The 72,089-nt window shown below is 39.7% G+C and overlaps 1 pseudogene; it reads right to left on the bottom strand.

Moving 5' to 3' along the window:
• Window positions 1-34,384: 34,384 nt before the first annotated feature.
• Window positions 34,385-35,660, bottom strand: LOC148024568 (uncharacterized; annotated as a pseudogene).
• Between the last annotated feature and the right edge of the window lie 36,429 nt (window positions 35,661-72,089).

Below are 72,089 nucleotides of genomic sequence, written 5' to 3'. Positions count from 1 at the left end.
CTGTGGTATAGGCTCACGATCCCGTTGTTGAAGTAGATCCCATTGCTTGATAGCCTTCTCATGAAATTGCGGTGGAAGGAAATTCTGCATGAAATTCTTCTTGAAATCTTCCCAAGTAGCAGGACATTCTATGCTCTTGCGTACTACAGTCCACCAAAGTGATGCTCTGTCTACCAAATGATTAGTAACACACTTGATTTTATCTTTTTCTGGATAGGTTTCCTCATGGAAATAGTCATCAAACTGACTAATGAATGATAAAACAGTCTTTCCTTCTCGTATGCCATTGAAAGTGCGAAATTTGAAACTTCGTTTACTTATCTTTGATTCCTTGCGAATGGTTTGAGCTTCAAGAGTGGCATCGATGGTACGTCGAATTAAATCTTCAGCTTGAGGTTCTTCTTTGTCGGTAGACGCTCTTTGTAATTTTGTCAATTGCGCTTGCAATGCTTGCCTAGCCCTTCGTTCTTCTTCCAATTGCATCATGATCAGGTCCAGCTTTTGTTCCATGGTAGGCTCAGGTAAGTCGTCTTCAGCCATAGGATCATCCATATGTGGTGTCGTCATCCTGTAAAACTCAAAAGACATTTCTCACTCAAAATCAGGTTAGCGGAATGAGCGTAGCTCAAATTCGGGGTTACAAGGCTATGTGTTTTTGGGTATTTCTTTCTCAATTTTTAGAAAATCTGCGATTTTTCCTTCTTCGTATGCTGAAAATACTTCAGCGAACCTGCGTATGGGTAGAATACCTTGCCACGAACAACTTTCCAGTTCAGAGTTTCTGCGCATGAACAGCCCTTCTAGGAGTTTTGAGCACTAATCAGTTCTGACTCCAGTTGACTAGTCTAACTTGCAGAGTTGCAGACTTAGCCGACTTGCAGAGTTGCAGACTTAGTCGACTTAGTGAACTTGCAGGACTTGATCACGGTTGACTTGCAGAACTTGATTTCGGAAGTGCAGGACCTGAAGTTTGTGACTTGCTTGTCTTGTATGACTTGATTAAGCTTAATGTCTTAAGCTTAATAGCTTAAGCTTATGGAAGGGGGGGTAATTTTGTAAATCGGCGCAGATCGTGGAGGATATGGGCAGCCGTTTGCTGACGTCACGTATTTTTTCGGACAGCCTCAGATACCTCACGATGAGTTTCTGAAGCAATTAAGCTTCTAATCCAAGCTTGTTGATTAATAATGTTAAGCTTTAAAGCTTGATGAGAAGAAATTACTATGTATATCCACGACCTTGGTGAAGGAGATGATTGCGTGGTCCTCCGCTTGTACAGCCTTGTCCTTCGCGATCTAAGAGTAGAAACAGGGGTTCTTGATCGCCAGAAGTCTGCCTGTATCGACAGTTCGCGATGAGATTGACTATAGAGCCCGATCGTTCCAGGAGCTCCGCCTTCGCACGAGATGGGTAGCGATTGGAAGCTCTTGATCTCAATTGCGCTCTGATACCACTGGTGCGCAGATCGGTCGCAGTATGCTCACGTAGTGAGTCCCGGAAGATCCCCAAGAACAATGAACTCTACCTTTTTGCACAAAAAACAATGTAAAAAGCATGAACGACAAGAGCAAGAGACCAATTGGGTTCAATCTCCCTCCATGCCTTGTGTGAGCGCTTCACAAAGCATGTATTTTATGTATATTTCCATCTTCATGCTCAATAATAGCCCAATTTACAAAAATATGACAAGCTTTTAGCTTTTGAGTTTGCTTTTTACAAAAATAGGAAATAAAGCTAATGGACGGTGCCCATGGAGTTTGGCACGCCCAATCTCAATATCCCAAATAGAAATAACATATCCGTGCGCATAGGCGCATACAAAATAATAATAAATAATCGATGCCTCAATAGACATGACAAAATATAGGCGTGACGCCTATCAAAATATAATCCATAGGTCGAATACTCGCTAGACTCCAATGCTTTCCTCCACAACTGCTGCTATCTCTACACATCAACTGAAGCATTCACAATCGTTAGTAAAATAATACAATTAAACCGACAAAAGTGAATACCTAGCAGTCTTCAGCTACATAAATAAATCAACTGGTTAGAAATAAATCCTAACCTTAATTTATTACGAGTGCGCACTCTAAACTCATAAACGTTTATTAATTTAATATGTATTTTGCGGAATCACCTGCTATGGAATCACCCATGTACACACTAAATTAATGAAACGCCCGAAAAGGACAGGCATCCCCACCAACTTCTCGCACAAAGAATCCACTGTGTATGAGCCCCGGTCATTAAAGTTTACGGAATCCACCGTAAAACCTCACAGAATCCACCGTGGAATATGCCTCCTGGCATCACTAACATCTCCAATGCCCACAATGTCAAGAGACTTGTCATCACCAAGACACACAGAACGAGACATGGTACGATATGTATGAAACCAATCTCTATAGGGTGTCACATGAAAGGACGCACCCAAATCCAAGAGCCAGCACTATGCATACATAGAATTTATATCAGAAGTCTATAAGGCATCACATGAAGAAGGTGCAAGTATGTAATCATCATCTGAATTAGTGGCCTACATGACATTAACCTCTTCTATCTTCACACTGGACTTTGCAGGTACAATACTGTGCTCAGAAGACTTTTCTTGCACTTTTTTTTCCCTTCTCCTTGCGCTTATCATCACGCATTTTATAGCACTGCAGCCTAATATATCCTATTTTTCCACAATAATGACAGGTAAGATCAAACTTCCGTCCACGGGGCTTATTGTGACAATGTGATTTGGACCTGGACTTCTGAGAGTCCCTGCCCTTATGATCATTATCATGCCTGCCATGTCTGCCACCTCTAACTGTCAATGTATGTGAAGAGCGGGAAGCATCATTGTTTCTCTTGTTGATTTCCTCAGTCAACAAAGGACTCTCAACATCTTTGATTTTTAGCCCATCAAGCTTGTTCGTGCATATGGCAGTACGGAAGATATCCCATGATTCAGGCAAGGTGCCAAGCAGAAAGAGCAAGTGCAAGTTGTCTTTGAACTCAATACCCTGTGACAATTGAAAGGGAGGTCCCCTTCTTCATGGGAAGGTCCATTAATTGCTTCAGCCAATACATCTCTGACGCAGGACTCTGTTGCGCATAGAGCTCCTGAATCTTCTCCCATAAATCCCATGCACTCTGATTTTCATCTTCAACAACATTATGATGGACCTCTTCTGAGAGTTACAAAATAATGGTAGACTTGCATAATACAAGGGTTTAGTTTGCAATTTCTACACCAAAACCTGTCATATTTGGGAATTCTAATACCCATAGTTGGTACCATCCAACTTGGCAATGTTAAAGAGAGCTGTGTCTTTTAAATGACCAACCATACAATCCCAAATCAAAGCAAAAAGGAAAAATTGCAAATTGTTGTAATTAGCAAAAAATACACTAAAACCACGGCTAAAACAGGTTGAAAGGGTGGATTTCACCAATAGAAGCATCTGTCCACCAAATATGACCAAAAAACATCAAATAGTAAGCATTACCCTCATAGAAGTGCTCAAAATCTGCAAATTTCAGCTTGTTGTAATAAATGACAGCAGTATGTAAAACTGTCCTAAAATGAAGCAATCACTGATATATATATCACTATAACTACGAGGTACTAATATACATCCAACAATGAGTTTCCAGGGGCAAGAAGGTACCAAGATTTGTCAAACCAATTAGCTGTCAGGCAAGAGACATCTCATAGGTCTAGAAGTCATGTATGTAATGGGTCTCGGGGTAAGAGAAGAGACCAAGAACAAGCACAATTGATAGAGCAAGAAGCTCAATACATAACCATCCAAGATGCATACAAAAATGACAAACTTGTGACAGAGGTGCCTGCCCAAATAGGCATATCAAATCAGCCCACTACAGACAAACTGCAGACATAAAGCTCTCAAGAGAGCAAATGCATGTAATTGTCCCACAAGCTCAAGCTCATTTGTAAATAAGACTTTGTGTATATCGGAATATACCAAGAGGCTCCCACTGAAAGTGAATTTAGATGCAAAGAGAGCAAGCAACACTCTAATACATCAAATACATAGCATCAGACATGCCAAATCCTAGTAGGGTACATCCGCAGCATTAATCCCAACCTATCTCAGACCTGTAAAGCATAAGCCTCAAAGCATTCAAAGAGCATGTAACTGACAACCAAATGTAATACCCAATAAATCCAAAATGCTCAAATATATCTGAAGATGAAGCTCCAAGTTACTGTCAAGCATGGGCAAACCAAGTGGCATCCATATTTGACCGAAGTATAAATGTAAGAGGCCTAAATGTCAAGTAGTGACAATAGGCATAGACCAGTCCAAAGCATGCCAAGTGCCAATGAAGGATGACCAAGTCAAATCCTAATCCAAGCTCAAAAGCATTCCGCAACCAAGAAGAAGCATTTGACAACCTCCAAATACATCAGTATGATTATTCAAACCTCCAGTAAGCACCCCGTATCCATGAACCAATGCATACACCAAGTAAATGAGCTTCAGCCCACTGTATTAAAACAAGCAATTTACTATTAAATGAAGCTCAAACGGTGCTCAAATCTACTCCAAATCAGTCCCAAAGCATAGACATAGCATCCCATAACATTTCGGCATCATCGGGCATTAATAGGCATCAAACGGGCAATGCCAAGAAGCATCAAACAGTAAATGTCAAGTGCTGCCCTATTTTGACAATCGTAGGACTGTGTATACAGAAAAGGACTGAAGGGGAAAGGACTCAAATTGATCATCAAGAGCCAAACACTAATGTCGAGGAGTCGAACAATGCTCGAGAAGGTTGCCAAGAGTGCCGGGAAGCCGAGGAAGAGCAGGGAAATGCTAGGAGCAGGTCAACCTAGCCCCCTAAAAATGCGTCAAAAATTGTGTTGGATATTCCTTGGGGCTAGGGGGTCTTTTACAGGCATCGGGGGCACTTGGTAATGTCGAGGGGCTCCAATTCAACCTGGGAAGAAGCCGATGAAGGTTTTGAAACTTGGGGAAGAAGCGAGAGATTAAAATTTACATGCAAATGAAGGTGCCATGGCTGCCATTGAAGCTCAGGTTGAAGCTCTTCAAATCCAGGCTGAAGAGAATGTTGAGCAAGCTCCAATGCCTTTTCTCTGATACGAGTTAAAAGGGAAGTGGAACCCAAGAGGAAAAATCTTGGCAGTGAGAGCTATGGCGGATGGAGAGCAAGAGCTAGGAGAGAGAGAGACTCAAAAGTGGGAACTCCAACAACCACAATGTGTGGTTGGGCCTTCCTTTATTCAAACTGTCACTAAAAGAATAAAGAATAAGTGACTATGATGGGCGTTCACCACCTGCAGTGTGCAGTGGTGGGTATTGTCAGTGTATTAATACACGGGCGGCTAGGAGGAGGCAACTTTACCCCCAACAGGGAGAGAAGGCACAGTAGACATCATCCTGATGCTCTACAGTAGTTACATTCCTATAGATCCTAAGAGATTTACCTAGAAATGCATGGCTTGGCATGGAGCCCTTTTCTCTTTTGACTATAATTGTTATGGCCACAAAGGGGACTTGGTTCCAGCACTTGTTATTTCTTTCATTGATCTAATTTAGTCATGTCCTTCTTCATGGACTAGCTCTATTAGCTCTAGTTGAGGTGGCTGCATTTGTTGTTTTGGCTCCCCAAGCCCCTAGCAAGGAGAGTTCTTGTGGGGTTCAACTAGTGGAGATTAGGGGAGCACATTGCTCCTTTACTCCTAAGCTAGTGTTAGGCTTAGGTGTCATGGCATGGAGCTTGTGTTGCAGCGATGTGCCAACTTATAGGCTAAATCCTTGATTCCATCTTCATTAGAGTAATCTCCTTCTCCCTTTTGCCTTAGTCATTCTTCCTCCTCTTGTGGTGTTTTCTTGCACTCTTCTTCTAATCTCTTCGATTCCTCCTCCACCCTTTGCAGCTCTCTATTTTCTTTGGAGGTGGATCGAGTTCTTCTTATGGGGATTTTGAGAGTGTGATCTTTCCTTTTGGCTTGACTTGAAAATTTTTGAGCCTTGTTGCACAGATTGTCCTCTCACTCTCTTGCTATTGAGATGGTTCACCATTCTTATTTTTATTAGTAACTCTCTTCATGTTGTTGTATTGTTCCTTGTGGACTTTGTCTCCCTCTTGTTTCCAGCTTGGTGATGGCTCACCCCCAACATGTTATACATGTCCCTCCTTGGGCATTTCTCAATCTTGCCTACTCTATTGGTGGCTAAACCCAGGGCCTTCTCAACCATTGTAGGGCCCAACTCCACCTCTACTTGGCAAGCTTATTCTCCTCTTCTTACCGTCACCATGCCACAATTTCTTTCGGTGCATCAAAGCTCCTCAGAAATTCTATGCACCATGCCACAATTTCTTTCGGTGCATCAAAGCTCCTCAGAAATTCTATGCACTTGCGGTAATCATGTAGAGTGCACTAGTCCAAGAGTTGTTTTACGGCTAGCTCCTCCATGATGGTGTCTTCTAGGTTTAGGATAAGCTTAAAAGTGAGCTCGCTCTTTTGTCGTACCATCAAGCCATACTTTGCTTGCTCTTTTGTCGCATGAATGGGACCTTGCCACCCTAATCTTGCCCCAGATATAGATTTTGGCCAAGAAAGAGAGAGTAACCAATTACTATGCTTTAGGCCATGCTCAAATACAATGTGTGCTTTTTGGAGGGGTGATTTTCTCTTCTAGCAAGCGCGGCTCTCATCATGGCTCTTTGTTCTTGGTATTTCTGTTGCTTTCTCTGTAATGGCTCTTTGTGGGGTTGGTGATCTTGTGGTGACTTAGACATTGAACACTTTTGTATAGAGACTTGTGTCGTCCTATATTCAACACTTGGCAACTCATGAGAGTATATGCAAGTCATATGCTTCAATCGTAGTGAATAGGTGGAGCTCCAAAAGACATCACTTATCTGAATCCCATAGTGTTGACTTCGATGCATATCACCTGTGCTAGATTATCATTTCTTGTGTGTGTGCTAGCTTTTCTTCTTTTGAAATTATTTATACACAATCACAAAAAACATTGTTTATTTATATACACGTTTATAAATCCATGTCACTTCATGATGATAAAAACCAATTGTAGAACTTAGGATTGTACTGGAGTGTGGCATACGTATCTTGTAATTGTGGCAATCTACTCACATAACAATAGATATTTTGCAACATCGAGTAGCATGGTACCTTGTCTGAGTCTACCAGCAACATGTATCTCCTCCTTAGTGACAATTTTATCAATCAAAGAGTCCTCTTGGCTAGTTCTAGCTAAGTCCATACCCCGAATGATAGTTAGTACTCGAAAGGAAGTTGGTGCCACGTAGATCAGGTCTCTTAGAGATTGCCTAGGCCAATCGCTCCTCTAAGACTGTCATAATGTGGGCTCCAAGTTTGGCCATTGTTGGATGGTTTCAAACCAATGTTTTTCAAATTGACTTCGACCCTCTGATTGTCTCCTTGCACCTCAACAACTTCGCCAACCTCCCATGGAGTGCTACCCCAGTCCACCCCAACACCCAAACCATTCTAGAGTAGCTCCTCTCAAGCTCCACCATCTATATCTAGGTACACAAATATAAGTTCTTTGCAAAGAGAGTGTAGCAGAATTTGTGCTTGCCTACCCATGGTGAAGTCGACTTGCAAACACTCCCCACCACCACCATTGAAGAAATCTTTGACCCTATCCTCAAAAAGAAGTAGAAATTAAGCAACCTTGTCAAAAATCGCAATAAATGGAAACTGGACGCCCTTAGGTTGTTTCTCAAGGTGCTTTACTTGTAGGCTAAGGCATTTAATGTGTCCAAAAAGATAGTATCTCTCTTCTTCTCTCCTTATGATTCGCTTGGGTCCATGTACTTTTGGACCACTTCTTTGTCAAGGTGAAGTGCCTATCCCACAAGCTATCCTCCATATCAGAACCATCAAGATGATGTGTGAATAGCACTTTATCATGCTATTTTCCCCACTCACCCTTGTTGACCCTCCCTACCAACTTTCCTCATCGACAGCAAATATTCCTTGATCTCAACTGGAGACAAATTTCTTGTACTTTGTATTTTCCCTTCTCTTTGTGCTTCTCATTGCGCAACTCATGACATTGTGGATGTATGTGACCCTTCTTGCCGCAATGATGACATGCCACATTAGCATTTCTTACATGAGACTTCCTGCGTGACTTACCACGCGACTTAGACCTAGACTTCTGCGAGTCTCTGCCACGGCCATTCCCATGGTCATTCTTCCCATTACCATCATTTCTTGTAACAGTCAAAGGATGCGATACAAAAGAGGCATCCAAGTCCTTACGGTTGATCTCTTCTTGCAAAAGAGCACTCTCTACATCATGCAAGTTCTAAATGCTATCAAGAGCACATAAGGCAGTGCAAAATACATCCCATGAGTCAGAGTCCCAAGGCAAAACAATGGAGTAACGTCATCATTGAAGGTAATGCCTTGCGAAGTCAAGTTCTTGAGAATAGTATGGAACTGGCTCAAATGAGCAGACATCGCCATATTCTCCTTCATGTGTAGGTGCATAAGTTGCTTCAGCCACCAATACATCAGACTTGCTGAACTTTTCTTGTCATAGAGGTTCTTAATTTTATCCCAAAGCTGCCAAGCACTCTGTGCTTCCTCAACCACATTGTAATGCACCTGTTCAGTGAGAGACAAGATGAGGCTTGATTTGAGATTTTTACACCAATACCTGCCAAAATTGGCTCTTTCAATAGGCATAATTTGTACCATCAAGCTTAGTGATATTGAAGGTAGCACCACCAGTGGAAGAAGATGCCATACTGTAGTCCAAAATGGTGCAAGCAGTTCAAACCTACTTGTTGTTTTTTGTTGTAAACATAAAAAATACCACAAAAACCAAGGCAAAATGACCACGAACTGATAGCTAATGATGCTATCCACCAAGTACCATCAAAAGTACATAAAAATCAAGATGGTTCAGCATGAAAATTCCACATCAGTCCATGCATAACTACTTGCTATAATAAATTGCAGCTAGGTACAACGAGAGCAAATTGTAGGCAAAATGAATACACCAAGTCAACCAATGACTATCAAAGAATAAATGGCATCAAGCAGGCATAAATCAACATTTGACAGTCATATGGACATCGAGCAAATACCCAAGCATGTCAAATGAATCCGTCAGTAGGCTGACACACCCCCTGTGTACTAAGGCAAATTGTACATAACACTGGCAAGACGTGACACAAAAAAGGTGTATGCTCAAGGAGTGCAAAGCCCAAATCAGCCCAAATACATCTCTGAGGACCACGGCATATCCATCATGCAACATCCAAGTGAAGATCTCAGTCTCAAGTATCCGAATGCTCAAGTAGCATAAACCATATGCTCAATGTTGTCTATCAAGTGTATCAAGACGCTCCTTCTGGCACAAAAGCCATAAATATCAAGCAAAGAAGCTCAATAAGGGCATATGATAGCATCAATGTCAGAGGATCCAAGATCAAGCATCAATAAGACTGCATGAGCGTATAGGCCGTGTAGCATCTGTACATAGCATCCATAAACATTAAGTATATCCAAATTGTAACTCTGGCAAGATGAGAAATAGCCAAAGTAAGCTCTGGAAAATCAAATGTCCAAGCCAAAGCAAGTCTCAATAGCATCCAACTCCAAACAATGTAACGGGCATGTAGTAGTGGCATAGGCCAAGCATGTCAAGACCGGTCAGACGTAAGCAAAGTACATGCCATAAGTTTAGCAGAGATGAAGATCCAAATGCTATGCAAAGGAAGCTCAAGCTCAACCAATGATTCGAGAGAAAATCCAAGCTCTATGTTGATCCTTGAGAGTCACTACATCAATGTATACATCCAAGACATAGTTTGAATCCAACATGCACCCCCAAGAGCTCCCTCTTGAAGGGCAAAGTCACCGGTAGAGAGTAGGCATCACAAGAAGAAAGAGGACATGGCTGCCTTGCTTCACAAAACCTGTGGACTGAAGTAAAACAAGAAAAGAGAGCTCCAATACCTTTGAAGAAATTCCCTGAGGATGCCCAAATGGGCCGGGTAGGTGCTCGAGAAGCAAGGAGTGATCGGAGCTCGAGGGAGTTGGATATGGTTGCCAAGAGTCAGAACCAATGGTTTAGGGGATCCGAATGAATGTTGAAGGAGTCACGAACCAAGCTCGAATGCTCAAGCAACCATAATCTGATACCAGTTTGAAAGGTGAGAAGGATCGCAACCTACAATGTAGAGTGGCAGGTATTGTTAGTGTAGTAATACAAGGGCAGCTAGGCAGAGGTGCCTTTACCCCTAACAAGAACATGGTATTACAAAATAAAAAACTGTGTTTATCTAGAGATTATTCACCTTGTGACTACTATAAAAGAGTGATCATCCAACCCATCTATGTTTCAATAGGCATTTTGATTCAAATTGTAATAGAGCATATGCTACTATACATGACAACACTATTCAAGAAGCAAATTGTGTGAGTTATTCTATCTCTTCAAAAAGGATACTTCATGTTCGTGATGGATCTCTTTTTACTATTGATTTTGGTGCTACAAGAAACATGACATATCGGTCCCAATGGTTACATAATTATCATTCTATTCCCATCAAGAAATTGGATTATCTTGTTGATGACACAACCTGTCAAGTCAAAGATATAGGTGATTTATATCGCATTAATCTTTCTTCAACAAGAATTCTACATGGAGTTTTACATGTCCTAGATCTACAAATGAATCTTCTTTCAGTTGCAAGACTTGTGGATCTTAGTCTCTTTGTTGGTTTTGACCATACCAAGTGTCATATTGAGAAAGATGGCCAAACCATAGTTGTTGCTCCTTGAAATGGTAATATTTTTAAGTTATCTTTAAATGAAGATATTGCAAATGTTGTTATAACTCCTAGTGTTCTTAACAACAAAATATTGCATCATGGCTTTGTTCACTTTGATTCTTCTAAGCTTTTCGATCTTTATGCTTGTCTCAGGAGGATGTGGTCACTAGAGGACATTGATGAACCTCCTTCACGGGATAATATTGACTCTTCAAATAAGGATTCACAACCTACACCTATTATTTTTCTAATGATGACCTTGGTGTTGATCTTTATATTGATGTTCCAATTGATAATGAGCATGGTACTTTTCATTTTTATGATATTGATATTCATGAGAATTCTCTCTATATTTTTACAAACCCTATCTCTTATAGTGATGCCATGTCATCCCCACAAAAGAAACAATGGCAGGAAGCCATGGAAGCTGAGTATAAATCTCTTCTCTCTAAAGGTACATGGGTTCTAACTAAGTTACAACACCTAGATGTACTGCTATTAAGTGCAAATGGGCTTATAAGACTAAAACAAAAGCGGATGGAACATTTGACGAATTCAAAGCAAGGCTAGTTACCAAAGGTTTCTCACAAATTTCAAGAGTTTATTATCAAGAAACTTTCTCACTTGTTGTTCATAGTACCAGTATTCGGGTCTTGTTAATTTTTTATGTTGAGTTTGATTTGGAGGTTCACCAAATGGATGTGAGAAGTGATTTTCTTAATGGCAATTTAAAGCAAGAGATAGGCATGGAGCAACCAAAGGGATTTGTAGTCAAACATAAGAAAAATCTTGCTTACAGACTTCATCAAGCACTCTATAGTCTTAAACAATCTTCACAAGCTTGGTATCAAAATATTGATATCTTCCTTATAAAACAAAGTTTTATCTCTCGTTACTCAGATCCTAACTTATATGTCAAATGCTATAATGATAGTTTTGTTATTTTTTCTCTGTATGTAGATGATACCTAAATTTGTATCACCTATTCATTTTTCATGTAAATGACGTCCATAATAGTTTAGAGTCGCTTGTGTGTAAAATAGCCACAACATGTGGAGAATAAACTTACTCTTATAAAATTATATGAACTTGTAAGTAAACCTAAAATCTCCAACGCACTTGTGTACACTGAATATCTTATAGGTTGAATAGAATAATCTCATGCTTACATTTCAATATCATGTGGGCAAGCTGTGAAGGCCTAATGTGAAAGATCATGCATTGTAAGTGGACAAGAGAGGAGATGCATTTACAAGTGGAAAATGGTAGAGGGTCTATAAGACTAAATGAAAACCTAATGGATAGAATGTGTAAAAATGAATAAAGAGCTCATTTTTGAGTGTGCATATTGTAAGTCTCCATCTTTTCCATCTTCTTTTCTACAAGCTTCCATCCTCCTTTGCTTGAGAGTGATGGAGAGAAAAAGTGAGAATTAGAAAGTCAAGAATTGATGGGGATGAAATCCTATCTTCACTCCTTGCTACCATAGCTTGAGAACGTACAATATTTAGAGGGTGTGTGTGAGGGAGAAACTGTTAGAGAGTGAAGGACTGATTGGGGAGAAGTGCTTCTCCTTTTCTTCTTCTCCTTCTCCTTTTTGTTTATCATATTCTCTTTGTTTGGGGTGGTGGTAGCTTAAAGGGCATCACTCAAATCATGAGGCCATTGGCAAACCACTCTTACTATTTTTGACTACAACACAAGAGAGAGGTAAGTAGGTGAGTCTACTTCAAATTCAAGGAATTCTTTATTTTCTTGCTTTTATGGGGAGTGAGAGGAGAGATCATAACTAGTTTGAAGCTAGAGTACAAGTTGACTATGTGAGAGATACTTTGAGGAATTAGTAGATTTGAACTCTTAAAAGAATAAGAGTCTTTGTCAATGTCCCATTATTAAAAACAATTGAGGCAATGTAGCTATGCATCGATTATTTGCAGTTTGTGAAAGCTCCACAAGTGGGCATGATACAAATTGATCATTGCTAATCAACTGCAATGGAATGCTGCCTATTGCATTCTTATTTTTGAGATAGGAAAGGGAGTCTATAGAATGTGTACTACCATCTATCTAGCATGGGTCAAACAAGAGTATCCTCATCTACATTTAGAAATAATGTTTTTCTACTTCATGGATATCCTTGATGAAGGAGGACATTGGTGCAATTTATGTTTTTGGTAAATGCATGCATCTGATTAGGGTTGGGTTGAGAATAGTGCACTTCTAGTGTGTGATTGGATCCTCACTTTTATGGATGGATATATATGTAACTCCTTTTCCCTTGATGGGTCCTACATCATGAAAATTCTACTTGGATTTTGTTTATAGACTTTCCAATATGGCTAGATGGAGAAATGAATAAGTATGCTATCTAGACCCTTGGCAAAGTTATGCACATATCTACTATCTTGTCTCCCTTGGACAATCTCAATCATCATTATAAAGCATGCATCTTTTAAGATAGGAGGAATGAGCCATTAAGGACTCAAATGGATTTGAGCTCATTTTGGAAGTTTGCTTCTCACCCTTGATGCATAGTAATCATTGTTGGGAAATAGGTAATTTTGTAAAAAAATTCCCAAAGAAATTTGAAAATCCAAGAAAAGTAAAAATCTAAAAAGAAAGAACACAATAAGGTGGAAAAGAAAGATACACAATAGCAAGCCAAAGAGTCAAAGGAGAAGCTCCTTGAGAAAGGGAAGCAGTACCAAAATGGCATAAGTAAAACCTAGACAAGTGAGTGCAATACCAATAGAGTAGAAATGTGGTTAACAGAAAGGGCAAGAAGAATAATGTTTTGAAGTTACCATGCATAAAGAGAATCTTGATCCTAAGGGCACCATATAGAAGGGGAAAGCCCAAAAGTAGCAAAATAAAATGTCTCTCAAAAAGATGACTAGAACTTTGCTTGTTGACCACAAGTTTTACGCTACTCTTCATGGGGAGGTGGAGTGTCTCAATGAAGTGAATGGATGGTATTAGAAAATTTAAAGAATCCCCAAAAATCAATATAGTGGCCTAGAATGCTAGGGGGATTGGCACAAAGATGAGGAAGTAAGCTTGTTATGGGATTATTGCAAGGCATGTCAAGATATCAAACTCGATGAAGGTGCGATCTAGGAAATATCATATGAAGTGAATATTGTGGTCATGCATACATGCTAGAGAGGTAAGAGAGAATCCTTGCTTTTGGTCAAGGTACATTTCAACCTTGTTTTTGGTTGAAAGCCAGGAGATGGTAGTTGTGTTGCAATCAATGTTACCACATGCAACAAAGCTTTCACTTTTATCTCTATCTATGAATCAAACATGTACATAACCAGAGATGATTAATGGGATAGAATTATGGGTTTGATATTGTCTTAATATACACTTTTAATTGGTGATTAGAACATGAACCATGTGGATGGTGCTCATTCACTTGGGGATGCCTACATGATGTTTGATGAATGAAGTGTTTGGGATGATTTGGTCCACTTGCATGACTTATCGGATTCAACCTTGATGGGACTCCTGATGGGACAAGACTATGCTAGGATCTTTTATGCCTAGCATAATAAGAATGCTGATACTACTTGGAGAGTTGTTTGGATCAAATAGAAGCTATGCCAACCAAAGTGCATGGTGACTAAGTAATGGAGCATAAATGAGGGTATTGGTGGATACCATGGCCTTAGATTGGTTACCTCACTATTGTACCTTTGGAATGATTGTCTTAGAAAAAACTATGAATGGCATGCCATCATTTAGGCTAAATGTTTCATTCTTGCAAGACTAGACATTTGTTTGTACCCATAGAATGGTGTGTTCTTGCATGTCTATTGTCATCAAACTTTCTAGGAATCATGCAAGGGTTCAAGTTGTTTCTTGAAGGGCAGATAATGATATCATTAAACTTTCTAGGAATCATGGAAGGATTTGGGCTATGGCTCAAAGGAGGGACTATACTGATAGCCACTGATGTAGAGAGGTAATGTTATGAGTCATTATGACTTTTCCTAGCAATCCTTACTTGCACAGATTGCTTTAGGAGATTGAAATACACCTTTATCATTAAGAATAACTTTATCATCAAGTTCCAAGGTCCGATTGAGAGGTGAGTGTGAGATGCTTTGGGATGACCTATCGATTTCTTCTTCAATGTGCTCAAGGCAAAGGATTGTGGCATTTTTTGAAGATGAGATATGAAATAATCTTAGTCTTAAAATAAAATCTAGCTTCTATAGTTGGGATTGCCCCCCCCCCCCCCCCCCATTTACAAGCTCATATGAAGAGAAGCTTAGACACTTTGAGAATATTTCTACAGTAATTCCTTGTAAGAAGAATCTATTCTATAGAAGATCTTCTCAATTGAAGATGCTTGTGCCTAGGACTTGGTAGGTATGCTCATTTGGATAAGGAAGAATGGTTATAAGGTGGATGACTTCAATAAAGGCCTCATTTAATTAGGACCTAAAACAACTACTAGGTGTAGGCTAGCCTAGTGGAGACCTCTAACTATTTAGGGGTTCTATTAAGAGGACTTGTCCAAGGCTTTAGCCTTGATAGTGAAGCACATGTGAGGCACATTCTAGCCAAAACTATTCATCCTCACCAATATGGTTTTGTCTGGTCGCAAAATTCATGCTATTATACTAAAATTTTTCTATGGACCATGCTCTAAGTTTATAGATAGACATTGTCTTGGTCAACATGGACCTAGACAAGGCCAAAGATATGATAATTTGGGCCTTTATACTACTCGCCATCCTCACGCCTTTGGATTTGGATATTTGTATATGCATATGGTGGGGAAATGCTTTAGCCATACCTCCGCTTGTGTCTACATCAATCGTTGATCTTAGCTCCCTTTCCTCTTGACAAAAGGTCAATGAGGTAAGGGAAGAAGGCTGAGAAGAGAATATAGGAAGGAACCATTAAAGGTCTCTTGATGTTAGAGGGTAGTCCCTTTGCTGCCCAATTTTTCATAAATGATAATGCTAGTTTGATGGTTGCATTAAAAAAAATAGTTGATGGGCTCCTTCAAGTGTATGAAGAATTTGATACTCTTTCAATTTCTAAAGTTAATTCATGCAAAATAGGATTAATCCTTAATTGGGGGAATCCTTAGCCCTAGTTGCTCAATTATTGTTCCGAAGTTGTCAAGATGGGGAGGTCTTCAAATACCTCAGGTTGACCTCAGCTATCCATTGGCCATTGGGATCTCAATGAGACAATGCTTTAACTAGATCTACATTAAACTAGAAGTGAACCTAGTAGCAGTAGGCCCCTCTTCCACTTAGGGACAAGGCAACTATGCTAGAGTCTATTTTAATGACAACGATGACCTTTTTGGGCTTGGTCTTGATCTTTAGTAAGAACTAAGTTTGATAAAGTAGAAAAGTTATTTCTCAAAGTTTCTTTCATCACATAAAGATAAGTGATTACACTTGATTAGTTGGGATATCTTGATAGTAGATAGAGAGACTGGAGGTATGCGGCTTGAACTTCTAAAGGAGAAGTCTCATAAAGTTGGATTTAGAGTTGTCATAAAGGATGGGGCATTCTCAACCTTGGGCAAAGTTGCTTTGGCATTGTATTGTCAAAGCTCTCACTAGGGAAGGTGAATGGCTAAGGGATGGCTTGAAACTAGATGACATTTAATCTTGGTAATGCCTATTTTGTGCGGTCAAAGCATTTCAAGGTTGTCCATGTACTGGTCAAAGCTTGAGCAACCATTCTAGGTGGCTCAAAAGGAACTTTAAACACTAAACTAGATGGTAAAAAGCCTTATAACTAGTAAATACACATTTTTTTCTTATTAGTAACTAGTGTTTTTTAAATTGAAACTAGGTTTTTAATTTTACTAGATAGATGTGAAGCTATAACTAGTAAAACAAGTGTCTATATGGTAAAGTAAGGCAAATTTCTATATATCACCTAATATAGCCATGTTTATTGGATAAAATTATGAAGCTATGGATCATAGGATAATGTGCATGCATAGTAAATCAAAACAAATTTGTATAGAATATCTAACATAGTCATGCTTATATAGTCATGTTAAGTAATATACATCACAATTGATAGGCCTAACCATCAACCATGTAGTCAATCTCAAATAAGACAATGTCGATATATACTTGTAATGGATATGTTTGTATGCATCCAAAATGTACATGTGCTATAAGATACATTTGTGCATTTTGATCAATTTTAATTCTTAATCACATAGCACAAATAGTTTACACATCCATAAATAAAATATCATTTTTATCAATATAAATATTTCCTTATCACATTAAAACAAAGAAGAATCTCATTCAATTCAACTCAATGCCATGGCTCTAAATCTTGAAATTCCCCCCAAATCCCCCTGAAGTGTGGGATATACCTAGCATCCATACAAGCACAAATAGTTATCAAAAGTTATTTGAGCCCCTTACAAACAAGGAGCATATCCATCCATTAGCAAAATAGAAATAGTTCAAATTGTAATAGCCTTTTCCTTAAATGAAAGACATAGAACCTCTTGAGTATGCGGAAACTTGAAGAGGGGAGCTCTCAATAGATAGTCATGGCACATGGTCTATTAACTAGGGTAGTTGTATTAAGTTCATTAAAAAAGCAACATTTCCTACCAACATGTGGCATATACTCCCACTTTCATGCATGTAGCATATTCAGGGGATGAACAAGGAGTAAGTGATGATGGAACACATAGCACTAGCATAAAGCAATAGAAGCAAGACAATGGGATGGAGATGGATTATGCTAACATTGTCATTGCTAGCATAAACATGGAAGAGCTAGAGAAGAAGATGCGGGGTGACCAAAATGGAATGAGAATTAAAAGAGAGTCACAATAGAATTTGGGGAGCAAGTGCTATGTGCATGAGTGGTATCCTTATTGCCATGCATTCGGCAAAGCAATGCTAAGTATTCTCTATGCAACATGTACATGTATTTTAAGGGAAGGTCCCCCTTGAGGATGACTTTTCTAGATTGTTTTAGCTCACCTATGGATCAAGGTGGTGCTCACATTGTTTTGCTTGCCATTAGACTTCTTTTGGGTCTTGCTTTCATCTAAAGCAAAAAGAGATTGGGTTTTGGGTTCACTTGTTTGGCTTAAAGTGAGCCTTAATTACGTGCTTCCATGGCATCATGATTTTATTCCTGAGGAGGTCTTGCAAATTGAATGCCCAATATGGGCTAGTTTTCATGGACTCCCTACTTTGCTAGATGGAGAAGTAATGTGCTAGTAGAAGTGCTAGGTAGAGTGCTCTATGTTCTTACAATAATATCAATTAGTGGAGCAAGTGACCTCTTGTACTTTGGGATAAGAGGAAGAAGATCCTTGGCATGCTCTAGATTTTTTATCCTAATGGGATTGAGTTGTTGGTCGATGTCAAATTCTCCCTCTTCTTGGATACATGCTTCAAATGCAAAGAAGATGGGTGCTTTGCAAAGGAATGCCCAAAAAGGAATTGAGATAAGAAGAACCAAAGGAGAAAATAGTGGAGATAAGGAAGAACTTCAAAAGAAGCAAAAAGGAAAAAACATAGGTTGAGAAGGGTAAATTCAAGGAAACAAACAAGCCTCAAAAGGAGGAACCTAAGGAGAAACCTAATTATCAGTCGTGATCCTAGAGATGCTGAAGCTAAAGCGGGATGGAAACAAATAATGTCAACCACCAAATTCTTTGAAGTCTAATGGAGGTGAGAAATAAAAAATTTCCCTTTAAAAGTTTCTTGCAAATGTTTTGTTGACAAGGCTATTTTGCTATTTTGGATTATGGAGGTTCGAACAAAGATATAATGTTAATTAGTTGGCTCACTATGATCTCTTAGAATGTGAGGTGCCTAGGAAGTCCATCCAAGAAGGATGTGTTTAGTAGGAGAAATAAATGGAAGCCCCTCTCTTTCAACACCTCCTTTCTAGAAAGGGAAGGATTCAACTTATATAGTTGAAGGATGCTTGGAAACAAACCAACAATCCAATGTCTAATCCAACGTAGAACTAGATGAGATCCATTGCTATCATAACTGAGATTACCAATATGTATGGCAAAGATCAAGATTGACTTCAAAGAGGGTTGCATGTTAGTAGTTAGCAATGCAGTGAGCATATTATTATGACTCTTTCTAAGTGTTCTAGTAATGGGATGTTTTATCAAATTCTCAAAGAAGTGGAGCATTACACGGAGGATTTGCAAAAACATAAAGGTGAAGTTGCCAAAATTTAGTCTAAGGGAAATGGTATCTTATGGGACTAGTTCTTCGACCAATTAATTTTATGAATTGATGAAGCAAAAGAAGCAACAAGAGTTCATAACTATGATAGATGATGGAGGAGGAATCATGGAATTTATGTAGGGATGTTTCATCCTCTTTGGAATGTATTTGTAAATGGTCTATGCTTAGGTCCATTTGAGGTAAAGATGTCGATGCCAAACGGTGTCCCATTGTCCCATTACTATTTGCTACCATAATCATCAACCCTTTGCTTAGGAATTCGGATTTGAAGGTGCAACATGGAGTAAGCAAGGGGCTTCTTATACCATTAAGAAGACACTTGGTCTCCCAATTCTTTGCCAACAATAACTTACCAATATTGTGCAAGTAGAGAGGCAACTAGTAGATGTATTTGATGAAAGTGTATGAAAGTTTTCTAGATCTATCTGGGGTTGTGACTAATGTGAGCAAAAGCAAGCTTATTTACCTAAGATTGAATGAGTTAGCAAAGTTGCTAAGGGATCTAGGCATCCAAGTAGCAAAATTGGAGCTCTAGTTGCTTGATTCTAAAGAATTTGGGTGCTTTCAAGATTTTTAGCATTAGACTTTAATTACTGAGCATATGATGGAGAAATTTATTTGATTATCTTGTACATTATGTATGTTGTGAGTCAAGTAACATGCAACAGGACCAAAAATATATGCACAGGAAATGCCTAACTTTGGCATCATGAATCTAGTGAGATTAACAAAGGTTGAAGATCCATAGCCTAGATTATCATGTAAGAGACTAGAAGTGAAGTAGGACTCTTGTTTCACCGTGGAATATGCCTCCTGGCATCAATGATCCTAATGGGATTGAGTTGCTAGTCAATGTAGAATTCTCTCTCTTCTTGGTTACATGCTTTATATGCAAATAACATGGGTGCTTTGCAAAGGAATGGAGCTAAGAAGTACCCAAGGAGAAAAGAGTGAAGATAAGAAAGAAATTCATGCAACATAGTCACAAAAGAAGTAAAAAGAAAAAAGCTCATAGATTGAGAAGGGTAAATCCAAGAAAACAAACAACCCTCAAAAGGAGGAACCCAAATCCTAGAGATATCAAAGTTAAAGCAAGATCGAAACAAAGAAATTCAACCACCAAAGCCTTCGGCATCTAATGGAGGTGAGAAAGGAAAGCTTTCCCTTTAAAATCTTGCTTGCAAATGTTTCGTTGACAATACTATTTTTCTATTCAGGATTATGGAGGCTCAAACAAAGATACAATGTTAATTAGTTGGCTCTCTATGATCTCTCAGAATGTGAGGTTCCTAGGAAGTCCATCTAAGAAGGATCGGTTTAGTTGGAGAAAGAAATGGAAGCCAGTCTCTATTTAGGTTCAGCGCCTCCTCTCTAGAAAGGGAAGGATTCAACCCATAATTGAAGGAGGCTTGGAATAATAAGATAAGGTCTTAAGTTCTTATCTACACATTCAAAAAACATGGTAAATTGCAAAGCACTCGATAGATAAAAAACTCCATAACTTGGAAGTTAGCTTAATACTCTTTTAGTGCAGCGCAGTGCTTCTGTCCCAGCAATGTGATGATGGTGATCATGATGCAAGCTCTTGAGGTCCTCTTCTTTATCTGTAGGTCCCTTCGATGTGCAGCATTCAAGGTCAAATTCATCCAAGTTGGCTGAGCTGCATCAGAACATTGGATGTCCAAATATGTTCCTCTTTGAATGACCAACAGCACATGATTGCAACAGCTTGTGCTAGTGGCTGTGATCATGCCTCTAGTGCAGATGATCATGACAATGTTTATATCCACTGTGATGGTGATCATGATTATGTTGACCTGTACTGCAAGAGCCATTAGCTCTAGTCTATCTGCCTAGCAATAACATGCTATTGAAGATCACAAGTAGGAAAGTGCCCACATCAGCAACAACAACACCCCATAGGGATGCATATCCAGCTACCACAAGCACAATAACTAGCAGCTTGACTGTGATTGACAGGAATATGTTTTGCTGGATCTTTTTTCATGCTTTGTGTGCTAACTCCATAGCATGTGCAAGGTTCTTAATATTATTGGTCATGAGAGCAACATCTGCAATCTCCATGGCCACAGCTGAACCAGCAGCACCCATGGCAATGCCAACATCAACTCCTGCTAAAGCAGGTGCATCATTTATGCCATCTCCAACCATGCTAGTTAGTCCCTTTTTCTTGAGCTGCCTAAGCACACTCACCTTTTCTTCAGGAAGTAGTTGGGCGTGCACATCGACAGAATTGGTGCCGAACTGCATTTTAACCAAGTTAATCAGATGATCACAATGATTTTGCTGATTAGTATTTATCTGAGCATATATATAATAGATGTCAAGAGATGCCTAGTAAACTGTATTGTAGGTGAGCTAAAAATGTCAAATGAGCATCACCTTCATGTTTATAGCATTTGCTACAGTTAGACTATCTCCGATAAGCATGACCATGTGGAGGCCCAACCTCTGCACATATCTCCCAGTTATCCCTCTTTTATTAGAATAGATCGGAAGAAAAATTTTAGTTCTCATTGGTAATGGCACAATCAGACATTTAGAGTGGGTAAAATGATTAGAAATAAATTTATCACCTTTATGTTATGCATAGCTTCAAGTGCTTCAGTGCGAAGCTGATCACCAACACATAAAATCCCTTCCAATTTTTCGTTCACACCTATCCAACAAATTGTCCATCCTTGACTCTTCCAGGTTTCTATGGTCTCTCCTATGTCTACAGATAGTACAAACCAAAATGTTACATTACATATAACAACACAAAAATGAAGAAACACGCTTGTAGATGTACTCTGGCCTCTACCAAATGGCCCTGTTCTATATCCATACATACCGTGATCAGTCCATTGAAACTGGTTTGCTAGTCTCTCATTACCGATGTGTATTTGGTGGCCATCAAGCACACCACTAATGCCTTTCCCATCTATAATTGTGAAGTCCTCAACTTGACCTAAAGGCTCAATTCCATATTGCAGCTTTGCATATGAAACCAGAGGCATTGGGTGGCTTGATTTGCTCTCGGCACATGGCATCCTATAACAGATATTTGGGTGTTTTGAATTAATGAGTGAAAATCAGAGAGACGAGTTTTGCAATTTTCCATTTTAATCTAGTTTCAACAGGTGCAAGGTACTGACTTGTTAGCCACAACGAATTATTTTACCAGTACAGGAGACTGTGTAAGTCTGTGTTATTGTTGATGGGTAGCACCTCTACCACTTGGAATTTTCCCTTTGTCAAAGTTCCTGTTTTGTCCACGGCCATAACCTTAAGCTTCCCAAGAGCCTCCAGAGAGCTTCCACTTTTCACAAGAAACCCCATTTGAGCACATAAGCCCTTGATCTGTACTATCTTGGAATTTGGGTTCATCGATGAGACTTGATCAGTATCAGATTATAGCCTAAAGATCAATTATCAGGATTTAACCTAAGTGGTTGGAATTCGAGCTCATAGATGATTGATGTTAGTGCAGGTCCCATGGCGTGTCAATCGCAGGAGCTAAAGCTCAGTGCACACCTTGACCTCTTGAATAGCAAGTAGGTCCAGCTTCCTCGATCTGAGGAGTCTCGTGCATAAATCCTTCTTGGGCTCATAGCCCAACCCTCTAACATCCCATGTTACCATTGTGACCTTGGACATTGCAACTTCACTCATGAATCTGAATCTCATCACTCTCCGCATGGTTCTCATCGAGAACGACATACCAGTTTCTATCAATCAGTGGCTTGTGGGTGAGTTTTTGATTGATACCTTCTTCCTATTCTTGCCTTTGGCTTTGTTTGCTAGATGCACATTCTCTTTGTATACTTCTTCAATCTTTTGATTAGTTGTACCCCCTGCATGCGCCGCTCGGGCCTTCTTCTGCTCCTCCTCTTGGACTAGGGCATGATCCTAATGTTTGCCATTCCCCTCCTCCTTCTCACCTGTCAGGTCCTTTTGTTGCATGGCCTGCACATCTGGTTTTTTCCTATCATCCAGTGGGGTAGACTCTATGGACTAGATAAAGTGGCTTGCCCAAAAAGAACATGTAAATACAACAGCTAGAGTGCGCAGCATACCTTTGTTTGAGAGAGAATAGAAGAAGTGTTTTGAGAACCACCTTATCCTTACTGAGCTCACCTTTCTTGCTTTGGTTGAAGGCCTTCTGGTCAGCTTGCAATGAGCTTTTGATCAGATCACCAAAATCAGTAGTATAGCAGTAGCATCACCATGCCTGGCCTGCCATTGTTCGAAGCCATGGATGCTTTGTGCAATGGCTGCTCTGCTATGCAGCTACCTGCTGTAACTCCTGATGCGCATTGTTCCTTAATTATAATGCCTAGTCAGTCCCAGTCTTCTAGTCCAAGAGGAGGAGTAGAAGAATCCCCGAGCGGCGCATGCAGGGGGTACAACTAATCAAAAGATTGAAGAAGCATACAAAGAGAATGTGCATTTAGCAAACAAAGCCAAAGGCAAGAACAGCAAGAAGGTAACACTCAAAAACTCACCCACAAGCTACTGATTGATAGAAACTGGTATGTCATTCTCGATGAGAACCATGTGGAGAGTGATGAGATTCAGATTTACGAGTGAAGTTGCAATGTCCAAGGTCACAATGGTAACATGGGATGTTAGAGGGTTGGGCTGTGAACCCAAGAAGGATTTATGCACGAGACTCCTCAAATTGAGGAAGCTGGACCTACTTGCTATTCAAGAGGTCAAGGTGTGCACTGAGCTTTAGCTCCTGCAATTGACACGCCACGGGACTTGCGCTGACATCAATCATCTATGAGCTCTAATTCCAACCACTTAGGTTAAAGCCTGATAATCGATCTTTAGGCTATAATCTGATACTAATAAAGTCTCATCAATGAACCCAAATTCCAGGATAGTACAGATCAAGGGCTTATGCGCTCAAATGGGGTTTCTTGTGAAAAGTGGAAGCTCTCTAGAGGCTCTTGGGAAGCTTAAGGTTATGGCCGTGGACAAAATAGGAACTTTGACAAAGGGAAAATTCCAAGTGGTAGAGGTGCTGCCCATCAACAATAACACAGACTTACACAAGCTCCTGTACTGGTAAAATAATTCATTGTGGCTAACAAGTCAGTACCTTGCACCTGTTGAAACTAGATTAAAATGGAAAATTGCAAAACTCGTCTCTCTGATTTTTACTCATTAATTCAAAACACCCAAATACTTGTTACAGGATGTCATGTGCCGAGAGCAAATCAAGCCACCCAATGGCCTCAGCCCTGGTTTCATATGCAAAGCTGCAATATGGAATTGAGCCTTTAGGTCAAGTTGAGGACTTCACAATTATAGATGGGAAAGGCATTAGTGGTGTGCTTGATGGCCACCAAATACACATCGGTAATGAGAGACTAGCAAACCGGTTTCAATGGACTAATCACGGTATGTATGGATATAGAACAGGGCCATTTGGTAGAGGCCAGAGTACATCTACAAGCGTGTTTCTTCATTTTTTTGTTGTTATATGTAATGTAACATTTTGGTTTGCACTATCTGTAGACATAGGAGAGACCATAGAAACCTAGAAGAGTCAAGGATGGACAATTTGTTGGATAGGCCTGAACGAAAAATTGGAAGGGATTTTATGTGCTGGTGATCAGCTTTGCACTGAAGCACTTGAAGCCCAAGCTACTCTTGATCGCATGATGTGTATTGATGTTGTGCAAAGCTGATGTTGTAGAGACAAAATGGAGAACTACTAGATGACATATTGAGACATGGATCGCATGATGTGTATTGATGTTGTGACTTTGAGCGAATGGTCGCTTTAACAAAATATCTTATGTAAATTATTATAAGAGGACATTCTTCACTTCAATATTTAAGTTATTAGAAATTGAAGTAGATGGGCTTTTGCCACATGAAAGAATGCTTAACCAAGTATATGCATGTCTTGTTTTACCTGATGGTTATGCTTTCACTGATTACCAAACACCGTGTTGTTATAAATTTCATGAGAATGGCATTGTGGAGGTTTCTTCAATTGAGAAGGCAAATGAGATGTGGAAACTTTTTGAAAGAGATGATTCCCAATATCCTTGTAACATAATGATGCGTGAAAAATGCATTTTAATCACAAAAAAGAGAAGAGAACGTAGGCCCCTTTCATCAGAAAAACAAAAATATACTGCGCAATTTCTTGGTCTTCAAGAGAATGCACTAGTAGGACATCTAGTTACCACATATGGAAGAATTCTTTATAATGAAGAAATATACAAGATCGCAAATGAGTCGTGGTAAAAACTGACACTTTTTGTAGTACGTTAGAAAGCATAGGTCATTGGAAAGCAAGACTCACTAAATTTTTTTCCATTCAATGGGATAGAGATTATTACACATTTTTTAGTGGAGAATATTACAAGCAATGCATAACTGTAAAAGAAAATGAAGAATGCTTACTTATAGATCCAATCATGGGAATGAGTGTACTACAAACTCAAGGACTTCCATTTACATGGGATTGCATAAGACCATTGAGTTCTTTATTGCATAAGTTTGTTCCTTTACCTTTACATAATAGACTTGTTGCATATGAGGTAAAAGATCTAACTCAAAGAACAAGATTATTACAAATAGGGGCAGTTGGTTGTATACCTCCTTGGTTGGAAAAATATGATATTGTGTTGGCAACAAAACATGATGATATGGATGGGGAGTACATTCATGCAATGATAAGAGAGGTAAATTATGAAGAAAAAATGTACAAATTGTCATGGTTGAAGTGTGATCATAATAGAAGTACATGGAGAATTGATATTGATGAAGATATTTGGAGGGATTGGAACTTGTGTAGCATGGTAATGTAAAACTTTGAAGTTACAAAGAGAAGGAGAGTAACATTATCAATTGGAGAGTCTGTAGATGTTCCAATAGTGTGGAGATCACGTGATGTAACTTGACTGCTTTAGAGTGTGTGTGTGTGTGTGTGTTGCATTCTTGGAGATCCAAATGGTGCTAGTAGCATTGGTCATAATGGATATCATTATCTGATTGCCATCCCATTGTGTATATCATAATGCTTTATCTATGGGTGTTTGTATATTAGGACGGTATCTTGTGGATATAGCTCATGTTGTGTCTCATGTATAGGTAGTTGGACCCTTGTGTGTATGTGTGTATGTGTGCATGTGTGATTATTAAAGAATGAGAAATTTTCTTGCTTGAAGAAGATTAATGTATGGATATAATCTCTTGTTTGAGGAATACTAGCATATAAAGTTGTAAATTTGATTTTAGCTTGTATCTTGTTTGATTTTAGCTTGTCTCATGGTTTGTATAGTTGTATATTGTATTGTTGTATGGTGTTTTTCTTTACAAATTAAAAGCACATTAAAATCATTGAGAGTGAGAGAAAAAGAGAGTGCCATCATTGTTGTATCCTTTTTATATGATTGATTGATTCTTTATTGGTTGAATATTAACATAGTTTCTTGATTTAATTTTAGCTTGTCTCATGGCCTCCCCAAGTCAACAAACTCTAGATTCAATGATGCAAACTATCATCACTCTGCAAAAAACAATTGAGGAATTGAAATCAAAGAATGAAAGTTCCAAACAAACAGTGAGCATGAGCAAACTAGTTTCAATACAAAGTAAAAGAGTCCAATTGCCACCTCAAAAGCAAATCAAGAGTATACAAATAGGGGATGTATCTCTGATGAAGACTCCTACATATGACTAGATTTTTAAACCACCTAAAAGGATTAGTCGAGAATACCAAGATGAGTTTGAAAAACCATTTTTACTAAAATACTATCGAGATACGCAAAATGTTAGGTATTGTGCTAATCATAGAAAAGTGTATAATTGGGCCAAGAGCCATGAGATTGGCAATGATTTGTGGTTTCATAATAATAAAGATGACAAACATAGAATTTTAGAGATCATAGATCAAAACTATGATCAAATTTTACCCCTTCACTACAAGGGAATGGGGCAATAGCGATGCCGATTAGTGACGGCGGATATCGGCGTCGCTATAGGCGTCGCTATTGGCGTCGCTATTTGCATCTCATTTGCGACGCCAATTGCGACGCCGTAGGGAAAAAAAACACGGCCGAAACCAGAGCGCTGTTTTCATTTTCTTTTCTTCGCCTTTTGAGAGCGAGAGCGAGGGAGAGAGCCAAGGCTTTGTGAGAGAAGAGAAAGGAAGAGACTTGCTGCCGCCGCCGCCGCCGCCACCGCCACCGTCGTTGTTCGCGAAGGAGAGGAGGAGCCCTCATTACAAAGAGAAGTCGCCCACGCTCGCCATATCTCATTGGTGAGTCTCCCTCTCTCTTTCTTTTACTTGATGAAGGTTTAAATCGTTCTCTTTTGTTTGTTTAGGAGAGGAAAAGAAAGAGAAGGAGAGGAAGAGGGGGAGAGAGGGAGAGAAAGAGAGGGAGAGGGAGAGAAAGAGAGTGAGAGTGCATTCTCTCTCTCTCTCCCTTTTGCTTGTTTAATGTTTAAATTACTTTCTTCTTTGCTTGTTTAGGAGAGGAAACGAGAGAGTAAGAGAGAAAGAGAGGGAGAGGGAGAGGGAGAGGGAAAGAAAGAGAAAGAGAAATAGAGGGAGAGGGAGAGGGAGGGGGAGGAAATAGGAGAGGGAGAGAAAGAGAAAGAGAGGGAGAAGGAGGGAGAGTGCATTCTCTCTCTCCCTCCCTCTCCCTTTTGCTGGTTTAATGTTTGAATCACTTTATTTTTTGCTTGTTTAGGAGAGGAAATGAGAGAGAAAGAGAGTGAGAGGGAGAGGAAATGAGAGAGGGATAGAAAGAGAAAGAGAGGGAGAGTGCATTGTATCTCTCCCTCTCCCTTTTGCTTGGAGGATGTTTAAATCACTTTATTTTTTGCTTGTTTAGGAAATGAGAGAGAAAGAGAGATAGAGAGGGAGAGGGAGAAAAAGAGAAAGAGAGGGAGAGGGAGAGGGAGAGGGAGAGGGAGAGGGAGAGGGAGGGGGAGGGGGAGGGGGAGGGGAAGGAAATGAGAGAGGGAGAGAAAGAGGGAGGGGGAGGGAGAGGGAGCGAGGGAGAGAAAGAGGGAGAAAGAGGGAGGGAGAGGGAGAGGGAGGAGGAGGGAGGAAATGAGAGAGGGAGAGAAAGAGAACGAGAGGGTGAGGGAGAGGGTGCAAGAAAGAGAGGAAGAGAGGGAAAGGGAGAGAAAGAGAGGGAGAGGGAAGGGAAGGAAATTTAAGATAATATACATATTGATAATGGTATGCAATGTGCTTTGCATACGACCACATACTTCATCAAAATTAACCCAAAATTATTGTTATAGAAGAAGAAACCCTTAAATTGAGTATAGGATAATTTCTCTCAGGTCTTATGACTATGAGTAGAATTGATTGAAATAAATTTTATTACTATAGTTATAAAATTTCATAGATGGCGCGCATTAATTTTAAAATGGATTACTTATACTCAAAGCCGAGATATAACAAAAAATTATCTACCGGGACAAACAAATCATTGAGCATGATACAAGGCCGAGATATAACATCGGAAAATCTCTCGACTACTATATACAATGCAAGGTTTATGGTCAACTTGCAACTTGACGTACATCTCCATAAAGCTATCCATTTAAGCCTCATTTGCTGTAATGTAGATAAGATGGCAAACGAAGAAGGTCCTATTGTTCAAGACCGCGAGTCGTATCTTAATCAGTGTGTCCCATGTCCTTGCTCTCAATGCAAGTTGGCAATTAGACGAAAACGTCGATTGTCTATAGAACACGTACGACGATTTGGCGAGTTTCAATCTGAGATCATTGATCAGGCGATTGCAGATTTTCAGCAAACGGTAATTTGAAGTTAGCATTTTTCATGCATTGTACTCTCAAGCTAATTGAAAACCATACACAATAAGATTGGGTCTTGTTGGCAAATTTTGTATCCAGGGGGGTAATGTCTCGACCCAAGGGGGAGTGCACCCTTTGCGGCCAATTAGAAGAGTTCGTGGACGTGCGATGGATGGATGGCAGGAGCCAATCGACCACTCGCAAGGCCCATCTATATCGTCAATGCCAGAGGAGACAGACAACCTTCCCGACTTGCCTACAATCTTGGAGCCTGAGATGGAGGCAATGATCGATGCATTGATTCCCATGGATGTTGAGACATCTGACCCGCTTAGAGAGGAAGCATCCATACCATTATATGATGGGTGCCGAGTATCTCGGTTGAAGACATTGCTTGCACTCTTAAGTGTGCAAGCAAAATACGGTTGGAGCGATACGAGTGTGACTGAGTTATTCAGGTACCTTGCACACAGACTTCATTGTTTTTTTTTTAAACAGTATTATTGCAAACATGGATGGATTTTTCAAGGTGTTTTATGATTTTTTCAGATTAACATGGGACCATAGAATACTTCATTCTTGGAGAATTGTATTACTCAATTCGTTGTTTAGATCTTCCATAAAGGTAGATAAGATATGCATTTTAAGAGGGATTTTTTCAAAAATGATTTATATTAATGTGCTTTGTATAGTTTAAATTGATTATTCTAACATTATTTTTTATCTGTGCAGGTATCGACATTTTCAGGATGAGTCGAGGGATGAGCGATGAGGAGTTTCAGGAGATGATGGCACGTATGTCTCCAGATCAGCTCGCGAGATTCAGAGAGATAGCAGATCAGGAGCTGTCTCGTTCTTCGTTAGGGCTCTCTACTAGATCAGGTTTAGTGCGATCAGATGCTTTAACTTCGAGCAGACGATCTCGACGCTCGCGACTTGGGCCAGAGGGAGGGATTGCAACTGCAGGAGGATCAGGGGAGTGCTGCTGTGGAGACACGGACGCGGTGTCTCCGTCTCGTCGTTCAGCTGGAGCTCGGTCACCTCCAGGATTTGTCACACCTGTGGAGACGTCCACTCTAGTTACTCCAGCTTTTGCGCAGCCGTCGGCAGATGTCACGCCTTTTGGTGGCACTCCTTTTGGTGGCACCCCCTCTGGTGGCACTCCTTTTGGTGGCACCCCTTTGAGTGGCACTCCGGGAGAGGGTACCCCCATCGGTACACCGGATGTTCAGGGGTCTCCTGGATATGCCCAAGAGCGTGGACGGAGATGGGAGAGGGCCCATACGAGGCACACTCCTAGGGATTATGGATACCTAGTGGATGGCAGGTCAAGAGCCATCATCATGAATGATGAGGGGAGGAGGGTGATGGCTCGCATGAGGGAGTTGTGCCAACAAGTTTTTCGGCACAACGTCCTAGATCATTGGAGGAACATACCGGAGGGGAGCAAGGAGTACATAGTAGCATCCTTGCACGAGGAGTTCCCGGTGCCAGCCGCAGTGGATAGATTCTCTACGGGCTAGATGATGGATTGCATGCGTGTATACATGTCACATAGACGATCCGACGCACGCAAGGCAATCAAGAGTGGGGCTCCAAAGCCCGAGTGGTTAGATGCAGATGACTGGCGCCGACTGAGGGAGGAGGCTACAAATTCACCAGGACGTTGGAGTCAGCAGCGGGAGGCGGCGAGGGCACGAATCAAGGCCGGATCGGTACATCATCTTGGGAGTGGCGGCCACAAGACATATTTGGAGGACTTTGTAAGTTTCTCTTTTGTTTTGTTTATTTGTTTTTTTGAGATATTATTTGTACTGACAATCATGTTTCTAACAGTTAGCATTTTGTTTTCTTTGCAGCACTCCATTACAAATCGCGATCCGCAAGGCCTTGAGACTCGATATGCAGAGAGGCACGGTCTCAGATCATTGATCGACCGATTGTACAGACGCGGCGGCCCAATAAGTCACTCATCTTTCTTGTCCGTAGTTACCATGACATATTTGAATGCATTATTGTATGGTGGATTGATATGTTGTTTCTTTTTCTGCAGAATCCGTTTGATGCTCCTTTACAACGGGAAGAGCTTTCGGGGAACGACGATTTGTAGCTCGCCCTTGGATCCTTAGCGCTCACATACCTTTAGTTTTTAGTCGCCCGATCTATGTAGACATTTTCTATGTATTAGTGATATTGTTTTATGATTGTACCAATCGCATTTTATGCGATATCATGTATTTATTTCATCTATCAGTTTTATGATTTCAGTATACATTCTTTTTGTTTGCAAACGCTTTGTATGCAGCAGTGCAGAAACTATTTTGTATGGCTCTCATACAGCACACAGTGCTATATGTGGCAGGGCAGCTTGCTGCCCTGCCACAAAAAAAAAAATTCTCTGTTACCGTCACTATTTGCGTCGCAAATTTACTGCACGCGTCGCTATTGTCGTCGCTATCCGCGTCGCAAATACTCTGTAACCGTCGCTATATGCGTCGTTATGTGCGTCGCTATATGCGTCGCAATTGCGACGTAAATAGCGACGCATATACCGACGCATATAGCGACGATTCTATGGCGTCGTCAATAACGACGCTTTTTGCGACGACGGGGGCAAATTTTGTTGTTTGTATTTTCGTCGCTATAAGGTCTACTTACCTTTGGAAAAAGGAGGATGTATATCTGTACTATCTTTCTGTTGCTCAAAATCTCAAAAAGAAACTAAAGAGGAAAAGATCATCTTTGGTGGATATATCTTTGGTAAGCATACTTATTTATCAAAATTTTCTCACCATAGATTACATACATAAGAAATTGGTATTGATTGGCACAACTATGTTTTTTTAATAGAAGAATCATAGCTTCGAGCAAGTAGATATGCAACAAAAATCGGTAAGATTTGCAATTTTCATCTCAAGTTTTATTTTTTCTATTGTATAATTTGTATTATCTTTATCTTTATTATAATCATTTCACTTTAAGTTTCTTAGATATATTTACCTTTCATTATATTTTCTCTAAAATTTTAGGATACAAGTGATGAGTTGTATTATCCACAACTTATGGTGGAAGAACAATGTATCTTTTCTGAGAATAGCTCAACACATGTATATACATCATTCACTCATTTAAATATTTTAATATTTGGAGTTTTTAGTTTTTGATATTGACTTCAATTTTCTTGCTTGTACTAGTTGGAATCTCACAATGATGGTCCGCCTCTTGTTTCATTTTCTGCTTCCAAAAAATGTCAAAAAAATAATGATGGTCTGCATCTTGTTTCAATTTTTGCTTCCGAAAAATGAAATTGTTAGTATACCTTGGTTTGTAGTCTTTTTCCATTTGATTGTCTCTAACACCTAACCTATGTTTCAAGACTATTTAAACTCAGATCATAGTTTTATGGAGCTACTACAAGGAATTCCATCTGTATGAGGAATATATACATATATTCTTAATTTTTGTATACTTTTAAATTAAAAGATATTTCATTTTGAGTTTTACTTTTCTTGTATTATAGGGTTCATGTAGTAGTGAATACTCTGTTCCACAAGATATGATCCAAGATCTTGAGGAGGTTGAAGTAGCACGGAAAAGTCTTCGTGTACGAAAGGTATGCTTAGCCATCTCTTGATATTTTATTTTAATATATACATTTAATAAATTATATCTAATTACAAACTTATTGTGATAAGATGAGCGAGAAAATGCAGCAAAGCAATCAACAACAAAAGGAGAGTAAGGGCAAAAATAAGAAATTATCTAAGGTACTTCTTTGCATTGTTTAAAACTAAATGTGGCATAATTTAATTTTGTTAACTTTATTTTCTTGTCTATACTATAGGCTCTCAACCATGTTGAGCCATCAAAAAGTGTGGATCCTTCTAATATAGAATTGCCATCAAGAACTTCATCGGTAACTCAATGTTATTAAATATTAAGACAATAGAGTAGCTAATTAACTTATGATGTAGTAGTACACTAATCTATGTTGTATTTCTAAAATGCAGGTTGTTAATGCATTTGAAGAGGAAGACCAAGAAACCACTCTCCTCAAATATTTAGATATCCAATCCATCGATGAGCTATATGCATCATTAAAATCTACATATGGTGTTATTAAGAGATATCCTACTTTTTTAGGAGGACGCAATGAGCAAACATTGCCAGCCATGAGAAAAGCTCTCGTGGATTGGTTACTCTATAGAGAGAAAATTCATGTCACAAAAAATCACAATAAACGTTTGAGTATTGATGATATATGCATCTTGAATTGACCGACCTCTTTATTAATGAAGATAACATCTTTTAATTCTTTCTATTATTTTAATTTATATTTTTTACCATAATAGTAATTCTTAAAACTATCTACATGATTGCAACTAGTTTTCTTATATATAAAAAATACTATATGATTAGTTCTAACTAGTCTGTTTATATAGTAAAATTTCACTACATGGATAACTAGAGAATTTTGAAATTCCTATACAGGAATATTTTACTATATCACTAACTTGTAAAGTGTTCCACTTTTACTAGTTGAGACTTTTTCTAGATAGTTTGATAAGTATCTAGAAAATTTCTCTTTTTTTTCTATATGGATAGGTGTCTTATAAAGTTCCTTGTAACCCCTCCATCCTATTCAATGCATGTCTATCTCTATGCGCATATGATCCTTGATTGCCCCTATCTAAGAGCACCCCAAGACCTCTAAAATTATCCATATAAAAGGCTTCAAAAACGGGATCAATGTATGGAATTCGGATTTAAATTTATTCAAGGTTTGGGCTAGATTGTGTTGTGAGAGATGTGCACAATGTGAAAATGTTGAGGTCCCCTAAAGGATAAAAGATTATGGTGTTGCAAGCAAAGTAGAGTGTGGAAGGGCCCCTCACCTAGAGCCTTTATGCAAACTTTAGCTTCTTGGCATAAGCATGTATCTCTTTGTGGAAATTGATAGTGCACAAACTGCCCCTTAGAAGTTCTCTCTGTAAGATACTTCATATCCCCCCATTTTGCCCTTTATGCAAGAGGGAGAAGGAGATTGTGGTATACTTGTGTGTGGGAGGAAAGTCAAGAATTGGTTGACGACTGCCAACCTGCAAGCCTTTTGGTATGAAGATAGCCCTCTTCGGGGATAAGGGTGGACTAGATGATCCAAACATGAAGCTAGTTTATTGTTTGAGAGCTCTTGCACTTAAATTTATTGGGAAAGCTTGTACTTCTGCTGCATTTTGGTAGGCCTAGTAGCTTGTTAAAGCTGGCTACTAGGCTTTGCTTTGATGCATTGCCATGAACAATGTTGTACTTAAAAAACAACATGCATCTACAATAGTACGCTACCATCGCATTTTAAAACAAATCGTAGCTAATTGCGCAATACATAAAGTACTAAAAAATAGATTCAGGCTCAAATCGTGGCTAATTAAAACAAATCGTTACACAATACATAAAGTACTAAAAAACAAATTCAGGCTCAAATATTCAAGATAGAGGAATAAATTCGCTATTTTTAAGGAGAATGAAAAAGCACATAAGAGTATGGGCCCGATCGGACCCGGTCCGCTTGTGGATTACGGATCTGGTTGTGGGTAGTTTCTGTCTACGTTTGTGGAAATGTTTTGGTGTTTAGTGTGATTAGCAGCATCGGTGCAGCAGAGAAAATGACTACATGGATGGCGGGCTACACGCGGAGTTTATTTTGATATGTATAGGTGGGCTACATATCCAAGATATTGTAACTACAGATACTTATACTACAGGTAGTTGTACTCCGCGATGTAGCGGACTTCACTGGAGAAGTGAGCGGGGATGGTGTCCCAGGGGTTGGGCAAGCTGTCATCTGTGACGTAGACCCACCCGGCGTTCTGCTCGTAGGCGTGGTCGATGACGTCGCCGTAGTCGAAGTCCGACACGTCCACGTCGGTGACGTTGTAGAAGAGGCCGCAGAAGTTGCTGCGGTCGTACTGGGCGGTCCAGGGGGCCTGCGACCACTGGAGGGCGCCGACGCCGAACTCGAAGGTGCAGACGATATCGGCGACGCGGGATCCGTTGAAGATGAGGTAGGACTCGAGGGTTTCGGTCCCCGGATTGTTCACCACCAGCGCGCCCGCTTGCTTGGCCTTGACGTGGCCTTAGAGCGCCTGATAGTAGGCCTGATTGCCATCATCCGTGTTGTCCGCCTCATCAAAGAATATTCCGTCGATATTGCCCGGGTAGAAAGCGTACCAGGCGTCCACTTCGGCCTCCACGTCGGCGAGTGGCCGGGCCCCGTAGCTCGTGTGGACGTAGCCGATGGCGCGGCCGGTGCTGTTGCGGAGGGCGGCGATGGCGCTCGCGTAGGTGGACTGCGCCGCCGCCCCCGGGCCGCTGTCCGCGTTGGCCACCGCCACGACACGGTGGGGCAGCGATGCGGCGGCGGCGTTGAGGGCGGCCCAGGCGTCAGGGCTGCTGTCCGGTTGGAAGTAGGCCGGCACCAGGAGGTTGACCAGCTGGCATTCCGCGACCGGCACAACCAGCCCTATCAGCAGCACCAGGTGGCTGATCACCAGGAACACCAGCAGGCCGGCATCGCCCATTCTCCCTGGTGGGTGAGTCATCATGCAGATCTTCGTGATCAGCAGCAGAGAATTAGCAAAGAAGGCGATATTCAAAGCTTCTGTGAGAGGACAGGAAGGCGATTATATTCCTTGAGGGCCAACTAGGCTTAATTATATATCACAGGAGGCTTATCTATCACGACCGCGTCTCCGGATTGACGTCTGTTGAAGAAGCATGATTTCTCTACGCCAAACGCTTCAGTAACAAAGTCGGGCCTGCTTTTTGACTTGCAGGTGGGCCTTCGAAGTTCGTGGATATTTAAAACGACGTCCTAAAATCACGATTGCCCTTAGTTTTTCCTTCTCTGCGGTGCAAAAAATTAAGTGCCCTTTAAAATCCAAAATTTTAAATGGTGCAACCCTTTATAGCCTACAATGAGATATACCCACCTGCACACTTGAATGTCTCGAGACTCGGAAAGTCAAGCTCTAAAATCTCTTGTAAATGGCTAGTACTCGAGAGTTAAAAGCTCAACACATCATACAAAAAACATATCTTCTAGTAATTAGAGGACTATAGGAATATAAGTTGCCAACAATTCTATTTCTTAGAGGTTTGAAATACATCTAAGCAATAAAAAAGCTTTGAAATGTCCATAAAAAGATAGTAACTCACTCATTGTACACCTACATACTATTAAGAAAATACCAAAGGAAAGCCACTCACAAAAAGTGAAGAAACCCACCTGTTACATCATACATCACATCATCTAGCTTTGGTCTTGTAAGTGCAACACACATATTAAGAGCATCCAAAGTTTTGATCGACATAGATGTTCTCCTTGCATTCTTAATTATAATTTGTCATGAAAAGCCACTCTCACATGCCACAGTACTTGCTGGAATAACAAGAGTAGCTTGCCATAGCTTTGACATCATATTAGAAAAGCTTTCTTGGCACTCTATTATTGTACAAAATGCTCTCCATGCTTCTTTCATTGTAAACCCTTTGCAATTCAAGCAAAGAGTCTCAATAAACATAAACAGCTCTCTTTCACAAGCTTTTCTATCAAGTAAGGAATGCGAGAGCTCTTTTCCTTCCTTACATGGATGTTGTACCAACTTATTAGTATTCTTATCTCTTATTTCATCATCTTGAGCATAAAAGCATGGGCTAGAAAGCTTTGCAGAATTAAAGAGTGGAAGATTTGGAAAACAAGCATTTAGACTATCTATACGGCATTGTAGATGATCCATTGCTAGTTGTATGCACGAATCCAAGGTGCAATCAATGTGTGGTCTTAGCACTAGGCTTTGTAGCTTTTCACCATTATTTTCATTCCCATTAGATGCATCATCTTTCTCTTTACCTTTAGAAAGTGGTCTATATATTAATGCATGTCTATGTGTGTAGCCATCCTTATCAACCATTTCCAAGTGTCCTCTTTTAGAGCATTCCAAAAACTTAGAAACAATGTTTAAGCTTTGACATAACCACATTGATAGCACTTCCAATGGATGTTAGATCCTTATTCGTATCTTCTTGAAACTTTAGACTCAAGAAATTCAACTCTTTCAAGGCATGAACCATCATGTGAATGCATAGCTGTACAAAAAAAAGCCTTGATTTACTATACCAATCCACCAACTTTTCATCTTTCCAAGTTGTCAAGATAGCAGGCATTAAAGCAAGTCCAAGTCTTTCCAAGCCATTTGACTGTATGAATTTGTAAAGGTCGATGTTTGTGCATCCAACTATACAAACTCTAAAAGAGCCATCAACTCATTGTTTCTCTTGGGTGAGTTATTGATCCATGAATACACTTTGTTTGCCAGCTTTCTATAAAAAGAAGTTCTAGAAATGATTTACATGCATCTCTAGTAGCTAATGCTTCACGATGTGCAATACAATGCAATGTTATCAAATTGGGAAAATAATTTACATGCACCTTTAGCAGCTAATGCTTCACAATGTGCAATACAATGCAATGTTATCAAATTGAGAAATGATTTACATGCATCTCTAGTAGCTAATGCTTCACGATGTGCAATACAATGCAATTTAATCAATTTGGGCAAGTCTATTTTGAGAAGTCCAACAACTCTTGTCTCATGTCCCACCATACATGATGCCCCATTAGTTACCAAGCTAGTCATCTTTTGCTTTGATAGACCTCTTGCATCAAGACATTGCATCAAAGCATCATAGGGAGTCTTTCCTTCTCCATCTAATGGTGTCATAATGTCCATGAAGCTTGATTGCTTGCTCCCCACACCTTTGCCTACAATGTATGTTGCCATATACTATTAAATGCATCTCAAGTCCCCTATCTATACTCTCATTCAACATCACTAAGAAGTATGGAGATTGCAACATAGATGCAACTTGTATTTCGAAGAATTGACTTGATAAGGCTAAAATAAACTTGATGCCTACATAACGACTTGATAATGCTAAAAGAAACTTGATGCCTACATAACGACTTGTGTAGGAAGAATACTTTGTAGTCCTTTGCATATCTGGGACATTTAGAGACATTGCCAAGTCACAAAGATCCTCAAAGGAAGCAATTGAGTTATCTTTTTATTGTTTGATAGTACATGAACTTCATAGTAGTGATCCACTATAGCCTCGGCCTTATGCTCCAATGGGTAGCCACCAACATCTTGAGTCCTACGGTCTGCCCATTGCCGCCTACGTTATAGCGGCTAGCCCCTACGGAGCACTGCAGCGTAGGCCGCAGCCGCAGTCTTGCCCAGTGCTTACCTGCACTATATCTTGTGGAACGCTGCGCTCCAGGCTCCAGCCTCCCCCACTCAAGCCTCCTTCACAGGCCATTGCTGCCTCTTACACTACAGCATCCTTCAAGGTTCAGAGTCCACAGGCTTAGTCCACGCCTGTGATGTCGATATTAGCCCTGGCCCTTGATCATATACCTATTAGTTTCTAATTATACAATGATTAATGACCAGCTCATTAAAGAACATTAACTTTGATGAGAAAACCATTAGTCTTAGGCACTGACAGGCAGCCCGCAGTGTATTCAGAAGCAAAAGACATAGAACCTATTTTTTAGCAGTACCTGAGGGTTGAAAGTGGAACCAAAAAGGAGAATGAAGTGTGTGAACAAGAAAGCATTTTGACATCATCATGCATGCGCCTTGCTACAGCCTCTCTCCAAAAAACATTGTGCTCATTGTGGTGGCAGGCCACATATTACTATCTAAACATAGTTAAATTGTTACTATACACTCGAGACAATGCTCGAGAAATATACAACCTTAGAAATTAGCATCCATTATATGATTGATGTAATTTAATTATTGTAATGTGATCAAGTGGTTATTTGATTTTGAGAATTTAGGATTTCAATCTTCATGCAACATCATCATCACTTGCATCAACTAGCTCCTCAATCATTTGAGTCTTCAAATTATTAGATTTGATAAGGTTGGAAATATATGTGTATGACATATCAAAACTTAATGTGTTCTTAATTTTATAGGACTCAATTGGGTATAATTGTGAGTGCTTGAGTATTATGCCATTGTGGAGGGGAGGTGCATGAATCGAAAGGACTTGAATTGGGTATAATTGTGAGTGCTTGAGTATCACCACAACAGAAACAAGTCATAGACGTGCATGTAAGATGCGCAAAGTCGGGCGCATCTACCATTGCGTCTATATGCCCATGTAAAAGAGCGTGTAAATAGACGCAAATTTTGAGTCTATATATCCGCGCAGATAGATGCGTTTTCAGACGCGTAATTATTAAACCACCTGAAATTAGACTTAATATAATAAAAAAACCAGCGTTAATAATTATTTATGCATTGCTCTCTAATGAATGGTAGTTCCTCCAGTTGACAAGGCTGATATAACTAATTAGCGGCAAGCGACACAAACTTTATTATACAATTAGTAGCAAGCATTGCATGTATCTCGTAATTTCTCTGCTTGAAGAAGATAAAAAATACTTCCTTTTTATTATGAAAAATTCAATTTAGCTTTAAACTTGACTATTGATTCTTGAATATGCACATGTGCCTATGATATTTTCCATAGAATTAATAATACACATTGAATTATTAAGCAAATTAAGTATGTTACAGTGAATAATCCATCTCATCTTCAATGAGATCAGCCCTTGCTAAACTATCTACTTCTAGGTCTATGTTACCAAGAGGTAACGAAATAAATAAGTCTATCCTACTATCAGATGTGTTGCTATATTGCTCAATAACTTCATCATCATCAATCACATTATTGTCATCTTCTGCGTTTCCTTGAACATCCTCGCAAGGTTCATCTTGTACTATATCACGCATATCATCCATTATGGTGTCATCATGTACATCATCATTAATTGTTGGATTGTCATCTGCTATCTCTATGATGGTAATATTACCATATATTGGTTTTGAACGATTAGATATAGGGATGACATACTACCATCGGTTATTGTTTACCATTGGATGATACACAACCTGTATTTGAAAAACAAAAGCAAGAAACTTAAATACTTATTATATTGTGTATATGTATCACATGCATATATATATAAAAATTAGCTTTTACATATATACTTGCTCGCATTATTGAGGTAGTACTAATGTGTCATTCTTGTTTTGGTGAAATTTTGTAGAGTCAATGATTACAAAACCACTTGGATGACGTCTGATTGTGCAATGGTCACTATTTGTTACCACTTCTTTAAACCACTTCACATCCAGTACATATATAAAGAATCGTCTAAAGTTATGTTCATAATATCTTGGATCAAGCCACAATAACCTTCCATGGTATCATTGGCATCCTCGAAGTGAGCAAGGACACCACAATCTTGGGTATTTCTCTTTTCATCTATACGTTGAGTTCGAAGATGTTTACCCTCACACCAAATAGCATTGAATAACGTGCACTAGTAGTAAAAGATTAAGATCAAAGATGTCAATTTATTATATAAAATATAATTAGAAATAAATTAATTGATAGTATGTCTCACCTTTGATAAGCAACCTCGTGCGTATTCCCACTCTTCTTGAGATATATTAATTTTCTCCTCTTTTTCCATTCTCTCCATTTCCTCATGTAACCAATGTATGTCAATATGATGTGGGAGCGCATTTAGATGATCTGAAAATGAGACATTACGTCCATATCTGGTGTGAAATGCTTGTTTTTCACTTTTTCTTCTTGCCCTTGCTTCATTATATAGTGTCACCCATTTGCTCATTACATCACTACTAAGCACATAAAAACTATTTAACTTAAAAAGTTCTTCTTTTGTTAGCACTTTACTCATTCACTACAACAAAAAGGCCTCATAGACGCACTTTTAGACGCGATTTTTGAATATAGAGAAAATCTTACGGGTGCATCTATCAGCCCGTCTATTTGTGCGTCTACCGTGTCGCGTCTATAATCGCATGTATGAACGAATTTACATGCAAAAATAGACGCGCAATAGACACACATATACACGCGTGAATATATGTACATAATAAACCAAAATTGCTATTTATTTAATTCATTTTGTACGTCTATTAGCGCATCTATTTTGCAGTTAGATAGGCATACAGATACGCTTATAGATGCGCTTTTACAAGCACTGGTAGACGCGAATGGAAAATAAAAAAATCTCATTTAAAAAAAAGATATTTAATTTCTTTTTTAAATTTAAATTATCTACTGCGTGTATAAGCACGTGTACTCTGCACTGTAGACGCGCGTATAAACGCGCATTTTCTGCAATTTAGACACGCGGATAGACGCGCAAAGCAGAACTGGAAAAAAAAACATACATCAGATTGTGCATTTGGGAAAAAGACAATGTATCTTACGGGCATGAGAATTGAAAATAAAAGTCCATGTATTCATTATAGATCAAAAGCATTTACATGGAAAGTTTAAGTGCTTGTGACCTAAAGCGTGGCCGCAAGTAGTAGGCTCAAAGATGGATCATACATATACAAGAAAACAAGGCCTCATGAGGAGGTATGGTGCTCCTCTACGAATCTGAAGAAGAAACATCTTCGCTAGTACCACCATGGCTACTAGCGTCTCTATCCCCCTCCTCGCTATGATCCACATCCGGGTTCGCCTACACACACAAAAGATCAAGGTTGCTTATGTAGACATGGTGGAGAAAAAGTTATAATTAGCTATACTTTTAATAAGAAAGTAAGAAAAATATACCTCCTTTGGCTGTCGAATCCTCATAGCCCGGTTGTATTGGTCCTCAGTGATGAGACCCTCCTCATAAAAGTGAAGCCATGTGGCTGCGCGGTTATGGCCTCGATGGTAACCTACCTCTCTAGGAGTAGGTATCCTACCAACGATAGTAGTCTGCAAAACAATTATGATATATACGAACAATTATGAGATACAATATATTAGAACAAATTATATAAAGAATTGAAAGAAATATAAATTTTAAAAAGCTAGAAATCAAAATATACGTACAAACTCTGCCTTCCACGACTCTCTGTCGTCCGATCTGTAATGCGACGATCCCATTGTTTCCATTTGGGTCCGTCATGCCTCTACGTGCTGGTGACTCTTCACTTTCTCTGTTGCTTTCTTCTTGTCTTTCTTCCACTCTATACGGTGGCACATAGGTGGTTGGCTATAGGCTCCATGCCCCTTCTCCTGCCTCCGCAGTGAGTTCCTGGTGCGTGTCATGAGGTGGGATCTTTTGTTGTGAAGCATATCCCTCACTTTTGTGCGTCCCCAATCATCCAAGAATCGCTGACCCTTAGGATTTGGGTACCTCCTATGGACTGCCCTCAACACCTCGTGCCACAAGCCGCTTTTCTGATTTTTGAAGGCAATGAAAAAATCTTTATACGTCGCATGCACGACGCTCCTCATGTATGCCATTACATCCCTTCCTTCATCATCATGGAAGATGCCACCAGTATCTGTAACTCTATAGTACTGGCGTATAACCTCCTCTACATGATCTACTGGTGAGGGTAATTGCTCGCCACCTCCTAGGCAACCCCCACACAAGCCTTGTCCTCCCCCTCGACTCTCCCTCCTCCCTCTTTGTCGACTACCCTCTACCTCGTTGGATGCACTTGCTTCTGCAGATGCTTGTGCTTCAGCCGATGCACGTACATGTACTGCACGTGGAATAACTGCATATGGAGTACCTGCATGTGGAGTGCCTGCATATGGAGTTTGGGAAGTAGTGCCATGCAAAGACGTCAAAGGCGTTCCAGACATGGCACTGAACACCTCGTCCGCTGTGGGAGAGCGGCCAAGGTGTTTGGTCATCTCTCCGATGAAGTCTTTCCTACTAGGAAAACCTCCAAAAAATGCATTGATCCCCCTATCAAACGAGGCCAATGTATCATTCATGCGATCCAAATCCGGGTCATTGCTAGATGAACCAGGATACGACATCTGCAAAAAAAACAAAGGAAAAAGATAAATTTGTTTGCATACAAAAAATCATATATTACCTACATTTTCAAAGAGTTTTCTTTAGACATTGAGGATAAAACTTAAGTGCTAATGCTTCTCATAAACAAGAAAACTGATAAACACAAACATGGGATTGGTCACATTTATCATTGCAAAAATATATTATTTTTTATCAGAGCTAGGAAAGCTGGCCCGTGTATAATCGCGTCTAAATTGCAGGTTAGACACGCCCTCAGACACGCTCCCAAAGTCAACCTTTTGTCTAGCACGTCTATATTCGCATCTAAGATGCAGCACAGACGTGCTGTCAGACGCAAATTCTAAGTCAATCTGCGCGCGTGTGTATCCTCGCGTGTAGATTGACTTGCACACGCGCCAGCATATGCACTCTAAGACGCGCCCTCAGACGCAATGAGAGGACAATTTTTTTCTCGTCTATACCTGCGTCTACACTGAAATGTAGACGCGCTATCAGACGCACATAGTCAGCTGATTTTAGCCCGACGACTGCCATTGATGATTTACAAAATGAAATACATAATGGAATCAACAATCCTAAATACACAGACAGAGCAGAGAGAGAAAGAGAGAAACACACAGAGAGAGAGAGAGAGAGAGAGAGAGAGAGAGAGAGAGAGAGACTCACCTTGGGTGTTTGGTGTGGCGGGTGGTGGCGCTTCTTCCTTCTCCTTATTCCTCTCCTTGGTAAGTTACCCTCCCTTGATGCTTGCTTGCTTGTTTGCTGCTTCTTCTTGTTCTCCTGTCTCTTGTTCTCTCTTTCTTCCTCTCCTTGGCTTTCCTTTTTTCCTTCTTGTGTGTTTGAAATGAAAGAAGAGGTGAGTCATGAGGAGGTGAGGCATGAAGAGACTAGATAAGGCATGAAGAGACTGCATGTCGGCTAAACTCAAGCTTCAGAACCGCAAAAAACGTAGGAAAGGAAAGGTACAGTTTGAAAAGAAATGATTTAAGTATGGTTTGAATTTTAACGTGTGTGTCTATTTTTGCGTGTATATGCGCGTCTATTGTTCAAATAGACACGAGTATAGACGCGAACATAGACATGAAAATAGACGCGTAGGTAAATGCGGATATAGACGCGCATTTAGGCTTTATCATAATTTTTTATTTTTAAGATAAGTTTTGATAGTGAAATCTTATCATAAGTTTTAATATATTTATGATGATTTTTGTGTATTTAAAATTGAGATCTTATGTAAACATATGAATGACAAATATTTTGATGTTGCCATGAATTAAGTTTAATCATGTCGACGTCGTCATCACCTAGTGCAGTGCAAGCTGATGAGTCAATGAGCACATCCTCAAGTGAGGATGAAACATTGTGTCTTCATAATTGAGATGCATGGCTACGATGAAAAATTAAATGCATGTGTGATCGTTGTCAAGGGTGTATTTTTCGAGCATGTCGAATTGCAATGTTACACCTCAGCTTATATGGAGAATGGGACCGAGAAAAATCACCGGTATTCATTGTTTTTTTAAACCACTAAGATTGCTAGTCTATGTTACGGGAATTATATATCAACGTACATGAAACTTCCTTTTGTGGTTGAGTAGGATGCGGTGCCACATCCTCAGATGCTCCCTCCCGGGCGTCGAGAGGCTGTAAAACGTCGACGCGAGGAGGCAGAGTCTTCAAGAAGGGTAGAGACTGACGACCATGATAGTAGCCCTCATGAAATGCCCCATCAAGTCGTAGAGGATGAGATTTTGGACAACATGGTACACCATCTATTTTCACAACCGGTTCAGCGAGAAGGTCACTCTATGAAGCTAGATGATCCACTATATGTAGCATCATCTACTCCGTTGTATGAAGGTTGTACGTACTCCGTTCTTTGTGCATCCCTTGAGATACTTAACTTGCAAACAATTTATGGATGGAGTAATGTCAGTTTGGATGCGTTATTGAAGTAGGTATCAATTCATTTTGGCTTATGAATCATAATATTAATTGTTCTATTTTGAAATCAGACAAATATATGTTGGTGGTTTTTTAACTCACTTTTAAAAATATATATAGGTTATTATCACAAATGCTTTCAAAAGGAAACAAATTGCCAACTAAGAGAGAGCAAGCAAGATATTACTTGACATCTCTAGGAGGCCTCGATTATGTCAAGATCCATGCATGTGTCAATGATTGTGTCTTATTTCGTGGGATTCATGAGTTCTCAAGAGAGTGTCTTGTTTGTGGCGAATCAAGATACGAAGTGGAGATGAAGTCAATGGATGTGCCTCGTAAGGTTTTGCGACATTTTCCGATTGTTCCACGTATAAAACTTATGTTCAAGTGTAAGTCTATTGGAAAGCTCATGTCATGGCATGTTAGTCATCGTTCAAGTGATGGAAAATGGAGGATCCTTGCAGACACACTAGCATAGCAACATATAGATAATTTGTGGCCCGTTTTCAAAGAAGAGCCAAGAAATTTGAGATTTGGTTTAGGTATGGATGGAATCAATCCATTTGGCATCAAAAGCACATCATACAGTGTATGGCCAATGGTATTGGTGAACTATAATATTCCTCCATCCATGGCAATTAAAAAGGGACATATAATGTTGTCCCTTCTGATTCCTGGAAAGCATAAGGTAAAAAACATGGACATTTACTTAGAGCCTTTGATTGAAGAGTTAGAAATGTTATGGGAAGGTATTGAGGTGCAAGATATAAGTGCATCTACATCCTCTAGATATTTCACATTGAAGGCCATGTTGTTGTGGACCATGCATGACTTTCCAGGATACGGAGAGTGTTCAGGTACATGTATATAACTCTATATTTGAAATTCAAGACTTGAATCAATTGCATTTTATTAATTCACTTATTCTTTCAGGTTTAACCACGTCAGGATATCATGCATGTTCTATTTGTGGTCCCTCTCTAGTTTCCTCTAGGCCGGCACGTTTAAAGAAGGTTATCTACGACAATCATCATCGATTCCTTCCTATTGACCATCCCAAATATGTTCTCCCTACTAATGGAATGACTCCACAATCTCTAACCATTCGAGATTGGAAGGAAAGATGGATTAATGCTGACAGCGACCCTCCACTCGGCATGAGTCAGTAAGAAGTGCATTTCTCTCGATTGACTATAAAGTATTTAGCATGATGAATTTTTTACATAATATATTGTTTGTTTATTAGGTTCTCTATATTTTTTTGTCTTCCGTACTGGACTGAACTCAAGATCAATCACCTGTTGGACCCCATGCACATATTCAAAAATGTTGTATCTACATTATGGGATCACTTGATAGGGGCTCGTGATTCAGTTAATATAAGGGAGGATTTACATAACATTGGTCACATGAGACGAGCCTGGCCATGCATTGGACCTAGAGAAAAGATTGAGCTACCCCATGCACCTTGGATGTTGTCAAAGAACGAGGAAAAAATAGTGAAGGAACAAATATATAGCTTTCGAACACCCACAGGATGTATGATATGTCTCGAGGGAGCCTTCATAAAGAAAAAGAAAAGAGGTGTGGAGCAACTATCTGGTTTGAAGTCCCACGATTGGCACAAAATGATTCAAGTAAGGGTATCTCTAACCATGAATATAGTAATTAGTGGAGTAATTATGTGTAAACTTTGGGGTATGATGACTTTTTCCTCAACTAATCATTTGATCTATGAATATTGTTTACATTCAGTTCGTACTTCCTACTAGCATATCCCATTGTGTATCCAAAGATGTACGTGATATCATTTACAAGATGGGAGAGCTTGTAAGGTGTGTATACATTGTATTTTTTCATTATATATCTTTGAATTTCTACATAAAAATAAACAATTCTCAAATTACATCTTGACAGATACGTGAGCTCGAAGGAAATTGATCCAAGCACATTGCAAGATGCTCGAGTATTATCTGTTGAGGTGGTTTGTTTGGTGGAGGAAATTTTTCCTCGATCCATTTTGACTACTCAATTACATTTACTCGTACATTTTATTGATGAGATCACACTTTGTGGGGCAGTTCATGTAAGGTGGATGTTTTTTCTTGAGCGCTTCATGAAAACCTTGAAAGATTTTGTGAGGCAAAAAGCACGGCCTGAGGGAAGCATGGCTGAGGGTTGGTTAGTGTAATCATCCCTTGTTTATATCTCTGAATATCTTGCTGAAGTTTATCCCTCTCAACCACGACTATGGAAAGATGATGAAGACTTGAGGATGACCTCTATAGTACCTCAAGGAAAAGGAATGAGTAAAGTGCTAACAAAAGAAGAAAACGTGACAGACAAGAATTTCACACTAGATATGGACGTAATGTCTTATTTCCAGATCATCTAAATGCGCTCCCACGTCATATTGATATAGATTGGTTGCATGAGGAAATGGAGAGAATGGGAAAAGAGGAGGAAATTAATATATCTCAAGAAGAGTGGGAATACGCACGAGGTTGCTTATCAAAGGTGAGACACACTATCAATTAATTTGTTTCTATAAGTTTTATTTTATATAAATAATTGACATGTTTGATCTTTTATCTTTTACTACTAGTATACATTATTCAATGCACTTTGGTGTGAGGGTAAACATCTTCGAACTCAACGTATAGATGAAAATAGAAGTACCCAAGATTGTGGTGTCCTTGCTCACTTCGAGGATGCCAATGGTACCATGGAAGGTTATGGTGGCTTGATCCAAGATATTCTGAAGCTTGACTTCAGACGATTCTTTATATATGTACTGGATGTGAAGTGGTTTAAAGAAGTGGTAACAAATGGTGAGCATTGCACAATCAGACGTCATCCAAGTGGTTTTGTAATCATTGACTCTACAAAATTTCACCAAAACAAGAATGACAAATTAGTGCTACCTCAACAATGCGAGCAGGTATATATGCAAAGGCTAATTTTTTAATATGTATACATGTGATACATATACACAATATAATAAGTATTTAAGTTTCTTGCTTTTGTTTTTGAAATACAGGTTGTGTATCATCCAATGGTAAACAATAACCGATGGTGGTATGCCATCCCTATATCTAATCGTTCAAAACCAATATATGGTAATATTACTGACATGGAGATAGCAGATGACAATCCAACAATTAATGACGATGTGCATGATGACACCATAATGGATGATATGCGTGATATAGTACAAGATGAACCTCGCGAGGATGTTCAAGGAAACACAGAAGAAGACAATAATGTGATTGTCGATGATATTGATGAAGTTATTGAGCAATATAGCAATACATCTGATAGTGGGATAGACTTATTTGTTTCATTACCTCTTGGTAACATAGACCTAGAAGTAGATAGTTTAGCAAGGGCCGATCTCATTGAAGATGAGATGGATCATTCACTGTAACATACTTAATTTGCTTAATGATACAATGTGTATTCCTAATTCTATGGTTTTTATCATGCGCACACGTGCATACTCAAGAATCAATAGTCAAGTTTAAAGCTAAATTGAATTTTCCATAATAAAAAGGAAGTATTTTTTATCTTCTTCAAGTAGAGAAATTATGAGATACATATTGCAATGCTTGCTAATAATTGTAAGGTTTCTGACGCTTGCCGCTAATTACTTATATCAGGCTTGTCAACTGGAGGAACTGCCATTCATTAGAGAGCAATGAAAAAGTAATTATTAACTCTATTTTTTTAATTCAATGATTCAATGTGTATTCTTAATTCTATAGTTTTTATCATGCGCACACGTGCATGCTCAAGAATCAATTTCAGGTGGTTAAATAATTATTAACTTTGGTTTTTTAATTATGTGAATTGCAATTTTAGGTGGTTAAATAATTGTGTGTCTGCTGGCGCGTCTATATTGGCGTCTATTTGCGCGGATATATAGACGCAAAATTCGCGTCTATTTACACGCACTTTTACATGCACTTATAGACGCAATGATAGACGCACCTGACTTTTCGCGTCTAACATGCATGTCTATGTCTCGTTTCTGTTGTAGCGATTCCTTTTCCTTGAGGTATTATAGAGGTCATCCTCAAGTATTCATCGTCTTTCCATAGTTGTGGTTGAGAGGGGTCCACTTCAGTAAGATATTCAGAGATATAAACAAGGGATGATTGCACTAACCAACCCTCAACCATGCTTCCCTTAGGCCGTGCTTTTTGCCTCACAAAATCTTTCAAGGTTTTCATGAAGCACTCAAGAAAAAACATCCACCTTGCATGAACTACCCCACAAAGTGTGATCTCATCAATCAAATGTATGAGTAAATGTAATTGAGTAGTCAAAATGGATTGAGGAAAAATTTTCTCCACCAAACAAACCACCTCAACAGATAATACTCGAGCATCTTGTAACGTGTTTGGATCAATTTCCTTTCAGCTCATGTATCTGGAAGGATGTATTTGACAATTGTTTATTTTTGTGTAGAAATTCAAAGAGGTTCACTACATGATGTATGCAATATATAATGAAAAAATACAATGTATACACACCTCACAAGCTCTCCCATCTTGTAAATGATATCACGTACATCTTTGGATACACAATGGGATATGCTAGTACGAAGTACGAACTGAATGTAAATAATATTCATAGATCAAATGATTAGTTGAGGAAAAATTCATTATACCCTAAAGTTTACACATAGTTACTCTACTTATTACTATATTCATGGTTAGAGATACCCTTACTTGAATAATTTTGTGCCAATCGTGGGACTTTAAACCAGATAGTTGCTCCACATCTCTTTTCTTTTTCTTTATGAAGGCTCCCTTGAGACATCTCATACATCCTGTGGGTGTTCGAAAGCTACATATTTGTTCCTTAACTATTTTTTCCTCGTTCTTTGACAGCATCCAAGGTGCATGGGGTAGCTCAATCTTTCCTCTGGGTCCAATGTATGGCCATGCTCGTCTCGTGCGACCAATGTTACGTAAATCCTCCCTTACGTTGACTGAATCACAAGCCCCTATCAAGTGATCCCATAATGTAGATACAACATTTTTGAATATGTGCATGGGGTCCAATAGGTGATTGATCTTGAGTTCGGTCCAATACAAAAGACGAAAAATATAGAGAATCTAACAAACAAACAATATATTATGTAAACAATTCATCATGCTAAATACTTTAAAGTCAATCAAGAGAAATATACTTCTTACTGACTCATGCCGAGTGGAGGGTGGCTGTCAACATTAATCCATCTCTCCTTCCAATCTCGAATGGTTAGAGACTGTGGAGTCATTCCATTAGTATGGAGAACATCACTACAACATATACATGCTATAATGACGTTTATAACGATGTTTTCTTTATATATGAAAAATATCCCCATCGTTGGTATTAGCATCGCTATTTGCCTCACTATTTTCGTCGGTAATTTTGTCAGTATTAGCGTTACTATTTAGCGACGCTAATACCGACGAAATTAGTGACGAAAATAGCGACAGTTACAGAGGAATTTCCGACGCTAATATCGACGATTGCAGAATTATTTTCCGACGCTGATATCGACGGTTGCAGAAAATAAAATTTTTTTGTGGCAGTGCTGTAGATGCAGCCCTGCCACAGTTAGAGCCACATAGGGCTAAGAGACAATTCCTGCTATCAAAGAAGTTAGACAATCGATCCCAAATAATGACAAGACATTGCAAACAAGTACTTTCATGACATTAATTAACACAAATGTGCACTGCATTGATAAAGAAAATAATAGAACTTAAATTGAGAAGTGCTACTATGACAAAGCAAATATGGAGTCATGCTACAACATAGAAATTCCGAGTCATATACACTTAGCTATTGCAAATGGACCATAGAGGCCATAAGGCCTTACATAATACAACATGGGGAGTAATCCTATGTAGCCTAATCTGCTCTCTACGACTCATCCGCATCAGAAAACTCCTCTTGCTGTAGTGGCATATCGAAGGGAGTCTGCAACAGCAAATACATATATAATTGTGAGTACCAAATACAAACTGACATATAATGATAGATTTCTCAAATTAGGAATGATATTTATTACTACTTACCGGTCCTTCGCGAGCATAGAGCTTCTCGATCAGGGCACTCAAGCCATGCTTCTCCCAGTAGGTCTGTAGTCGGGTCACGATTCGTAAAACCTTGCTGTGGCACACAAACATTGAAAAAAAAACATACTTGAGATTCATGTTCGAAATACATACATCAACATGGATGTCATTAAATTAGAGTACTCTACCATGTTAATACTTACGATATCTACCAGGAATGTTGTGTGGCCGCTGCTACCAAGGTGATGCACCGATCCTGCGTCCAAACGCGCCTTTGCTACGTCCTTCTACTGCTTCCACTTGTCTGGAGTGGATGTCGCCTCATCCTCGAGATTACTCCAGTCCTCTGTATCCAACCACTCTGGCTTCGATTTGCCCTACTTGACTACTTCGTGTACATTAGACCGCATATGCGACTGATAGTCACGCATATGCGTCATCATCCACCCTCTCGAAAATCTATCATTACTAGAGGGCTGAGGGAACTCTCGATACAATGTATCGATTATGTACTCCTTGTTGGCATCTGGGATCTCCTTCCACTTGTCTGTAATGTTGTGCCGATATACTTGTTGGCACAACTCATGCATCCTAGAGATGACAGCTTTTCCATCATCATTCATGTATAAATGGCCAGAGGCCTTATCTATGAGATATGAGTAACCTGCAAGATTTTGCAAACGGGTACTTTCATGACATTAATACAAATGTGTCAAACACAACTTGAATTGACAAGTGCTACTGCGAAAAAGGATGTGAAAATACATACCTGGAGGAGTGGGTTTCGTGTACTTCTTGTCGGCCTTGGGAGTGATCGGTGGGGTGCGTGAAGGAGTGGGAGCAGTAGACGTCTGCCCGCCACCGCCAGTGAAAGATGCTATCGACTCCCTGGTGGCAGTGTGAGTGGGAGAGACTGCATCTGTATCCCCACAATAGGAGCTGCCTCCTCCTCGACTACGTGACTCTGAAGAAAAGCGAGACCTGCGACTGCGTCTACTAGAGACTGAAGCATCGGACCGTCTAGAGTCTGCCGATCGTGCTAAGGTGGAACAGGAAAGCTATGCATCGGCTCTATCTCTAACCCGTGCTAGCTGCTCCGGTGAGAAACGCGCTAGCATTGCGTCAATGTTGTCATCTGTAAAATCGTGACTCATCCTGCCGTCCGTGCTCAAATCCTAAACCTGCACATACAAGGAAAAATAATAGTATTAGATAATTAATTGCAAGACATAATAAAACTAAGACTTAATTAGTAAGACTTTATTTTAAAATAATTTAAAAAATTAGATAATACAAAACACCATACTCCAAAAACATACAAACTGTTCTAACCAATTTGCAAAAATTGGCATTGCTGTAGTGGGAGGAACGTTTTGATTGAGTCACTTTTGTTTAGGGTTCCACAATCTCATCTTAACATAGCTCAGTATACACCGGGAGATCTATACAAAATTCTCCACAAAATGAGGACTCTGCTTCATTTTCAAAAAACCCATCCTCTATCTCCTCTATCTCCATAGGTGAGATGTCTTGGTCCTCCAGGCAGTTCATCCTAGTTTCTTGTATGCCTTTTGTCATTGCCGCTATTAAAGGTGTCTCTTCTACGATCGGTACGGGGGTTCTGGCAAACACGGTGTCATATTGCTGGGCATCCGAGGTGTGAAATCCACCCAGATGTTGTGTGTGTGACATTTGTTACTTTGTACATACTTAGTCGTTGTGTTTACATTTATTTTCTGCGTGTGAGTATAGTGGAGAGAAGTTTGGAGGCATAGTGATGGGCATGTATGGGAAGTTTGGAAATATTTTGGATGTGGAGATCATGTTTTGTGAACATGCTGAGCACAATGTTGTATTACGGACTTTATAAAAAGTCTGAGTCTTTATGGCGAGAATGCTACAGTTGAACAAGTTGAGGAACTTTGGGCTATCTTGCACCAGAGTATGCACTATGGGGCAAGGTCTCAGAAAGTTGTGATGTATACAGTTTTGGCATTTTATTGCTAGAACTAGTTAGTGGTAGGAAACCAATTGAGAAGCTTGGATTTGGACAGAAGAGCACTATAGTAGAATGGGCAGTGGTGGCCGAAGGATGACTTGTGGAGCTCTTAGACCCAAAATTGTGTAGGATATGTGATGAATCGGATTTAAGGAAGGTGGTTCAAACTGCAACTATGTGTGCTCAGAATAGTCTAGAAAAGATGTTGCCACCGATAATTTTAGTAATGAGAATAAGTTGGAAAGGCTGAAGAGGGAGCGGACTGGATGGATTTTTTGAAAAACAAAAGGTCGCTTTTGGAGGGCCTATTAAAAAAGGACTCTTTTTGAAAAGAGGAGTTTTGGGGGCAAAAGGAGATGGCGGATCGAGTGACAGAAAAAAGAAAACGAGGAGAACAGGGGGGGGAACGAAGGATGCTATAGCAAAAAGGGAGACGCAGGAGAGCTTGGGTTGAAGACGGCTAACAGAAGAAAAGGAATCAAGATGGCAGATCGAATTGCAACTACGACGAAGGGAGAGGAAACCAAATTGTCAATGTATGATGAAGGACAAGCCGATGACAATTTGTGAAGCTGCAGAGAGGGAAGACACAGACGTTGCTGAACTAAGGTGATGTTGAAACTCGCTGAGGTGACGACAAAGTATCTAGAACCACGGCAGAAAGATGTCAATGAGAAGATTGATCGACAGACAATTTCGTGATACAAAGAGATGGCAGACGATTAAGGGAAAGAATACGCACAAAGTAGGGTTTTTTTTTTTGCAATCGGGAAGGAACTCTGCAAAACAAGAGGAAGGAGAACGTTCAGTACGTGATGAAAAACAATGACGACAGAATTCCAGAGAAGCATCAGAGGGTGTTTTCTTCCTCGCGCAGAGGTCACAATGGCAATAGTAGTTTGATCGAAAGAGGAGGCTGTGGAACTTCACTAGAGTATGGCAGAATTATAAGTGGCAATTAAAGAGCGTGAGGTGTCCGACAAGCTATGGAAATACAAGCAGAATGTCATATATGTTCAAGGCTTTCATCCAACTCTGCGAAAGCAAACCTTTGGTTCTTCAAAATCATTCTCTTCGCTTCTTCCGGAACTATCTCAAGAAGCTTAATGCAAAAGTACTACCAGCTACTTACTCCAAATCGATTTCTGCTCTACACAACGATTTAAAACTCACAGGTTGCTAAATCATAGCAATAAGGATGGTTTGAGCTCTCCTTTGGAGTTCAATACCACCGCTCGTGCCAATCCTTCCTTTGTTGACGGCATTGCTTCAAAGGGCATACACATAGCTTCCCTCTCCCTCAGAATTTTCTTGCCTGACTATGCTCTTCCACAGGAATATGGATACACAGGCTTATTTGGACACCTGCCCGAGGTTTTCAAGACTGTGAACCAAATATAATGTAGGGATTCAGCACAAGAGCTCACCTGAATGCACGTCATAGCAGTTATGGTGGTGCAGCTCAAGATATGTACCCAACAAAGCCACCTTCAGACGTAGAATATGCAAAGAGTACTACAGAGAGTTTAAGTTAAGTGCAGGATTCTTTCCTTGTTATACATCCAGAGACTACAGTTTCTATGAGAGATGAGTAGATAGCTGAGATCACTCAGCAAGAGATAGAGTTTTCTATTGTATGTCAGCATACTGAGACATAGGCTATGATTTTATGGTTTCCAAAGTTATTGAGGGCTGATATTTGTCAACCGAAAGAGTTGAGGACTGATTTATATCGATCAAGAGTTTCAGAGAGCGTCGAAATATTTAGCTGATTGAATAGTGGATTCTGCAGATTTTTCTGGCACAATATTAGTGCTTTTGCTGCTCACAAATCCTCTCATCTTGCTTATTTGTATGATTGATCTTCTATCCTGAAATTAGTCAAGGTCCTCTGTGGTCTGACTTTACTTTCGACAACCCTTCGACATCTTTGGTGAACCCGACGTGAAAGCGTCACATAAATTTCAGGATGGGAGATACTTCAACATCATTTTCAGCCTCTTCTACGATTCCTGCTGTGTCCTCTACTTCAGCTCCATCATTGACTGCTGCGTCAAGTACTTCAACGGATGATCTAAAGCAGATTTTGTAGAATATGTCCATGTATATGCAGCTTCAAAATCAGCAGATATAATTGTATATGCAGCAGCAGTAGCAATTGCATCAACAGCAGTTATCTCAGCAAAGGCAACTATATTCGGAGCAGGAGAATGCAATTAGCGCGACTAAGGCGATTGAAGCAGTTGAGAATGAGAAGAAGCTATTTGATGGCCGTAATGTTTCAGCATATTTGAAGGCATATGAGATCAAGATGGGGTTTTTTGGAGTTCCAACTGGACTTATGAGTAAGCATTTCCTTCGTCTTGTCACACCCGCCTTGAGGGAAAAAGTGATTGATCTTTTTATTCAAAATTCACATTGGCAAGATTTTAAAAAGGCCCTGAAAGAAGAGTATTTCCTTGAGGACTTTGGGATGGCTACACGGCGGTCATTCCGAGAGTGGGTCTACATGCCAAACAAAGGTCTAGCTACTTCAGAGTTGATTCGAGAATTTGAAGAGAGGTATAGTCAGCTTGATGCCATTGAACAAAGAGCATTGGATGTTGAAAAAGTTGAGCTTTTCTTGCAAGTTGCAGATCCTGCTCTTCAGGAAGAATTAGAAGAGCTTCTTGAGGATCTCACGAAGCCTATGGGTCTTAAAACAGATTGGCAAGATGCCCAGGATGCAGTCTCGACTTTGACCAAGAGGAGGATATGGACCCGCCTACAGAATGGTTCTATGACACCGACACTGTCCTCTGCTCCTATGCCTGCTTCTATCCCTGTTATTTCTTCTTCTCCTCAGCCAGTTTCTTGGCCTATGCCAGTGCCTACTGTTTCTACTCCTCCTATTCCTCCTGCTCCAAGACCGATGCCGGCTCCTTCTGCTCTAAAACCATCCACTCCGTCGGTGCCTGCCTCTCTTGATGATATAATCAAAGGCATAACGGATTTGACACTGGAGTCAATTAAAGCAAAATTGGTGGGAAAATTGAAAGAGCAGTTTGCTTTGACTGCACCTACTATTTCTTCTAGTGCTCCTACTGCACCTAGGAGTGCTCCTAGTGTACCTAGGAGAGATCGAAGATGTATTTGGTGCGATAGTACGAACCATCAGCATTGCAGGGATTGTGAATCTTTTCAGAATGCAAGGAGGAAAAATTTGGTATTTTGGGGACAAGATGGTAAGATTTGGTTGACTGGAATAGGAGCTCTGCTTGCTACCAACTTTGGGAAAGGCGGCATGAAGAAGTTAGTGGATGACATGACTGCGTGTACTTCTTATGTGGCAGCTAGAGGAGATGCTTCTGCATATGGAGTCCTGATTGAGAAAGGATTAGAGAATCAGTCAGCATTATGGACTTATGCTATGGAGACTCCAAACAAGGGAAAAATTCAGCAAACTGTTTTGACTAGTGCAGGCTCTAGCATCAGATCTGAGACAGGTTGGGATTCGCCTGTTGACAGGTACTCTATTTATACCTACTTGGCTAAGTCTCAGGGAGAAGATGTACTTGTTGAGGAGAAGCGTAAGAGGGATGAAGAAAATCCAAGTGCAGCTAAAAAGACTAGAGGGGGTGAGTTTGTTACTCCACCTACTGCATGACCGTCTTTGAGACCAGGGCCAGAACGACAGATGGAAGATGCTCAAAAGAGAGAAAAGAGGCAAGAGCCTAGAGAGAGAAAGCAGCCAGGGTTTAGATTGATGTCCGATATTGAGACATCTATGGACATGAAGAAAATCTTTAATGATAAGATACTTGGCAGTGAGGTGACTTTTACTATTTCTGAGGTTTTGGGCATCTCGAAAAGAGAGTTTCAAGATCAGTTTCAAGAGGTCCTAAAGAGGAAAAGACATGCATTGCCTACTACTGATACACAGGGAGTTTTGATTGGGGAGTTGGATGAGGATGAGGATGAGGTTATGGTTGAGAATGCTTCTATTTTTCCATAGATAGAGAAGAGGGTTCAGCCTATGCATTATGCTGAAACTGATGAGCCTATCCTGATACCGCGTAGTCACTTTTCGCGGAGTCATTGGGCTAGGGCAACTACAAAGACGATGGTAAAAATTGGAGAGAAACAAGTGCCTTATGTTGCTTTGGTGGATCATGGTTCAGAGATTAATCTCATAGTTCATGGAGTTTATGAGAGTAACAGATGGCCTATGGATGTAGAGCATGGGTGGTGTATGAGAGCTGCCAACAATACTGCAGGTGATTTGTATGCTGCCTGTCCCAGTGTCAGGGTTTCTATTGGAGATGTAGAGGAGGATTTCCATTTCTTTGTGCAGGATTCCGCCGTTTCGCAAGACAACGGTGGTACAGAGCAGAGGAGATTGGAGTTCTCGCCTCCTGGCAGCAGTGTTTTCTCCTCCAATATTGTTGGGATTTCAGCAAACAGTTCGATGAGCTATCAGAAGACTTTTAAGTTGCCTAGAGCTGCCATGCAGTACATATGCAGGAAGGAGAAAATTTTGAAAAATGCAGGAATTTTAGAGGATGATGAGCATATAGATGGGATGTATGATAGTATGATTTGTGTAGATACGATGATAGAGATGGAAAATATGCTGAAAACTGATATGCAGAGTTGTCACAGTAATGTATTAGTGCAATCGCTGGACATGTTTCATGAAATTGTAGATTTTGTGTCACAGATTGAGTCAGAGGCTGAGGTGGCTCAGCAAAAAGTATTGAGTGCTGAAGAAATTCAGCAAACAGAGTTTTCGGCTGATTATGATAAGCTTATAGAGACACAGAGGGCTGAAAACTTTCAGCCAAAAGAGTTTACTGCTGAAATATTTCAGCATCCAGAGTTTAGGGCTGTTCCTATGCAGTCCATAGAGCAGAGGGCTGAGGATATTCAGCCATTGGAGTGCAGAATTGCTGATTTACAACAAGATTTGAGTAATACAGAGGATCATAATGAAGCCAGGGTTGACACGAAATACAAAACTGTGGATAAGAAGGTGAAGCCGGTAGTGTACCGCTTCCACCTGACAGTGATCAACAAATAGAGAGGGCTGCCAAATAGCCAATTTTGAGGAATCCGGAGCATATAGGCCATAAATTTTCATCAGAGACTCTTGCTGAATTGAAAATTGGAAATGGTGATTTCTTGCTACCTAAAGAGAAGCAATGCTTTCAGGAGATGCTTGAGCGACATGGAAGGGGGTTTGTTTTTTTCTCGCATGAGATTGGATGTGTGAATCCAGATATTGTTGCTCCTATGGTCATCTTTACTATTCCTCATATTCCATGGAACCTCCGACCTATTCCAGTGCCTAAGGCACACCTGCCAAAGCTGATTGATTTGTTGAATGAGAAAATCAGGATCGCAATCCTAGAGCCTTCATCTGCACCATACTTAAATAGGTGGTCTACGGTTCTAAAGAAGAATGGTACCCTCCGATTTATACAGGACATGCAGCCAGTAAACAGAGTTACTATCAGGAATGTTGGTATAGGTCCAGTTGTGGATGAGTTTGCAGAAGCATTTGCTGGACGTGCCATCTATTCTTTAGGTGATTTGTATTCGGGATATGATCAGTTTCAGTTGGCTTTGGAAAGCAGGGACATAATCACCATGAGAACTCCTATTGGGCTTGTCAGGATGTGTACCTTGCCTCAAGGTGCCACTAATTCTGTTGCGCATATGATGAATGCCATGCATAAGGTCCTTCGTGATTATATACCTCAGCTTACCATGCCTTTCTTGGATGATGTGCCCATTAAGGGGTGTGCAGAAGAAGATAAGAATGAGAGTCTAAATGAGCAGGGATGCAAATACTTTGTGGCTGATCATATTTCAGCTTGTGAGAATATTTTGGCCAGGTTAGAAGAAGTGAACTTGACACTATCAGGGCAAAAATCTATTTTTGGAGTGAATGAGGTTGTCATTGTTGGACATATGTGTGGGTATTATGGCAGGAAACCGTCACCTGATAAGGTGGATGCTATAGGCAAGATTACGGAGTATTGTTCTACCACTTCAGAGGTATGGAGATTCATTGGAGCTTGTGTGTTTTATATGATTTGGATACCCCATTTTGCACACATAGCAGATTGTTTATATCAGCTACTTCAAAAGGGGCAGAAATTCTATTGGGATGAGAGCCACACTAGAGCCATGCGAAAATTGAAGAAGCTATTGCAGATTGCTCCTACTCTCAAGAAAGCGGATTATAATTGCGGAAGGCCTATTGTATTGACAGTTGACACTAGTCCAATTGGCATAGGTTGGGCTATGGGTCAAGATGATGCAGATGAAAATAGGTATGCTATTCGATTTGGGGTGAAAGTCCTAAACGAGAGACAGAGGAGATATCCGAAAATCAAGAGGGAGTTACTGGGGATTGTTACGGCTCTCAAATGTGACAAGGAGTACTTTATTGGAGCTTCAGTTGTGGTAGAGACAGATTGCTTGCCATTGATAGGTATGATTACGACTTGCTCTACTCCGGATATAGCTATGTTGAGATGGATTGCATACATCAAGTCATTAAATTTGGAATTTAAACACATAGCAGGGAAGGATAATCTAGTGGCAGATATGTTGTCTAGAGCCAGATATGATGATGAGGAAATACTACTTGCAAAAGAGGATAATGCAGAAATTTCAGCCGCTATGGTTGATCATGTTTGTCATGTCTATGATATTGTGGCTTTCATAGAAGAACTCTATGTTGGAGATTGGTTGCAGATTGGCAAGTACCTTAGTACACTAAGCAAAAGAGATGAATGGACAGATGAAGAGTTCAAGAAGATCAGAAGGAAAGCCTATGGTTATTTTCTCAAGGACGGATTTCTTTGGAAGCATCCGAAGAAAAGAGGCGGATTACCTTTGCGGGCTGTCTGCGATAGAGAGACACAGTTATAGGTGATGAGGGAGTTTCATGAGAGTCCTTGGGCTGGTCATAGAGGAGTGTGGGCTACTTATGAGAAAATCAAGGAGAAATATTGGTGGAAAGGCATGTATAGAGATGTTTCTCACTTTGTAGAGACTTGCAAAGATTGCCATATGTATTCGGTAGTGCGTCATCGAGATGAGCTTCATCCGACCTATCCGCTATGCATTCATTATAAGTGGGTAGTTGACTTGGTTACTATGCCTATGGGTCTATGGCAGATGAGATATATTGTTTTGGCTAGAGAGGATCTTACCGATCATGTTGAGGGCAGATCTTTGAGAACGAAGACCACTAGTGTAGTGTGTAAGTTCTTATTGGAAGAAATTTTCTGCAGGTATGGCTGTGTGGGTAAGATCACTGCGGATGGCGATGAATTGGATGTAGATGAAGCTAGGCATTTTTTCTCTCAACTAGGAATCAAGTTGGATCTAACCGCAGCATACAATCCAGAGGGAAATGGGAAGAGTGAAAGAGGGCATCCGCCGATAGTGAAAGCATTAGCCAAAGCATGCAGAGGACGAATTGGAGAATGGTGGAGACTTCTACCATTTTCTTTGTGGGCTGATCGTACGACTCACAGTGTTACCACAGGATATATGCCTGCAGAGTTGATGTATGGTCAGAAACCGGTTATGCCGACTGAGACTTGTGCTTTGACTTGGTCAGTTTTACCTTGGCAGGAGGATTTGACGAGAGAGGAGCTCTTAGCTCTTCGGATTCGGCAGTTGGAGAGAAGACCAGAGGATATTCAGCTAGCTATTGACAGGTTGAAGGTTGCTAGACTAAGAAATAAGGACAGGTTTGACAGCAGGCATCGCTTGCGGCCTAGAGCAATAGAAGAGGGAGACTGGGTATTAGTCTTTGATAGCAGCCTTGAAAATCAGCATACTGCACTTCGCAAGATGGTAAAAAGATGGTTTGGGCCGTACATAGTCAGACATGTCTTTGACAATGCAACATGTGAGCTGACCGAATTGGATGGCACAGTGCTTAGAGTGCCTATTGCAAGAAAAAGAATCAAGATTTTCAAGAAAAGAGATGATGAAGATTATGCATTGGAAGAATTTGCAAGAGAAGAGCAATGAGAAGAAACTCCAATGGAAGAGACAGATAATATGACAAATAATCTTGTTGATATACCGGAAATGCACAATGAAGAGATTGATCTGTTTTTGGATCTTGATGATAATGATCATGGGTAGTTGGCCCATCCAAAGGATGCGCAGGATTAGAGGGGGTGGATGTCGTATTGCTGTGCATCTGAGGTGTGAAATCCACCCAGATGTTGTGTGTGTGACATTTGTTACGTTGTACATACTTGGTCGTTGTGTTTACATTTATTTTCTGCGTGTGAGTATAGTGAAGAGAAGTTTGGAGGCATAGCAAAGCATTATGCTTACATGACAAAAGTGATGGAGATCAAAGAACCAGGTACATATGCTGAAGTAGTGGAAAATGAGAACTGGTGTGCAGCTATGGATGAAGAAATGAATGCATTGGCTGAAAATAAGACATGGGATCTTGTGCCACTCCTGAAGGAAAAAAGACCATTGGTTGCAAATGGGTCTACAAAATCAAATGCAAGTCAGATGGCAGCGTGAAAAGGTACAAAGCTAGGCTGGTTGCTAAGGGGTATGCTCAACAGTATGGACTTGATTATGAGGAAACATTCAGCCCTATTGCCACCCATTTGCTCATTACATCACTATTGAGCACACAAAAACTATTTAACTTACGAAGTTCTTCTTTTGTTAGCACTTTACTCATTCCTTTTCCTTGAGGTACTATAGAGGTCATCCTCAAGTCTTCATCATCTTTCCATAGTCATGGTTGAGAGGGATCCACTTGAGCAAGATATTCAGAGATATAAACAAGGGATGATTGCACTAACCAACCCTCAGCCATGCTTTCCTCAGGCCGTGCTTTTTGTGTCACAAAATCTTTCAAGGTTTTCATAAAGCGCTTAAGAAAAAACGTCCACCTTACATGAACTGCCCCACAAAGTGCGATCTCATCAATCAAATGTACGAGTAAATGTAATTGAGTAATTAAAATGGATCGAGGAAAAATTTCCTCCACCAAACAAACCACCTCAACAGATAATACTCGAGCATCTTGCAATGTGTTTGGATCAATTTCCTTCGAGCTCACGTATCTGTCAAGATGTATGATGTGCTTGCTTATTTTTGTGTAGAAATTCAAAGATATATAATGAAAAAATACAATGTATACACACCTCACAAGCTCTCCCATCTTGTAAATCATATCACGTATATCTTTGGATACACAATGGGATATGCTAGTAGGAAGTACGAACTGAATGTAAACAATATTCATAGATCAAATGATTAGTTGAGGAAAAAGTCATCATACCCCAAAGTTTACATATAGTTACTCCACTAATTACTATATTCATTGTTAGAGATACCCTTACTTGAATCATTTCGTGCCAATCGTGGGACTTCAAACCAGATAGTTGCTCCACACCTCTTTTCTTTTTCTTTATGAAGGCTCCCTTGAGACATCTCATACATCCTGTGGGTGTTCGAAAGCTATATATTTGTTTCTTCACTATTTTTTCATCGTTCTTTGACAACATCCAAGGTGCATGGGGTAGCTCAATCTTCCTCTGGGTCCAATGCGTGGCCAGGCTCGTCTCATGCGACCAATGTTACGTAAATCCTCCCTTACATTAACTGAATCACGAGCCCCTATCAAGTGATCCCATAATGTAGATACAACATTTTTGAATATGTGCATGGGGTCCAACAGGTGATTGATCTTGAGTTCAGTCCAGTACGAAAGACAAAAAAATATAGAGAACCTAACAAACAAACAATATATTATGTAAACAATTCATCATGCTAAATACTTTAAAGTCAATCGAGAGAAATGCACTTCTTACCGACTCATGCCGAGTGGAGGGTGGCTGTCGGCATTAATCCATCTCTCCTTCCAATCTCGAATGGTTAGAGATTGTGGAGTCATTCCATTAGTAGGGAGAACAAATTTGGGATGGTCAATAGGAAGAAATCGATGATGATTGTCGTAGATAACCTTCTTTAAATGTGCCGGCCTAGAGGAAACTAGAGAGGGACCGCAAATAGGACATGCATGATATCCTGACATGGTTAAACCTGAAAAAACAAGTGAATTAATAAAATGCAATTAATTCAAATCTTGAATTTCAAATATAGAGTTATATACATGTACCTAAACACTCTCCGTATCTTGGAAAGTCGTGCATGGTCCACAACAACATGGCCTTCAATGTGAAATCTCTAGAGGATGCAGATGCACTTGTATCTTGCACCTCAATACCTTCCCATAATTCAATCAAAGGCTCTCAGTAAATGTCCATGTTTTTTACCTTGTGCTTTTCAGGAATCAGAAGGGACAACATTACATGTCCCTTTTTAATTGCCATGGATGGAGGAATATTATAGTTTACCAATACCACTGGCTATACACTATATGATGTACTTTTGATGCCAAATGGATTGATTCCATCCATACCTAAACCAAATCTCAAATTTCTTGGCTCTTCTTTGAAAACGGGCCACAAATTATCTATATGTTGCCATGCCGATGTGTCTGTAGGGATCCTCCATTTTCCATCACTTGAACGATGACTAGCATGCCATGACATGAGCTTTCCAATAGACTTACACTTGAACATAAGTTTTCTACGTGGAACAATTGGAAAATTTCGCAAAACCTTACGAGGCACATCCATTGACTTCATCTCCACTTCGTATCTTGATTCGCCACAAACAAGACACTCTCGTGCGAACTCATGAATCCCACGAAATAAGACACAATCATTGACACATGCATGGATCTTGACATAATTGAGGCCTCCCAGAGATGTCAAGTAATGTCTTGCTTGCTCTCTCTTAGTTGGCAATTTGTTTCCTTTTGGAAATATTTGTGATAATAACCTACATATATTTTTAAAATTGAGTTAAAAAACCACCAACATATATTTCAATCTGATTTCAAAATAGAACAATTAATATTATGATTCATAAGCCAAACTAAATTGATACCTACTTCAATAACGCATCCAAACTGAGATTACTCCATCCATAAATTTTTTGCAAGTTAAGTATCTCGAGGGACGCACGAAGAACGTAGTACGTACAACCTTCATACAACGGAGTAGATGATGCTACATATAGTGGATCATCTGGCTTCATAGAGTGACCTTCTCCCTGAACCGGTTGTGAAAATAGATGGTGTACGATGTTGTCCAAATTCTCATCCTCTACGACTTGATGGGGCATTTCATGAGGGCTACTATCATGGTCGTCAGTCTCTACTCTTCTTGAAGACTCTGCCTCCTCGCGTCGACATTTTGCAGCCTCTCAACGCCCGGGAGGGAGCATCTAAGGATGTGGCACCACATCCTGCTCAACCACAAAAGGGAGTTTCATGTACCTTGATATATAATTCCCGTAACATAGACTAGCAATCTTAGTGGTAAAAAAAAACAATGAATACTGGTGATTTTTCTTGGTCCCATTCTCCATACAAGCTAAGGTGTGACATTGCAATTCGACGTGCTCGAAAAATACACCCTCGACAACGATCACACATGCATTTAATTTTTCGTCGTAGTCATGCATCTCGATTATGAAGACGCAATGTTTCATCCTCACTTGAGGATGTGCTCATTGACTCATCAGTATGCACCGCACTTGGTGCGCAGATCGGACGCAGAATGCTCACGTGGTGAATCTCGGAAGGTCCCCAAGAACAATGAACTCTACCTTTTTGCACAAAAAACAATGTACAAGCATGCACGACAAGAGGCAAGAGACAAATTGGGTTCAATCTCCCCCATGCCTTGTGTGAGCACTTCACAAAGCATGTATTTTATGTATATTTCAATCTTCATGCTCAATAATAGCCCAATTTACAAAAATATGACAAGCTTTTAGCTTTTGAGTTTGCTTTCTACAAAAATAGGAAAATAAAGCTAATGGACGGTGCCCATAGAGTCTGGCACGGCCAATCTCAATGTCAAAATAGAAATAACATATCCGTGCGCATAGGCGCATACAAAATAATAATCAATAATCAATGTCTCAATAGACATAACAAAATATAGGCGTGGCGCCTATCAAAATATAATCCAAAGGTCGAATACTCGCTAAACTCCAATGCTTTCCTCCGCCACTGTTGCTATCTCTACACATCAACTGAAGCATTCACAATCGTTAGTAAAATAATACAATTAAACCGACAAAAGTGAATACCTAGCAGTCTTCAGCTACATAAATAAATCAACTGGTTAGAAATAAATCCTAACCTTAATTTATTACGAGTGCGCACTCTAAACTCATAAACGTTTATTAATTTAATATGCATTTTGCGGAATCACCCGCTATGGAATCACCCATGTACACACTAAATTAATGAAACGCCCGAAAAGGACAGGCATCCCCATCAACTTCTCGCACAAAGAATCCTCTTTGTGTATGAGCCCCGGTCATCTAAGTTTACGGAATCCACCGTAAAACCTCATGGAATCCACCGTGGAATATGCCTCGTGGCATCATACCCCCGGGGTGGGATAGCAATTGACCTCAATTGCTATTAGCTCAATGTGGAGCTAACAGAGTGGGGAAAGCATTTAAGTCTCTAGCGTGCATCCATTGTGCTTCCTCTACAGGATGGTTCTTAAATTTTACTAGATATCTAGAATACCTTCGGCCAGTTCTAGTGGTCATGTAGTCAGTGTCTATAATGGCTTCTGGTTCAAGTATTTCAGTCTCTTCCTGTAATAAAGGTGGGTTTTCATAAACAGGGTGGATAGGTAATTGGCCTCTAAATGGTCTCAATAAACTAATGTGAAATGTATTATGAATTTTCCAATGAGATGGCAATTCTAACTTGAATGCATTATCATTAATCTTATGAATGATTCTAAATGGTCCATAGAATCTAGGAGCTAATTTAACAACTGGGTGTCTATCTACACTTTGCAGTCTACGCTTTTCTATTCTAAGCCAAACATAATCATCAACTTTGAAATTCATAGCTTGTCTTTTCTTGTTGGCTTGTTTGGTATATGATTGTTAGGCTTTAGCAATCATACCCTTAACCTCATCAAAAATACTGTTATGCATAGTAGCAATATCATCAGCACTCTGAATTCTATTAGACAAAGATGCAACAGGTGTAGATAATCTATATCCATAAATGACTTCAAAAGGTGCTTTCTTTGTAGATGTGTGCGGTGTATTGTTATATGCAAACTGTAATAAATGCAAATGAGTATCCCATGTCTGAGGTTTAGAGATAGTATATGCACATAAAAGATCTAAAATGGTACTATTTGTGGCTTCTGTTTGTCCATTTGTTTCTGGATGAAATGCAGATGAGAAATCAATCTTTGTGCCTAGATTTGCAAACAGTGTAATCCAAAAATTGTTACAAAATCTAGAATCTCGATCTGAAATAATCACTTTTGGCAATCCATGGTTAGTAAAAACAGTTTTCAAAAAATATTGTGCTGCTTGTGATGCTGTTAAAGTTTTCTTACATGCAATGAAATATGCTTGCTTACTAAATCTATCTACAATTATCCAAATCATGTCATGGTTAGATTTAGTATTTGGTAAACCAGTAATTAAATCCATAGAAATATGTTTCCAAGGTTTAGATGGAATAGACAAAGGCATTAATAATCCATACTGTTTACCATGATGTCTCTTTATTCTTTGACAAATCAAACATTCAGAAATGAAATTAGATACATCTGCATCCATATGCGGCCAATAAAAATCTTCAGTTAACATGCATAATGTAGATATGATACCTCTATGACCTTGATATGGGGGACAATGAATTTCATTCAAAACAAAAGATCGGAATGGAATAGTAACACACAGTCTCTTTTCAAAAAACATAAATCCATCATTATATGATAATGAATCAACAGGAATGAAATTTTTTTGAACTAATTTTTGCCAATCAGAATGAAAAGTAATATCCTAGGAATATGTATCTTTCATAGCAATCAAAGAATCAAAAGATATGATAGAAATATTATGAATTGCACATCTTCTACTCAATGCATCAGCAACTACATTTTCTTTTCCAGGTTGGTATTGAATGATAGGATGAAAACTTTGAATGAAGGAAGCCCATTTGATATGACGGTCAGAAATTTGGGGTTGGCTAAGTAGATGTCTAATGCTTTGCTGGTCGGTTTTTATCATGAATTCTGAACCCATTAAATAATGCTTCCATTGTTTTAATGCTTGTACAATTGCTAATAGTTCTTTGTCATAAGTGGAATATTTGAGCTCAGAGGATTTCAGCTTAGAACTAGAATATGCTATTGGATGATTGTCTTGCATTAGTACGGCTCCTATTCCTGATCTGCTAGCATCGGTCACAACTAGAAAGAATGGTCTGTTAAAATCAGGCAATTGTAGAACAGGGGCATTGGTTAATGCACGTTTCAGTAAGTCAAAGGATTTCTGCTGAGTTTTAGTCCATTGATAAACAATTCCTTTCTTAAGAAGTTTGGTTAATGGTAAAGCAAGTAATGAAAAATTACGTACAAACTTCCTATAGAAACTAGCAAGACCAAGGAATGAGCGTAATTCATGTACATTTTTAGGAACAGGCCAATGCAATATTGCATCAATTTTCTTAGGATCAACTTTAATTCCTTCTTTTGATACAATATGACCTAAATATTCTATTTCTGTCTTAAAGAATTCACTCTTTTCAGGATTTGCAAACAATTGATTTTCTTTCAGTAATTGAAAAACTAATGATAAATGCTCATAATGCTCTTTTTCACTTTGACTGAACACCAAAATATCATCAAAGAAAACAATCACACAATACTGATATTTCAGAAAAATACGGTTCATCATTCTACTGAAAGTAGCAGGTGCATTAGTTAATCCGAATGGCATGACTAAGAATTCGTAATGGCCAAACTGTGTTCTGAATGCAGTCTTAAATATGTCAGATCTATCTAGCCTCACCTGATGATATCCAGACTTAAGGTCAATTTTACTAAATATAGAAGATCCTTGCAGTTTGTCCATAAGGTCATCAACTCTAGGTATAGGATACCTATTTTTTACAGTGATCTTATTTAATGCTCGGTAGTCAATACACATACGATAAGTATTATTCTTTATCTTGACTAAGAGTACAGGTGCACCGAATGGAGAACTGCTAGGTCGTATTAAGCCTCTATTTAGTAATTCTTCAACTTGACTCTGGATTTCTTTTTGCTCTATTTGATTGTGCCTATATGGTGCTTTGCAAGGTGGTTGTGTGCCAGGAATTAAATCAATCTTATGGTCTTCTGGACGTGAAGGTGGTAAACCTGGTGGTAGGTCTTCTGCAAAACAGTCCTTAAAATATGCAAGAAATTCCTTATGCCTAGGGTGCATATGATTTTCCTTTGCGTGCAATTCATTCACCCAAATGAGATATGATTTAGTATTCTTGCGTAATGCACGTTTTGCTTGAGTATGCGAAAGCAGTGGAAAAATATGAGATGCATGCATACCATATAATGTAATAGATTTTCCCTGAAAATTAATATTCATTGTGTGTGTGAAATAATCTATATTTGGATTATGCTGGTGTCTCCATGGCATTCCTAAAATAATGTCGCTTGACTGTAATGGGACAACTAAGAAATTTCTTCTTTCAATGTATGCACCAATTTGAATTTCTAAATCTTGTACTTCTTGTGTGCCATTGTACCTAGTGCCTAAAAATGCAACTTTTATGCGATAATGCGGAGGTACAATATGCAATTTTAATTCCTTTCCAATTTTGCTGAAATAAAGTCATGGGTACTACCGTCATCATGTAAAATAGTTCTTTCCTTTCCATGCACCATACATTTCATAGTTAATAATGAATGTGAAGTAGGCATACCTGGTAAAATGTCAGAAGTAGTAGTAGGATCATCCTCATCTTCAGTGAAATCTGGCATATCCTCATGCTCGTCTTCGTCCATGGCTCCAAGATAGTTGATATGTGCTGGTGGCTTCTTTGAATGACAATTTGTTGCGAGATGCCCTGGCTGGTGACACTTGTAGCATACTATTGGCTTGGCTTTGGTTACATTATTTGCAATGGCTGGAAGTCTGGGTACATTTGGATTTGCTTGTGGAATAGGTTTAGGATTTGGATTGACATTGGAGGGTAATGCAGGTGGTTTAGCCCAATTCTTGCGGAAAGATGGTGATGAGAAACGACTTGGATTAAACCTTCTAAAATTGGAATTGAATTGTTTAGATCCATAATTACCGTTGGCTTGGAATTGCTGTGGTCGTCTATCTCTTCCGCGTAACTTATCTTCAGTGTCATGAGCTAAGGAGATGGCATCTTCAAGGGTAGCAGGCTTGAACATGTTCACTTCAGCGTAGTAATGTCCAAGAAGTCCAGACATATACTTCCGCTTATGTGTCGTCTCTGGTATGTCTTCAAGCATGCGTAGCTGTAGAAGTGCATTCCAAAAACGCTATGTATACTGTGGAATAGGCTCACGATCCCGTTGTTGAAGTAAATCCCATTGCTTGATAGCCTTCTCATGAAATTGCGGTGGAAGGAAATTCTGCATGAACTTCTTCTTGAAATCTTCCCAAGTAGCAGGACATTCTATGCTCTTGCGGACTACAGTCCACCAAAGTGATGCTCTGTCTATCAAATGATTAGTAACACACTTGATTTTATCTTTTTCGGGATAAGTTTCCTCATGGAAATAGTCATCAAACTGGCTAATGAATGATAAAACAGTCTTTCCTTCTCGTATGCCATTGAAAGTGCGAAATTTGAAACTTCGTTTACTTATCTTGGATTCCTTGCGAATGTTTTGTGCTTCAAGAGTGGCGTCGATGGTACGTCGAATCAAATCTTCAGCTTGAGGTTCTTCTTTGTCGGTGGATGCTCTTTGTAGTTTTGTCAATTGCGCTTGCAATGCTTGCCTAGCCCTTCGCTCTTCTTCCAGTTGTAGCATGATTAGATCCAGCTTTTGTTCCATGGTAGGCTCAGGTAAGTCATCTTCAGCCATAGGATCATCCATATGTGGGGTAGTTAACCTCTAAAACTCAACAAACCTTTCTCACTCAAAATCAAGTTAGCGGGATGAGCGTAGCTCAAATTTGGGGTTATAAGGCTATGTATTTTTGGGTATTTCTTTGTATATTTTCAGAAAATCAGCAATATTTCTATCTTCGTTTGCTGAAAGTACTTCAACGAACTTGTGGATAGGTAGAACAGCTTGCTGCGAACAACTTTCCAGTTCAGAGTTTTTGCATAAGAATAAGTCTTCTATGAGTTTTAAGCACTAGTCAGTTCTGATTTAGTCTGACTTGCAGAATTGCAGACTTAGCAGACTTGCAGAGTTGTTGACTTGCTGAACTTAAGCCGACTTGCAGAACTTATAGGACTTGATTTCAATTGACTTACAGAACTTAACTTTGGCAGCGCAGGACCTGGAGTATATCAACTTATCTGTTCTGTGTGACTTGATGAGAGTTGAGTAACTTAAGCTTAAGTAATTAAGCTTAAGCTTAATAAGCTTAATGGAGATAAACAGGACGGCGTCAAATTTTCGTGGGGGGGGCCGTTTTTTGGCCGCGCAAAAAATTCGGAGGCCTCTTCTGATACGACGACTGAAATTTTGTGGAGCTTCAAGCTTAAGATTAAGCTTTGATAAAGTAATTAACTTGAATTTGAGAAGAGCTTATCTCTGTTTTCAACGACTTGATGATGGAGATGTATGCGTGGTCCTTCGCCTGCAGAGCCTGGTCCTTCGCGATCTGACAGTGGAAACAGGGGTTCTTGATCGCCAGAAGTCTGCCTGTATCGACGGTTCGCGACGAGATTGACTGTAGAGCCCGTTTGTTCCTGGAGCTCCGCCTTTGCCCGAGATTGGTAGTGATTGGAAGCTCTTGATCTCTGCTCCACTCTGATACCACTGGTGCGCAGATCGAACGCAGAATGCTCACGTGGTGAATCCCGGAAGGCCCCCAAGAACAATGAACTCTACCTTTTTGCACAAAAAACAATGTAAAAGCATGCACGACAAGAGGCAAGAGACAAATTGGGTTCAATCTCCCCCATGCCTTGTGTGAGCGCTTCACAAAGCATGTATTTTATGTATATTTCAATCTTCATGCTCAATAATAGCCCAATTTACAAAAATATGACAAGCTTTTAGCTTTTGAGTTTGCTTTCTACAAAAATAGGAAAATAAAGCTAATGGACGGTGCCCATAGAGTCTGGCACGCCCAATCTCAATGTCAAAATAGAAATAACATATCCGTGCGCATAGGCGCATACAAAATAATAATCAATAATCAATGTCTCAATAGACATAACAAAATATAGGCGTGGCGCCTATCAAAATATAATCCAAAGGTCGAATACTCGCTAAACTCCAATGCTTTCCTCCGCCACTGCTGCTATCTCTACACATCAACTGAAGCATTCACAATCGTTAGTAAAATAATACAATTAAACCGACAAAAGTGAATACCTAGCAGTCTTCAGCTACATAAATAAATCAACTGGTTAGAAATAAATCCTAACCTTAATTTATTACAAGTGCGCACTCTAAACTCATAAACGTTTATTAATTTAATATGCATTTTGCGGAATTACCCGCTATGGAATCACCCATGTACACACTAAATTAATGAAACGCCCGAAAAGGACAGGCGTCCCCATCAACTTCTCGCACAAAGAATCCTCTTTGTGTATGAGCCCCGGTCATCTAAGTTTACGGAATCCACCGTAAAACCTCACGGAATCCACCGTGGAATATGCCTCCTGGCATCAGCACTAGGTGATGACGACGACATGATTAAACCTAATTCATGACAACATCAAAATATTTGTCATTCATATGTTTACATAAAAACTTAAAGCTAGCGTATTAATTATTCTAAGATCTCAATTTTAAATACGCAAAAATCATTATAAATACATTAAAACTTATGATAAGAATTCACTATCAAAACTTATCTTAAAGACAAAAAATCATGATAAAGACTAAATGCGCGTCTATATCCGTGTTTACGTACGCGTCTATATTGGCGTCTATTTCCGCGTCTATGTTCGTGTCTATACTCACGTCTACCTGAACAATAGACGTGCATATACACACAAAAATAGATGCACACGTCAAAATTCAAACCATACTTAAATCATTTCTTTTCAAATTGCGCCTTTCCTTTCCTACATTTTTTGTGGTTCTGAAGCTTGAGTTTAGCCGACATGCAGTCTCTTCATGCCTCAC

The sequence above is a fragment of the Lygodium microphyllum genome, chromosome 15 (genome assembly GCF_053477565.2).
Source record: "Lygodium microphyllum isolate KBCC chromosome 15, Lygodium_microphyllum_v1.1.10, whole genome shotgun sequence".
NCBI lineage: Eukaryota > Viridiplantae > Streptophyta > Polypodiopsida > Schizaeales > Lygodiaceae > Lygodium > Lygodium microphyllum.
The sequence above is the reverse complement of the archived record's forward strand: the minus strand, read 5'-3'. Positions and strand labels throughout refer to the sequence as shown.